This window comes from Poromitra crassiceps (genome assembly GCF_964638095.1).
Source record: "Poromitra crassiceps genome assembly, chromosome: 7".
Lineage (NCBI taxonomy): Eukaryota > Metazoa > Chordata > Actinopteri > Beryciformes > Melamphaidae > Poromitra > Poromitra crassiceps.
This window is the reverse complement of record NC_139628.1, coordinates 26093706-26165794: the sequence shown is the minus strand read 5'-3', so window position 1 is coordinate 26165794 and position 72089 is coordinate 26093706. Positions and strand designations below refer to the sequence as shown.

At 44.7% G+C, this 72089-nt stretch overlaps 2 protein-coding genes across 3 annotated transcripts in view; one reads left to right on the top strand and one right to left on the bottom strand.

Moving 5' to 3' along the window:
* Positions 1 to 35760: 35760 nt before the first annotated feature.
* LOC310780025 (palmitoyltransferase ZDHHC3) lies at positions 35761 to 66663 on the bottom strand (the record flags this gene model as incomplete). Its single annotated transcript, XM_083640561.1, has 9 exons — positions 66502 to 66663; positions 65512 to 65600; positions 65159 to 65232; positions 62720 to 62832; positions 40424 to 40485; positions 39265 to 39385; positions 38489 to 38561; positions 36887 to 37067; positions 35761 to 35852 (listed from the first exon to the last, which is right to left on the bottom strand). Exons 1-9 carry the CDS (start codon positions 66624 to 66626, stop codon positions 35761 to 35763), a joined length of 930 nt encoding a protein of 309 aa, XP_083496687.1. The 5' UTR covers positions 66627 to 66663.
* Positions 66664 to 68413: 1750 nt separating this feature from the next.
* stk26 (serine/threonine protein kinase 26) overlaps positions 68414 to 72089 on the top strand; it is a 55642-nt gene continuing 51966 nt past the window's right edge. Inside the window, exon 1 of one of the 2 annotated variants that reach the window (XM_083640559.1) lies at positions 68414 to 68623. In XM_083640559.1, coding sequence (XP_083496685.1) covers positions 68603 to 68623 — 21 coding nt within the window. In that variant the 5' untranslated portion in view covers positions 68414 to 68602. Of the gene's footprint in view, positions 68636 to 72089 lie in introns of both variants that reach the window. The other variant, XM_083640558.1, reaches the window with a different exon arrangement.

Sequence of the window (72089 nt, the reverse complement as noted above, 5' to 3'; positions counted from 1 at the left end):
GCAACTACCGTACAAGATTCAACCTCCACTCTCTTTACAACTACACCACTAACTACAACCATGATGACTACACCAACTGCAGCAACTACCATACAGGATTCAACCTCCACTCTCTTTACAACTACATCACTAACTACAACCATGACTACACCAACTGCAACAACTACCACACAAGATTCAACTTCCACTCTCTTTACAACACCACTAACTACAACCATGCCTACACCAACTGCAGCAACTACCATACAAGATTCAACTTCCACTCTCTTTACAACTACACCACTAACTACAACAATGACTACACCAACTGCAGCAACTACCATACAAGATTCAACCTCCACTCAATTTACAACTACACCACCAATTACGACCATGACTACACCAACTGCAAATACTTTACAAGATTCAACCTCCACTCTCTTTACAACACCACAAATTACAACCATGACTACACCAACTGCAGCCACCACACCAACAACAGCATCTACCACACACAGTACATCTACCATTCTCCCTTCACCTACTACACCACCAATCTCAACCTCAACACCTGCAGCCACACCTTCACCAACTACAGCGTCCACACCACCTGTAACCGAAATCCCAAACATACCAAGTACTGAAAGTCCTGAGCTGAGTGAGTATAACACAATAACTAATATCAGGCAGAAATGCATCACACGTGCTTTTTCCAAATATGTCAACAGATTTCAGTAAATCTCTTGTGTGAAATGCCTCCACAGAAGCATCAAATATGATGCCTGTCATCTAGCACTTCTGGGGCATTTGTAGCCTCAACGTGAGACTCATCAGTCATTCTTCCTTCTTCGTCTCAGATGCACGGGCCAAGGTACTCCAAAATATTCCGTAGTTTGCAATACCAAGACATTATTCAACAGCCAGTGCCAAAGTTTTTAGCTCAGACACAGCCTTCTTCAGCTGTGTCATTTTGGGTTTCAACTGCTCCACAGCGCCGGATGTATTGGTTGAGTGCTCAGTGGTTGTGAGGGTGTACTGCAGTTTACAATTTTGAGCATCGGCTCCGACATGTGAATAATGTCTCGGTATTGGAAACTTCAGAACATTTTGGAGTACCTTGGCCCGTTGGGTTGGATAACAACATTGTGTCGGAGGTAGGTACAGTTTTATTGTTATTGATAACATGTATATCGCGTGAAGCCATTTGAGCTGACCTCCCAGTGGATATAGGGGCCGCGCATCCGAGACGAAAAAGGAAGAATGACTGATGCGTCTCGCGTCGAGGCTAGGGCATTTGGGCACCAAGATTGTTTGACTAAAATATGCAGAGCTTCACTACAAACTGAGATATTTGTGATATTTATATATATACATATATATACACCGTATATCTATATATTTCTTTTTTATAAATATCACAAACACACAAACACAACACACAAACACACAAACACAGAAATGCATCAAAGTAAACTTTTCTTTTCCCTCTGGTTCGGAGCTGGCTGGCTGGCTGGTTTCTGGTGATAATTTCCCACCCTGAACTCTGTCTGTATTCTGTTACTCAATTTCAGCACTTTCTATTGTGTAATAATAATAATAATAACAGCAACAATAATAACAACAAAATCTACTATAATCTTTCTTTCTGCATTGTAATCATGAGTTGATCTGTTTCTCCAGGTTATGTTGTAGGTGTGAATATGAGACTTTCCTCTGAGACTCCACTGTCTGAAGACACCATCAGGAATGCAGTCCTACAACAGGTTCTGTCCTCTCAACAAATCCCAAAAAATAACTGAGTAATGACCCATGCAAGATCATGCTGAGTCAGATAACTGCACCCTTCAACTTGGATACACTTTGAATAAGCATAGTTTAAGTTAAGGATACTTCCTGATGTGTGGTTTCCATGTGTAACTGGAATGCGGAATTGGGTTCTATGGCAATCCAAACAATGCGAGCACAATGCTGTCCAAAATAACCTCAGGTCAGGGAAAGGAAACTGTTGGGGGGGGAAAAGCCAGGACTCTCAATGTCTTTGTTTAATGATGCATCTGGCTCAGACAAACAACAACGGACACATTTCAGTGAAAAGCCTTCTTCAGCATTGTGTTGCATAATGTGGAAGTCACATTTAAACACACATGTGACTGAAATACAATCAATCATTCAATAAATCTAGAAAGAAATACAGGATAATAAAAAAATACAATGTGCACAGTGTACAGTATGGTGTGTCAACCTACTGGTACACTACTGTGAACCACATTCAAAATTACACAGGTTATATGGCAATCCAAACGTCTGTATATTTTGTTAGGGACATGTATTCTGTTAGTGACAGCTTGTGAACATGTAAGGTTTAGTTCTGGGGACCATCACAACTCTATTGCCACACTTAATTTAAATACAATAATGCCATAGTGCGTTTTCCCTAGGTTTGTGGAAGACAGGTGCACGTATTTGGGTCCTTCCCCATGACATGACAACATGCAATTTCATATAATTTTAGAGCATTATTTTTACCACATCTGTGTAGAAAAAGTTGGAAAAGCTAAAGCAGATAAATAAACACCCAAAACAGCGTAAAGCCAAATCTCGCTAAAGAAGACCACTTGGAATGGCAACCAACTACAACCATCAGATCTGGGAAAATACATTAGTTTGTTTTGATGCTCTCCACATTGATTCGGCATTCAGTACAGGCTCGCTACTGTAGGCCAATATCCATCTCTCTCACACATAATGCATAATGTGAGTGTGAGCGTACGTATGCACGCACACGCAATGAGGCATATCTTTCCCTCTGATGTTCTTTGTTCTTTTTTCCTCTCTGAGCCTTGGGCCCCTTCACGTCGTGGGCCCCCTGGGGCATAGCCCCTGTAAGCCCGTGCATTAAACCAGGGCTGCTGGGGAGAACGATTATTTTAACTCTCTTGATTCTTTTGGATTATCTGATGGGAGTGAATCGATTATGGAGCAGTCCTCTTGATTCACCTTTGTTCAAATTACAGTTCCGTAAGGTAAAAGCACTTCGAATCGCCAAACAAACTGAATGAATGAATCAATCAATCAGGAATCACATACCAGTGTTGGGGGTCGTTACTCAAAAAAGTAACATATTACAAATTACACATTACTTTGGAAAAAAAAAGTAGGCTAATGGCTTACTTTACTTAATTACTCCCTGGAGAAAGTAATTAATTACGCGACTCGTTACATTACTTTTGCGTTACTCTGCAACATCGCCTGAGATGCATTGTCACCAAATTGCCAGTTAACAATATAACACGAAACCTTACATACTGTATCAGCACACATCCTATCCCAATAAGGAGGACATATACAATATTTCACTCCCCGTCCCTCCAGCCCATCCAATCTAGTTGTTGTGTTGTTTAATTGAGTGCATAAAAAAGCACCACACGTTTGGTGTTTTTTTCCATAATCCTGCAGATTCATCCTGATCCTGGAGCTAATTGAAGAACGTATGTAATGCCATAAGTGTTTGAATAGTAACTGTAATAAGATTACTGGATTTAGGGACTGGAATGTGATTACACTAATGCGTTACTTTGTAATGCGTTACCCCCCAACACTGTCACCTACCCACCTTAACAGTTTGTTTGGCCCGAAACAGAAACTGAGCTACTAACCCTACAGTAGCAACTGAACAGCTGAATCAGCTGATGAATAACACATTTAGTAACATGAAGTAATAATATGCTGTTTGGGTGTCACATAATCATTAACTTCATCATCAACTTAATTAGGACTTCCACTGCTTCCTGGTTAAACAGAGGTTAGATAAAGAAAAAAGAAAAAAAACACCGAAGTTGTTAATATAATGCCATTGCCAGTATCTTCGCTCTGAGGGTGCTACAGCCTCAGCCACAGACACCAGCACCCTCAGGATTTTGAGTTTTGAGGGTGGCACCTGGAGTGGCTAATCAGATTTTAGAGGGGGGGGGGGGGGGTTGTGCCACCCCTGGCCACTACCTAGAAACAGTCCTGCAAACCCCCCCCCCCCCCCAATGATTACTTTAGCGTATGGCTTCCTCATTGTTACTTCCTTGAGCCTGGTTGTAACACCCGTCTGTCTCACTTCAGCCTGATCAGATCCCTCAGATAACAGCTATCATATATCTCAATGCCACACGTTCTCTTCTTTTACAGATTAAAGAGGAACTGGTCAGACGAGGGCTGCCAGCAGACATCACTCTAGAGCTCGTAAGCGTTAAGTAGGAAGTGGAAAACGACGCCTACACCGCCACCTGCTGGCCACATCCCACTTTGCTGATCTGTTTAGGGACATTTTCTTTTCATTTGCCTCCCTGACTTCCAGAGTTCAGCTGCGTTCACATTCCTGTTTAATATAGTTTTTATGTATTTATCTTAATGATTTTTTTCTTTTATTGGATTACTTTAATGAAGACAAGGACAGAGGGAAGAAGCATTTGTGTGTGTGTGTGTGTGTGTGTGTGTGTGTGTGTGTGTGTGTGTATCTGATACAAACATAAAGCTGCTCTTGGGAGGGACAGGTAGATTAACATTTCGTTCAATTAAACCTTTAAATTAACTTTATTCGTCATTAAGGAGACATGGCATCATTGTAGCAGGAAAGGATAGGACAGATAATATAATAAATAAATAAAATATAAAGATAGGCATTGGTTTTCATCATGTTAATCCTACTGATTAAAAATAATTATTGATCTGTTGACAGCTTCATACTGTAGATATTTATAGTTTGCATATTTACAAGGCACATTTGCAAATGTGCACCTTTCAGCATTTTGCTGGATAGGACTTTTCAAAACCAATTCAGATTTTAAATGGATTGAAATTTGAATGTATATTTTGATGTCAATGCCATGTTTTACTTCATAACTTGTTGATTTTGTTGGTCAAGTAATGCACAAGTAAGTGAAAGCCATGAGATTACAACACTGACTAGGCCTGTGCCAATATGGAATTATCATAACACAATTATGCTGACGAAAATCATCTCATTACAATACTATCTTTTGACTTTGTGGAGAAAGTTCTTCCCAAGTTGCTCTCATTAAAGTGAACAAAGAAGCTTCCTTCGAGTTTGAGATTGGACTGTGCACACATCGCACATAATTAAGACACACAGCTGTTATTTTTCCATCTGCTTCATGTTGTTCTTGCAATTAATCTTTGTTCTTTTTGGTAAAGTCACCATCCAATGCATCCTCAGCTGGCAAGTACACTTCTGGGATGTTATATCTGTCCTCAAATTCTTTCGTTTTGGAATACAGTTTTTCACAATTGTTAACACACAAAAAGCGAAAATTCGGCACAATTTGCACAACCTTCACTTCATGTACCAATCGCTTGACCCAATTTGGCACTACTTCACACTCCCTTATCTGCATTAGACTCTGACTTTCCTTCTTTACACTCTGATGTCAATTACACATCACCTTGTTGTCAAAACACTACACACAATGTTCAGTTGTTGCACACACTTCTCAAGTAAAATCTCAAAGCATCAACCTACATCACACAAATATTCAAATCTCTAAACATTCAGGTCTATTGAGCAATTTGCAATCAGGACTGCAGCATAAAAGTGCCTTGAGCCTCTGTTTTGTTTGGTGAACAATGGAGAACTTTGAAGAGAGAGATTGAGACAACCTGTGTGTACCGAAATAAAACTTTTTTTGCTGCATATTTGTGTGCTGTTTTATGTTTGACTATGAAAAAAGTAGGCCTACACTGAGACATTTTACAAAAGGAGAAATGACTCATTCTCCAGTCCAGAGTCATATGGTGTGTTCCATTTCTATGATTGTGTTTTCAATTTTGCACTTCAGTGTGCTGTAAATGCTTAGTTGTGTGTACTCAATGAATGGTATGTGTGTGTCATTTGAAAATATGGCTGTGTGTACCAAATGAAACCACAAGTTCCATTTTGTGAGCAGTTAAGAGATTTGATGGCAAAGTCATCTGCAAAGGGAGTGTCAGGTTTAGCATTGTGTGTGTGAGGTTTTCAGTTTTGTGTGTGCAGTTTTGAGAAAGCCGTTATTGTTTTGAGAAACGTGTGTTAACAATTGTGAAAAACTGTAATACTTGTAATGTGTCATGCAGGAGACAAGAACCTACAAGAACGCCTATTGATAAAGAGCTCAGGTGTAGCTCATTAGCTGCCAGGGAGGAACAAAAACCTTGAGGACCATCGAGTACCTGGGCAGTTAACTCCAAAGACCTACATGCTAGGACAGAAGGACTCAATCCAAATGAGGTTTCAATCTGACCCAGAGGTTTTCTATAATATGGCTGATAACAGGGTGCCTTTCTGTTGTTTATATTCCTGGTTTTATGTAACCTTGCAAGGCAGCTGGATTCTCGCCAGATCTTGAGATCAAATCACACATCCATTCGGCAGTGTCAGGTTAGGTTTTATGTAGCTTATTTGAATTATTATGGATAGACCAGATGTGTATATAATCTGTTGAGGGAAGGCTGTGTGAAGTGATATATTTGTTTTATGAACAGATGTTGGGCCTGATTGTCCAATGAAGCACTGAGGTTGTGATTGATGTTATAAATACAGTGAATAATTTGCTGAGTGTATTGTATTATTGTGATGTTTTTCTGTCATCCTTGTCATGTCAATTCTTCCATTTGACCCCTCCCCTTCACACACCCTATCCCCAAAGGAACCACAATGGAAACAATCCCCTGGGCATTATTGTGTTATCCTGACTTTTCATTTTATTTTATGTATGCATGTATGCATGTATGTATGTATGTATGTATGTATGTATGTATGTATGTATAGTATGTACTCAATGCCTTGGCAGAGCTGCTGTTCTTTTAAATGAAATTTTCAAATAAAACACATCAATGTCCAGACTTCACCACACTTGCAGACTCCCGGGAAGTCAGCGAGTGCTGAGGGCCCCAAATTCACAATTCATTCAGTCCACAAGGTGAACTTTCTGCAGGCTTCCAGAGAGTCCACTTGGGGTGCAGACTTCACTGCGTGTATTGTATTATTGAAACTTATCATGGTCTATAAAATATTACATGACCTTTGTCCTAATTATTTCACCAATTTCAGTTTGTACAGGACATTCATAGCCTGAACACGAGGGCTAGTGTAGCAGATTAAATTGGGTGAAGTAATGTGTGAGTCTTTCGGTGAAATGGTTGACTTCTGTTGGTTTATATCTCTTGTTCTTCTTATCCGTCACTGTTCTGTACTGTTTATATGATCTTATGTGTTACTGTATGTCATGTTTTTATAAGACCAGGGACCATGATGGAAAAAAGTGTTTACACTTTTGCATGTCATCCCTTGGATTTTGTTATTCTTTATCCAAAATAAAATCAATCAATCCATCAATCAAATTACCCACAATTCATTGCAATACAGACGTGACATTTTTTAAATTGCAAAAAACAAACAACATATCGTGAACGAGTAAACAATGGCTTTATTAAAATGATGCTTGAGTCATGTAGGCCAGAAATAATATTCAACCACATCATGACACAGAAATGTGTAGAAATGCAGCCTATAGAGGTAGTCAAAATACATTTTATTATTGTAGTCTTTAAGTGATGGTAGCCTTACTAGCCTATAAAAGCTGTGCAGTATAATGCCAAATATCTAGGCTATGAAAAATGGCAGAAAAACCACAAAGGTCTTCCAATGGAAGAAATACCCAATTTTGCTGTTGCTGAGCATTTCCACAGCAACGAGTGAAACAGACTTGAGGCCTGTCTATCAACTGCTTTTCTAGCCTTACAGTCTCGCCTTAAGTGTGCGTGGCCTCAGTCTAGTCCGGAGGTGGACATTTGGATTCAGATAAAGACTGCACTGCAGTACTCTGGGCCCCTGAGGACCAGGATTCAGAACTACTGGAAAGGTTAGAGAAGCAGGTATGTGAAGGTTGCTAGTTTGAGTTCCCAAATCTTCTTGGAGAAAGTGAATGAACATCACTCTTTCCTCCTCTAAGTCAGTGGTTTTCAAAGTGGGGTCCAGGATCCCCTTGAGGGCCACTAGGGGGGCCTCAGGAAACATCCTCATGGGGGAGGAAATGATTCAGTTATATTTACAGTATAATACAGAAGATATATTTTTTATTATATTTTATAATTATATTTAGTGTAGTATTAACAAATATAATTGAATCCTTTCCTTCCACATAAAAATCACATTTGCCATGCCCTGCCTAATTGCCTGTCAGTCAAAACGTCATCACATTCATTGTCATTTCCCCCTGGTGTGGGTACAATGGAACAATATTTATAACAGAAAACGGAAATATTGAATATGAAGGAAAGATAAAAGATTTGAGATATAAATGTAATTATTGGGTTATTACATAATACAAGTAAGGACATCATCTTTTTATATTATTTTCTATAGTATTGTCAATGGTTTCTTTCTTCTTGCAATAGGGGGGCTGCAGCCAAAGCCTAATGCTATTTGGGGGGCCTTGGCATGGAAAGGTTTGGGAACCCCTGGCCTAAAGAATAACTACTGGGGAACTCTTGAGCAAGGAATTTAACCCGCCAAACTCCCAGGTTTGTGCCTATATAAATGTGAAGCAGGACAATGCTGAAAAAGAGCAGGCGTGTATTACATACAGTAATTTAGTTTTTATGTGATTGTTGGATCAGCAATTTGGCTGGATTTTTATTGCGGTGGACTTGTGCATTAATTTGTCTCTGTTTCTATTCACGTTAACTGCAAAAAGCAGATCATAAATGGGGAGAATAAAGTTGAATTGAACTGAAGTGATGTGAAGTGATGCCCGGCAAACCTTAAAAGAAGAAGAGAGTAAAAGCAGCAAAAACGAGAAGAGCCAGTGAAGTTGATAAGATAAGACGTCTGTTTTACTTCCGGTTCAAGAGCAGCATCTCAATAGGAATCATACACAGGTCACGGTTTCAAGATAGCAACAATAAATAAACATCAGTGGGTTGTAAACTTGTTCATCGTGAACTTACATGATAATAAACTCTTTGTTTGTTCGCAGGGCGTGAAACTAACTTCTTAAGTCAACCAGCCAAAGAATCAAGAGTTTCACCAGCCAAATGAACTTCTTAGCATCCTAAGTACAAACCATCAAGACCTCCTCCTGTGTCCATGATCCCTCATTAACCTCACCTGCTACACCCACTTTTACCATGTAAGGGCGATGAGGAGATGGGCTACACCCACTTTTACCATGTAAGGGCGATGAGGAGATGGGCTACACCCACTTTTACCATGTAAGGGCGATGAGGAGATGGGCTACACCCACTTTTACCATGTAAGGGCGATGAGGAGATGGGCTACACCCACTTTTACCATGTAAGGGCAATGAGGAGATGGGCTACACCCACTTTTACCATGTAAGGGCGATGAGGAGATGGGCTCCACCAGGGGTTTTCAAAGTGGGAGGCGGGCCCTTCCCCGGGGGTGGTTGGCTCCAAACAGTTTCAGGGGAGGCTCAGTGAATGGCAGTGAAAAAATATGAGTAAATATGACCAATATTAATTATCAAAAGGAGGACACACAGAGTAAAATAGCAATGTGTGTGATTTGGTTAAAGAGATGCAGTAGATTTGAGGGATTTGACTGGTTTTCCCATTTTTACAGTCAGAAACAAATTCCTTCAGACAGACCTTTTCATGTATTTGATGTAGTCTGAAGTATGTCAAACAGCAATATCAGGCTATTTTGACGCAATTGTTGAGTGTCAATGGGATCAAATAACATAATCATGATGGGGGGAGGGGGGCTTTGTCCAAGTGTCAGCGTCTGGGGGGAGGCCCACAGTCTCAGACTTTGAAAACCCCTGGGCTACACGGTTTTTAAGCCTTAAGATAAAAGGGATAGAACGTGTAACAGGGTTCAATATTAGGAAGGTCCTCTTAAACATGGAATAGGTACGGTATGGTTGTTTTTTGTTCTTATTTTAGGGCATTTTTTTGCCCAAAACCTGCCTGAGACTTGTGTAGGAGGAGAGAAGGTCTGTCAATGTTGGCTGATAAATACCCCTCTATGTGTTTGACCACTGACTTTGTACTCAGAATACAGGTTGTGAATCCGTCAAACGGAGAGATTAACCAGCTAAGTGACAGTTTCTAGCATCTGGCTGCTGGCTAGTGTTAATTTCAAGCCCTCCTTATACACACATTCCTTCCCGCTGTCAAGTAAAACAGCAATGGCGGTTGCACTTGTTTCGTTTCACCGAGCGGCGTGTGGAGGTCTATTTGGAGGCTCTGAACAGGGAATCGGCGGTATAGAGGCAACTCTGCAAATATGGGTGAATCAAAACAAGTGCATCCTGTTAATTAACATTGATACAAAAACAAACAAACAAACAAAACAACTGCATTTTCCAACAGAATCAAACAGGCAAGCCAGTACCCTGATAGTTAACACACACCTGGACCAAAAAAAACTATTACAATTTGAAATGTTTTCAGATATTTGACAAAGCTAATTTTAATTATATGACATGGAGTGATTTGAGAGGGGATGAAAGAGGATTATGAGTTACTCAGTGGTTCGCCAGGTTAATAAGATTTTACAGCAAAAGGCATGGGAAAATAATTTACCCGCTATCACCAAACTGTTCGTATCCTTATACAAATTAAGACTAAACCTCAGGTTCCTCGCAACACTTTTTGCAAATATTCACCAAAAAAATTAAACATTTCAAACCTTGTTTTGTTTAATCCAGATACCGATAGAAAAGAAAACGCTGAGTTTCAGTAACTCTCCCTTCATACTGTAAGAATTGCACACGTCATTGATATAAAATACAAACCTCCCATATGTACAGCTGACACAAACGAACCTGGGCAAGTATGCAGTCGATATTCTAAAGTATAACAGCCTGTCAGAGAGAGTTTGGAAAGTGGTTAGCAGTCATTACCAATAAGGCATTGTCTTTGATATGGGAAGAACTGTGCATTCCCTCTATGAGCAACAAGTCAGCAGAAGTTAAGTCACTTGAGCGACCAATTTTATAATTTTTTCTTCTTCTGTTTCTTTCAACTCATATTTTAACTCAAAGACCTAACGTTACATTACCAAAGCAGTAAAAAAAAAGAAGGCACAAATTCACTATATGCCAGGCAGAATGTGCGTTACTGATGACATCACTGATTATGTCGTCCGTTATCTGGCTGCCGGCCACTGATGATGTCATTATGTAAAGCACTTTGAATCGCCTGTGTATGAAACGTGCTATACAAATAAACTTGCCTCGCTTAGAAAAACAAACCCGATCAGGTGTCTGATTGAGCAGTTGGGATACTTCCTCAGGGTTGTGTCAGTCTAACCTGTTTTGTGTAAATACACAAGTTATTTTTCTTGGCGAGAACTGATAACGTAAGGCTGTATATGGCCCTCATTGCTAACCACTATGTGGAATATTCTGTTGCAGGTCTGCATTGGGAGAGTGAAGATAAAGTTAGCACGTTGTTTTAGCATGCTTTTAAAATAGAGGGTAATAATGTGGAAACAAGATTATCCTCTTTCTTAATTGGCAGTTTTTCCACTTGTTTTCAAGAATGTGACTTTAAGATCATTTATAATAAATACTTGGTTAAAATGTACGTTTTTCTCATTTAAACCACCGAAACACTGCTCATGCTTTTCTCTTATATATTTCAAACTGCCTCAACTTACATTTAGCCCAGGTCGGACACAGATAAACTATATACTATAACTATATACATGTACATAACAACACGCTGCGGGGTGAAGTTGCCTTTGTATCTGGAGAGGAGGGACCAGTTTAACTACAATCTCTACTCAATGTAAAGATGCCACCCACAAAAGACATCTCACTGTGAGGGTTTCACGGTTACAGTGGAGGCATTCAGCTGACGCGCTCATCCTGAGCAACGTCGGCACGTTACGTTATCACGCACAGCAATGAAAACATAGTCACAAAGCAGGGGCATTTTCTTGCGTAGAAAAATGTGTTGCCCAAAATAGTTGCAAACTTGTAATTAGCACCACCAAGTAGCCTATCTTGGTGGCGCCACGAGGTTCCACTGGGTCTTCTTATCATAGCTAATCAGAGGCAACACGATGAATTAGTAGGGGTGGGAATCACCAGATGCCCCACGATACGATATTATCACAATACTTAAGCCACGATATTATGATAGTACTGTATTGCGATACTGTGATATGCTAGTATTGCGATATCGAGTATTGGGATATACAGTATTGCGATTCATTACCTTTTTTCAACCGCAAATTATGTCCTCAAAGGAAAGGAAACTTGGTCAACATCTGTTTTATCGAATGAGATAAAGTTTCCAGTCTGTTCATCTCACTTCAATCATTTCTACTGCAGCAAAATGGGATCGTCAGGCAGATAGACTGACCAACACTGTCATAAATGTTGCATGCACTTGACAATTTATGTTGGACTCGACCTAGTTTCAAGATGAGGACCAGTCATGTTACTTCATATCACAATAGGCATCAGCTTAAGTCAAGTGTAATCCAAGTGTGACGTCGTTATGGCGTGTGTCTCCTGACTCACCACCCCATCCTCAATAGCCAATCAGCACGTCACTATGACGTCATGTCACTGGTGAGGTCTCCAGACCAAATTTCAAGCAGAAGGCCACACATGCATAAGCTGATCACCCCGCGGCGTCAGTCAAGTTCTAGTATGACGTCAGCTATGTTGTGGTCAGTCAAGTCCAAGTATGATGTCCGCAATGACGTCAGATATGACGTCAGTTCATTCTAGTATACAGTATATAGCAAGGGTTCTACGTCACTCTCTCTCTGGCCGATCATAGCAGCAGCTGGCTTCACGGCAGTCCATCTCCCCTGAAGCTGTCCTCTGAAGCGTTGTTTTGCCCCCGCCTGCCCAAAGACATTATTTTAGGCGACTTCCTGAACACGTTTGGCGTCTATCGTGACGTGATTTGCTCCGTGTACCCAGAGCGCCGCACCGAGCTAGACAGGTATCTGGCGCTAATAGGGGACCTCCACACCAACCACGGCAAAATGTTTTATCAATACCACAAAGCATTCTCCGCACAAAGCCGCCCTGATGATCACCCAGGCTAATTCGTGGCTAGAATGGTCCATCATGGACATGCAAATTTTCATGTCGCTGTTAAGCGGGAAGGCGGCGAACACTTGCTACTCGTGCAGCGAACCGGGGCACTCAGCAACTTTCTGCCTAAAGGCAGCCTTTCAGTCCAGCGCCGCCCCCGTCCCCGCCCCCTCCCGTGCGCCCGGCCCTAGTGGGTCCTCCCGGGCAGGCAACCAGGTGCGTAGTTATAGCCCCAACACGATCTGCAGAAATTTGAATAAGAACGTGTGCACGTACCCTAACTGTATTTTCCTGCTCGCATGTAGCACCTGCGGGGATGCCCACCCCCGCTCCGTCTGTCCGCGAAGGACCCGCCCCACAAAGCTGCCCACCAAGAAGGAGAGAACGGGCTTCCGGGGATACTAAAACTCCACCCTTCCACCCCCATCGATGTCCCAGCTCTAACACAGGAGCTGTCCCATCACCCCAACCGCCCATTCGTCGACTACTTATTGTCCGGCCTCTCCCAGGGGTTCAGGGTAGTGTCCTCTAGTAAGAGAGTGGCGTCAGGGGAGGACCAATATGCGAGCCTCATTAGCCAATGAACAGCCAGGAATGGGTCTCGCGCTACTTTTGGATGCTAAAATAAAGCTGATAATGTACAATTTGATTCAAGGGATGAAAAACCCTTTCAAAGTACAACACAAACTGTCTATTTTGCTGCAACTCGACAGTGCTGCTTTTTTTACTCAAGAGTTCCACTTTCTACTCCAAACTGGTCCATTGGAGTGAATGGAGATGTCGGAACTCTTCTATTATATGGCTCTGGTTCAGGGTAGGTGTAATCTCCTCCCCCCTGACCCCCCACATATCAAACAATTTGCAATCCGCCCTCAAGGAACCTGAAATAGTCTCCCAACTTCTTGCAAGAGAATTATCTAAGGGATTGTGGACATTTCCAATGATAGATCGTTATAGAATATAGTACACTTGATTATGAAGGTATGGAAAATGTTGATTGTGAAACCTGACTGTCACAATGACCTAGATGCTTGATACTGTGGGCCACGAGAAAGGCTGAGAATAGCTTTGTGTCATGTAAAGCATCTGGGTCAGAGAAGGTTAACGTGTTGATGCCAATATTCACGAGGTTCACGTGGATGACAATGGTTAGAAGATATTATTAGAAGGGGCCAATCAGATATTGGGACACCATGTATGGTCACTTTAAGAGGGCTGTTTGGATATATAAGAACCCTGTTTCATGATAGAAGCAAGCATTCTAACCCTGTCTGCATAGGATGTAGGGGACTAGTATATGGGGCTTAGCTTAGCTCATTAGCATAAGCCATGATGGGTGATCATGCACCCTTGTATAACTTGTAATCTGTTATGATCTAATAAAACGTCTTAGGCTATATTTGCAACACTGTCACTTGTCTTATTGGGTATAGACTTAGCCCATAGGAATCTGACGACAGGATTCCTAATCGGCCCCTTTAAGCCCCCCCCCTTCCCGGTGTTCCGGACAAGCCCAGTAGGCGTCGCCACGCGCAAATATTCAGGCAAGAAAAGACTGATAATCGACCTCTCGGCACCCCGGCACGGTCCCATCCCCAGCATAAATAGTCTAATTCCCCCCGAACCCTTCTCCCTCCACTACGCCTCCGCAGACCACGCCATCCTCCTTATTAAGTTTGCGGGGAGAGGCGGGGAGCTTTCTAAGGCCGACATCTCGGAGGCTTTTAAGGTCATGCCCATCCATCCCTCCCATTGGCTGCTGGTCAGAATCAAATGGGAGTCGAAGTTCTACTTTGCGGTCAGGCTCACGTTCGGCTGCAGGAGCAACCCCGCAATTTTGTATTCCCTATCAGAAGCGCTATGCTGGATCCTGCTTAATAATGAGCGTCTCCCTGCCGTGCTCCACATGCTGGACGATTTTTTGTTGGTGGACCCCCCGTCGGTCCCCTCGGTCTGCCTAGACAAACTGAAGGGCTAGGGGTGCCTCTAGCAGAGGAGAAAACCGCCGGCCCCGAGTCGACAATTGAATTCCTGGGCATCAATCTGCATCCAGCTCTTGAACAAGGCAGTCGCTTTTTTCTCTCTCCCTTATCTCCTCTCCCTCTCCTTTCCCTCTGCCTGCAACAACACCCTAACCAGAGCAAACGTGCATTCATCTACTCGAAATGACAAATATGGATTTATTGGATTTACTAAGCTGGTCTCTCAACCCAAATCAACTAAACTTTGAGGAATGCGGGGTCCGGGGAACACCCACCCTCTGCCCAGACGGATCTTTCGCCGCGGGGTACGGGAAGACAACAGCGATTGACCCTAGACTGTGACGTCATGAAAATTGAGATGGGCGGTCAGTGAATTTGAACTGTGAAAAATGGATTATATCGTGGATTATATCATGGAAATTCCACTGATCTGAAGAGAAATGAACTAAGTTGAGAATCCAGAGACTTGACACCTGTTGTTGACTTTCTGGTCTGTGTGACCCTGGTCTGTGTGACCTGAAAGGAATTGCAGGCAACCAAAACATTTCTATTCTAATCTGGACTCCTCGACCTGCCAAGGACGCAGCAATTCCTCCCCTGATATTTCGTCTGCAACTGAGCTCATCCCCACACCCAAACCCCCCGCCTTGTTCCCTGACAGCTCTTGCATCATTCCCCCCCCCCCTCTTCCTCCGATACATCCATCTGGCGCTGATTGGCAGCGAGCCACTTGCGTTTGTTTGAGGAGCTAGTGCAACGGTGACCCGGCTGAGGGCAGCAGATGGTCTTTTGGAATCTGTACATATTGCCTTTATTACTTTTCAAACTAGTAATAATGTATTACAATTCTGAAGTGTGCCTTTATTACTACTCTCAAATTAGTAATGATGTTGTAATTTCCACTACTGCTTGATGTGAACCAAAGTGCCCTTCTGGGACATGTATTAAACTGATTGATTGATTGATTGATTGATTGATCTCGACTCTGAGCTCATGCAAGCCTCTCTCCCCCTCGAGAAGCTCACTCAAATCCGCAAAATCGCCCAAGCATACACGTCCTTTATCCAGGTCACCAAACAGGAGATCCTGTCTCTTCTCGGCCATTTACAGTTCGCCATACGCATTATTCCCCAGGGCCGCTCATTCATTTCTAGGCTGCGTCCTCAGTGCCCGGGCTCCTCGACTCAGTCGCCCTCGATGGGGGCTGCCGGTCCGACCTCAGGTTCTGGTCTCACTTGCTAACGGCGTGGAACGGGGTTTCCTTCTTTTACGAGGACGTCGTCTCATCGGCTGACGATCTGAAATTCTTTACAGACGCAGCCCCATCCGTGGGCTTCGGGGGGCTTTTCGGAGCCCGGTGGTTTGCCAGCCCATGGCCCATGGTTCACCGGGCTGGACCAGTCCTCCGCGCTGTACGAAATCTACTCAATAGTGGTCGCATGTCACCTGTAGGGGCGCCTCTGGGCAAGGACACGGATAGCCGTGAAAAGCGACAATGCAGCGGTGGTTGCCATAGTCAATAAGGGGCGTTCAGCATCCCCGGATATCATGCCTTTCTTGCAGCGCCTGACTTGGCTCTCGGTCACCCATAATTTCATCATAGTAGCCCAGCACCTCCCCGGCCACTCTAATATACTTGCTGATCATCTCTCCCCTTTCAATTTTCAGGCGTTCCGCAGACTCTACCCCGAGGCCGACCCATCTCCAATGTCGCTCCCTCCATTCTCCGCCCTCACCCTCTCGTAAGCCAGCACTCCCTCGTTCTGCCCCCCTTTCACCACAATCCCTGTCTCACTAATCTACTCCACACTGCCCAACTCTTTATTAGGAAAGGTCTGGCCAGTTCCACGGTTAAAGCCTACGATCCGGCCTGGCGGTGTGTATTTTCTGTCTTTTTACGGGTTCCTCAGAGTCAGCGAGTTCACTTCCCCCACAACGTTTGACCCCGCGCGGGACGTGACTCTGGCTGACCTAAAGTTTTACCCCGACCACTATAGCATCGCCCTCAAGCACGCCAAAGCAGGCGGGGCTTGCTCCATAGTCATCGCCCGTACTAACTCCCCCTTCTGCCCCTTCACGTCCATGGCACGCTACATCAAGCTCAGGCCTCAGACTGGCCCCTCGGCTTCCCTGTTCCTCATCGCACCTCGTCACCACATGACAAGATCCTGGTTCATCCTGCGCCTCAAGCGGACGCTCCAGAAATGCAACCTCCCGTCTGCCCAGGGACCTCTCCATGAATTAATTTGTGGCCGCGTTCGGAATTTTCCACGACGTGATATGTTCAGTGTACCCCGAGCGCCGTGTTGAGCTGGACAAATACCTGGCGCTAGTGGTGGACCTTAGTCTGAAATATGGTAAGGGCGTCTTCTATCAATATCATAAAGCTTTCTACGCCAAGGCCGCCCTGCATATTACCCAGGATAACTCCCGGCTAGATTGGTCCATCCTAGAGAGCGATTTGCTGGTGATGATGGGGGGGCAGGTGATCGCGTGCTTTACCTGCGGCGAGTCAGGGCACATGGCTCCTCTCTGCCCAAAGGTGGCCTTCCAGCCTTCCGGTAGCTCCAACCCCCCACCGCGCTCATCCCACCCGGCGCAGGATCCCAGCGGGTCTGACTTGGGTCGTCAGGTCTGTGCCCAAAACCACACGCCCATATGCAGGAATTTCAACGAGAATGTATGCACCTTCCCTAATTGTATTTACTTGCATGTGTGCACCGACTGCAGGGATGCCCACCTCTGCTCCGTCTGCCCACGAAGGATCCGCCCCCAGAGGCAGAGGCAGGGCCCGAGGCAGGGCCCCGCTGTCAAGAGGGAGAAATGGGCTTTCAATGAGCCTAAAATGCCACCCATCGATGTCCTGGCCCTATCTCAGGAACTCCTCTGTTACCCCAATCATGTATTCGTTGATTATTTACTGTCCAGCCTCTCTCAGGGGTTCAGGGTCGGCGTAATCACGTTCCCCACAGCCTCCCACGTATCAAAAAATTTGCAATCAACCCTTAAGGAGCCCGAAATAGTCTCCCAACTTCTCAAGTTAGAGTTATCTAAAGGATTTTTAATCGGCCCCTTTAAGTCCGCCCCCTTCCCGATGTTCCGGACAGGTTCTTCCAAAGGCAGTGGTTCGCGGGGGCATGGCCAAAGCGGTTCGCCGGCTTGGCTCAGTCCTCCGCGTTGTACGAGATTTATCCAATAGTGGTCGCATGCCACCGTGGGGGCGCTCCTGGGCGAGGAAACGTATAGCCGTCAAATGTAATAACGTGGCGGCCGTCGGCCATAGTCAATAAAGTGCGCTCATCCTTCCCTGACATCATGCCTTTCGTCCAGCGGCTGACTTGGCTCGCGGTCACCCATAATTTTATTATCGTTGCTCATCACCTCCCCGGACACACTACCCTTCTTGCTGATCACCTTTCTCGTTTCAACTTTCAGGCGTTCCGCAGCCTCCATCCAGCAGCCAACCCATCTCCAACGCCACTCCCCCCATTCTCAGCTCTCAGCCTCTCGTAAGTCAGGACCCACATCCTGTGCCCCCACTTCCACACGATCCCCGCCTCACCCAGCTAATCCACGCTGCTCAGTCCTACATTAGGGGGGGGGGTTGGCCAGCTCCACAGCCAAAGCATACGACGGCCCCTGGGGTCGTTTGCCTTATTCTGCGACTCGGTCAATCTCCCCGTTCTCCCAGTCCTGATCCCCCACATATGTTACGTATACGTTACATACGTATGTGCCTTCATAACGTTTTGTGTATCCGTCCGTCATCTCCATCCCCCCTACATCCGCAGCCTGGTGGCGGGGGTCCAATTTCATGCCAGGGGCTACGACCCTGAGTTTAAAATCTCTGCTGAAGGGCATTGCCAAAGCCTTTCCGACTGCGCTGGACTCTAGGCGTCCCATAACTCTCCCCATGTTGCGGCAGCTTCTGGAGCGCACGAGAAATGGTATTTTCTCTCCCCTGCAAGATTCCCTTTTAGAATGCGTGTTCACGTTAGCCTTTTATGGGTTCCTCCGTGTTAGCGAGTTCACATGCCCGGCATCATTCGACCCCTCCCGAGACGTGACCCTGTCCAACCTAAAGTTTCACCCCGACCATTATAGTCTCTCCATTAAACACACCAAAGTGGGCAGAGCCTGCTCGATCGTCATTGCCCGCAACTATTCCCCTTTTTGCCCCTTTGCTTCCATGGCCCGCTACGTAGGAATTCCACCCCAGACTGGCCCATCTGCCCCTCTGTTCCTCATCTCGCCCCACCATCACATGACAAAACCCTGGTTCACTCATCACCTCAAGCGGATCCTCCACATGTGTGACCTCCCGGCGGAGAACTAGTCCAGTCACTCCTTCAGGATCGGCGCGGCCACATGTTAATACAGCGCACCGAAGTAAGCCGGATTGGCGGTCAAGTGTTCCACCCAGCACCCGCTGTAGCACTGAGGCCAAGCCCGGTCGGTGGTTTTCGTAAGTCGCTGTGCGCCAAGTAAACCGGTTGGCTGAACAAGTGTTGCATTCCTTCCTGTATCCCGTCGCTGTATCGCTGAGGCAAGCAGCCCGGTTGGCAGTTTTTAGGTGAGGTAATTAGGTCACATGTGAATTCAGCGTGCCGAAGTAAGCCGGTTGCCCAGAGGCCGCCGTGCCCGAGGCTTAGCCCGGTCGGTGGGTTCATAAGTCGCTGATGAGACTGAGCGCTAGGGATGGGTACCGAACTTAGTACTTTTACAGGCACCGACCAAAAGGGGGCGGTACTACCGAGTACCAGTTCACATGAAATCAAACGGTACCTCATTTCAGTACTTGAACGCATCTGAGTAATAGAAAGATTAGAAATTCCGACGGAACCTTAAGGCAACACGCGAGAGCACGTTACGTCAGTACGTCACACACACCTGAAACATCAACAAACTGTCATGGATGCTGGCCAGTCCTCTTCCTCTCACTAACCCTGCTTTGTTCCCTGTTGTCTGTGGGCGTGTGTTAGGCTGGGTGGTTGAGTGGAGGCGGCGTTTCCCCCAGGTGTGGCCCATTACCAGGCAGGTCCGCCCATCAATTAGGCGGACTATATATACTCTCTGGTACTGCAAGATGGCGTCCAGTTATTGTCTAGAAGTCCTGCCTCACGCCAGTAGCTGTTTGGTTGGTACTTTACCTTTTTTACCTCCTGCTTGTTTTTGGTGATCATTGTTGGATCCTGACCTCTCGCTCTCCTCGCTCGTTGCCTGTCTGCCTGAGTCCTGCCGACCTGCCTCTCTCTCTGCCTGCCTCTCTCTGCCTGCCTGGCCGCCCTTGCCCTACGTGTTAGGATGATGTCATCATTCCTACTGTGATGTCGTCATTCCTACTATGATGTCGTCATTCCTACTATGATGTCATGGATCACTGATGATGTTGCAGACGGTGATGATGTCATGATTCATAAGTGTCTCAATCATGCCTATTGAATGGCCTCACTGGTGATGTCATAACACAGGTGATGTCATATTCGGGATCTATAAAGGTTAGTTTCTGCAGGCCCTCGGTAGTTGTTCATAAACGAATCTCGCGACAACACTCTGCAACCGTTCCCAACTTCGAACCTTGCAGACCCAGCTATCAAGTTCAACAGCGTTCCTACTCATCGAGACTTCAGTTACCAAGTTTGCCTTGGCCATCAACTATCCGCGAATAGATCCACATGTCTTCCCACACCAAGCTTGACACTACGGAACACCCAGCTGGGCGCCCCGCCAACGCGCCCTGGACACCCCGTGCGCTCTGGAGACGCACCCTCGTCAGGATCACTGACCTTCACGTTTTGGCTTCGAGCCCTAATTTATGTTTAAGAACTTTATTAAATTCTCTCAGTTTTGCATCGAAGTCTGTGTCCGTGTCTGGTTCTGGGTTTTCTGTTTGATCGTGACAGAATAACCGGACCAACATGAACCCGACAGACGCGGATGCTTTGCGCCAAGCTGTCACTAACCAGGGCGTCCTTATTGGACAACATGACCAGGCGTTACGGGAGGTTCTATATGAGAGACGTATGAGAGATTTGAATGCGAATCTCACTAGTCTCCGCAGTGAGATACGTTCCGTTAATAACATTCCTCCTGACCAAACCAAAGACAACTTAGAAACAGCGGATAAGCAAGCTGGAAGCTGCTTACCTTGTGGTCATGATTCCCGTGTTCTCATGCCGGAGCGCTATGGTGGGGACCTCGGCTCCTGTGGCTCTTTCCTTCTCCAGTGTTCGCTGGTGTTCGACCTCCAGCCGCGGGCTTATCCCACAGACCGGTCCCGCATTGCATTCCTCATTGGCAGTCTCAAGGGCCGAGCGCTGGAATGGGCTCGGCCAGTGTGGGAGAATCAGTTCCGTGAGTGCAGGTCCTACGACGCTTTTACCGAAAACATGCGGAAAGTATTCGATCATCCAGTTAGGGGAAGAGAGGCCTCCAAGCGGCTGCTGTCGCTCCGTCAGGGCCTCCGGAGCGTAGCAGAGTACGCCATTGATTTCCGCTCCCTCGCCGCTGAGAGCGACTGGAATAATAGCCGCTCCAACAAGTTTTCCTGCGTGGGTTGAACGAGGCTCTGAAGGACGAGCTGGCTTCCCGAGAGGAGGCCGACGATTTGGATTCTCTCATAACACTCGCGATTAGACTCGACAATCGTCTCCGTGAACGCCGCAGAGAGAGAGCTGGCCGCTCGGCTTTTCCTTCTCGCCGGTCCCCTACACGTGAGGTTCCTGTGTTTTTGCCTCGGGTCTCAAATCCTTCCGGAAATGTCCGTGACTTTCCGAAAATGTCCGAAGCAGAGCCGATGCAGCTTGAGGGAGCCCGAGTCGCTCCCGAGGAACGAGACCGTTGCAGGCGGGACAATTGCTGTTTCTATTGTGGCAAGACGGGCCATCATATCAACAACTGTGTGCTGCGCCCGGGAAAAGACCAGGCCCCTCTGTAGCATGGAGGATACAGATGGGCCAGACCTCCAGCTCTTCCTCCTCCCGCCCAAGAACACAGCTACAGGCTTCTATCGTTTGGCAAGGTAAAGCTCACTCATTCCCTGCTTTCATTGATTCTGGGGCCGATGAAAGTTTTATGGATGTGTTTCTCTTGTGGACTTAGAGGTGCCATTGAAAGTGAATGCCCTGAATGGAGATTATTTATTCTCCATCACCAAGAAGACTGTGCCTGTAAAACTTCACCTGTCTGGCAATCATCAGGAAACCATCAGTTTTTATGTGGGCTGTTCCCCTGGTACCCCTCTGTTACTTGGTCTCCCCTGGCTCATGACACATAGCCCGCACATTGATTGGGGAACGGGCATAATTCACAGCTGGAGCAATTTTTGCCATGCACATTGTCTGAAATCTGCCTTGGTGTTTAATGCCATTTGTCCGCCTTCTCCACTTCCAGCACCAGATCTGACGTTGGTGCCAGTGGAATATCATAACCTGGGTGAGGTGTTTAGCAAACATCGAGCTCTCTCTCTTCCACCTCATCGGCCTTATGATTGCGCCGTTGAGTTGAAACCTGGAGCAAACCTGCCTGGTAGCCGGCTTTATAACATCTCCCGTCCAGAGCGTGAGGTAATGGAGGAGTATATTCAAACTTCTATAGCTGCTGGACTGATTCGCCCCTCTTCATCACCAGTTGGAGCAGGGTTCTTCTTTGTGAAGAAGAAGGATGGCACCCTGCGGCCCTGCATTGATTACCGGGGGTTGAACGCAATAAGCATTAGAAACCGATACCCTCTCCCTCTCATCAGTTCAGCGGGGGATCCATTGCATGGAGCGACCATTTTCACTAAACTTGACTTGCGTAATGCTTACCATCTGGTGCGCATCCGTGAGGGCGACGAATGGAAGACGGCATTCAATACCCCCAGTGGCCATTTTGAATATCTAGTCATGCCTTTTGGGCTCACCAACGCCCCTGCCGTTTTCCAAGCCATGGTGAATGATGTGCTACATGACATGTTAAACCATTTTGTTTTTGTCTATCTAGATGATATTTTGATTTTCTCCAAGTCGCTTCCTGACCACGTGCAGCATGTTCGCCAGGTGTTGCAGCGGCTCCTGGAGAATAAGCTGTTCATCAAGGCGGAAAAATGTGAGTTCCATGTGCCTTCCACCTCCTACCTGGGGTTCATTGTCGCGGAGGGACAGATGAGTATGGACCCGGCCAAGGTGAGTGCTGTGGCAGAGTGGCCTGAACCCATGAACCGCAAGCAGCTACAAAGGTTCCTGGGCTTCGCAAACTTCTATCGGCGCTTCGTCCGGAACTATAGCCAAGTGGCAGCGCCTCTGACAGCACTAACCTCTACTTCATTTCAGTTCCGGTGGACCCCTGAAGCGGCTGTTGCCTTCAGGGACCTGAGGGCACGGTTCACATCAGCTCCTGTCCTGGTGCAACCCGACTCCTCTCGTCAGTTTGTGGTGGAGGTGGACGCGTCTAACGTGGGAGTGGGCGCAGTCCTGTCACAGCGGTCTGCTGTGGATGAGAAGCTTCACCCCTGTGCTTATCTTTCTCACAAGTTGGAGCCCCATGAGAGAAATTATGATGTGGGAAACCGGGAGCTACTGGCAGTGGTTCTGGCATTGGAAGAGTGGCGCCACTGGCTTGAAGGCGCCGAACACCCGTTCGTGGTATGGACTGATCATAAGAACCTGACCTACCTCAAGAACGCCAAACGCCTAAATTCACGGCAGGCCAGATGGGCGTTGTTTTTCAACCGGTTTCAGTTCACCTTGACTTTTGGACCAGGGTCAAAGAATACGAAGGCCGATGCACTGTCTCGCCAGTATGCTGCAGAAGGGGAGGAGAAGCCAGTGGTGGAGACCATTTTACCCTCTGCATGTGTGGTCAGGGTTCTGACCTGGGAGGTCGAGTCAGCTGTCTTGGAGGCCCAGCGTGCGCAGCCGGATCCTGGTACAGGTCCTCCTGGTTGCCTGTTTGTCCCGGACTCTGTGTGCTCCACGGTGCTCCAGTGGTGCCATGCATCTCGACTCAGCTGCCACCCGGGGCGGAATCGAACCATTGAGCTGCTCCGACATCATTTTTGGTGGCCCACATTGGAGGTAGATGCCCGCAGCTATGTGGCTGCCTGTCCGGTGTGTGCGCAGCATAAGACCTCTAACCAGCCTAGCGCTGGTCTTCTGCGGCCCCTGCCTGTACCACGTCGTCCCTGGTCACACATTGCTGTGGATTTCGTCACTGGTCTGCCACCATCCAAAGGTAACACAGTAATCTTTACCATCATTGACCGTTTCTCAAAGGCTGCTCACTGTATTGCTCTCCCCAAGCTTCCCTCTGCCACAGAAACCGGGGACATTCTGGTGCATCATGTTTTCCGGCTCCATGGCATTCCAGTGGACATTGTCTCTGACCGTGGTCCACAGTTCACCTCAAAGGTATGGCAGGCATTTTGCACCGCTCTGGGCGCTACAAGTAGCCTGTCTTCTGGGTTTCATCCTCAGACAAATGGTCAAGTGGAGCGGTGGAACCAGGAGTTGGAGACGACTCTGCAATGCTTGACCTCCTCTCAACCTTCTTCCTGGGCAGCACAGCTTGTTTGGGCGGAGTACGTGCACAATTCTGCTGTCAGCACCGCCACGGGTATGTCCCCTTTCCAATGTTCATTGGGGTATCAGCCCCCATTGTTCCCCGAACAGGAAGAGGACATTGCAGTTCCGTCGGTGCAGGCACACCTCAGACGCTGTCGCAGAGCTTGGAAGACTGCCTGCTCAGCCCTGCTGCGAGCATCCAGTCGCAACCGCGCTCCAGCCCCAGTATACCGTCCAGGACAGAAGGTATGGCTTTCGACGGCTCATCTGCCTTTACGTACGGAGTCACGTAAACTCTCACCGAAGTTCATTGGGCCCTTTGTGATTGAGAGGATTATTAACCCTGCTGTTGTCAGGTTGAAGTTGCCCCGGACCCTCCGTGTGCATCCATCTTTTCATGTGTCACATATTAAGCCTGTTGCCACTAGTGCATTGTCCACGCCCGTCCCCCCCCCGCCCCCCCCTCCTCCTAGGATGCTGGATGGTGGACCTCTATACACTGTCCACTGGCTCCTTGATGTTCGCCGCCGGGGCCGGGGGCTGCAATACCTGGTGGACTGGGAGGGCTATGGCCCGGAGGAACGTTGCTGGGTCCCGCGGCGTCACATCTGCGACTCCGCCCTCATCCGAGCGTTTCATCGCCAGTACCCGGATCGGCCTGCTGGTAGAGGGGTACTGTCATGGATGCTGGCCAGTCCTCTTCCTCTCACTAACCCTGCTTTGTTCCCTGTTGTCTGTGGGCGTGTGTTAGGCTGGGTGGTTGAGTGGAGGCGGCGTTTCCCCCAGGTGTGGCCCATTACCAGGCAGGTCCGCCCATGAATTAGGCGGACTATATATACTCTCTGGTACTGCAAGATGGCGTCCGGTTATTGTCTAGAAGTCCTGCCTCACGCCAGTAGCTGTTTGGTTGGTACTTAACCTTTTTTACCTCCTGCTTGTTTTTGGTGATCATTGTTGGATCCTGACCTCTCACTCTCCTCTCTCGTTGCCAGTCTGCCTGAGTCCTGCCGACCTGCCTCTCTCTCTGCCTGCCTGGACGCCCTTGCCCTACGGAACACCCAGCTGGGTGCCCCGCCAACGCGCCCTGGACACCCCGTGCGCTCTGGAGATGCACCCTCGTCAGGATCACTGACTTTCACGTTTTGGCTTCGAGTCCTAATTTATGTTTAAGAACTTTATTAAATTCTCTCAGTTTTGCATCGAAGCCTGTGTCCGTGTCTGGTTCTGGGTTTTCTGTTTGATCGTGAGACAAACAGGACCAGCTGAAAATGTGGCTACACTTTACCAAGATAGACTCAGACAACACTGGTTGCAACATTTGTGAGGTGAATTGCAAAGCTGGCCAGGTAAACACCTCAAACTTGAGGAAGCATGGTCAAACACAAGATACATTTAGCTAAATGCTGAAGACTGTAACGTCTTAGATAGGCTGAGGGTGAATGAAGCAGATACCGCACCGCAGCTAACGTTAGCAGCACCTCCTTAGCTGAAGTCTTGGAGGACGATGATGACGGAACTTGAGAGAGGCATCGACTTCTACAACATCAGGTAACGTTATTTAATTAGCTAGCGTTGCAAAACAGAGATTGCTAACGTTACTCTTGCTGCAGTAATTGTCAAGGGTTCAACAGAATGTATTTCCTCAGCCTCTATAGTAGCTATCAACATGAAATAAAAAGCATTTGAGGGCTTAAACCCGTGGCTTTTTATTTGGAAGGGTTATTTGCCATAATCTTTATTAACATTTCTTAAAATGCATTAGAATCTTTCTATTTTTTGGGGTTAAAGATAAAAAATTATTTTAATGAACATTAGGGCAAATATAGTCTCGCTAGCCAGCCTCTCTTCCTTTCCGTCAGAGAGTCTGGCGTCGCAGGTTTCCATTGTGGGATTGCGAAAAAAATGCTCTGTTTGGGTTAACCAATCAGCCTCGTCTTGGGCGGTGCTTAGCGTTAGTGCCCTTGGAAAATAGTTTTGTGGTGGAACTTGTGCCGAGCAGGCCTTCTTTATTGCACAATCCAAATTTTCTTCAAAACTTGCCATTTTCAGCGTGTAGCAACGAGTTAGCCTGTAGGTTTCTGCCGTTAGCTTTCTACGCTAGCTAGTTAGCGTTCGGCGGGAGCATTACAGCGACACACATGGGAGCGGAAGCCGCTCTGATTGACATGGTCGGAGCCAATGAACAGAGCGTGACAGAGCTTGCAAGCGGGGGAGCGGATATCCTGTTGCCACCGAAACAGCCGCTCGAATGGGAGAGCAGCTTTAGAGCAGGTGCGGGCTGTTGCCTGTTTCCACAGGGCCAGACTCTCTGGCGGAAAGGAAGAGAGGCTGGCTAGCGAGACTAGGGCAAATATAATACGAAAAGCCAAAGGGTTAAGCTCTCAAATGCTTTTTATTTTATGTTTCTATGTGCTACAGAGCCTGAGACATGAAGGCTTTAGTGAATACCGACCGCTCTCTCTGAGAAGTTTGGACTTTTTTTTTTTTTTTACAACTGTAATTTTTTTTGTTATTAGAGCGTGTAAATTACCAAAAATAGTACAGTTTTGGGTACCGTACCGAATTCCAGGTACCGGTATCGGTTCAAATGTGAACGGTACCCAAACCCATCCCTACTGAGTGCGCTGAAGTAAGTCGGTTGGCGAACAAGTGTTGTATCCAGTGCCCGCCGTGTCGCTGAGGCCAAGCCGGTCGGTCAGTGGTTTTCGTAAGTCGCTAAAAGCCCGGATGTTTTGGGGGTTTCTTTCTTTTGGGGGATTCTCTATCCTAGTCTGAGCAGATGCCCTCCTCTCTCACCACATGAAGAGAGGCATCTTACCACGGAGTCATTACGCCAAAGAATGAGTTGCCATGCCAAAGAGTTAAGTTAGTTGTGGATAAAGCTTGGTTGTTAAATTTTACCCACTGGTCTCTCATGATTGAAATGTTGGTCTCGACCTAGTTTCAAGATGAGGACCAGTCATGTTACTTCACAATAGGCATCAGCTCTCAGCATAAGTCAAGTGTGACGTCGTTACGACGTGTGTCTCCTGGCAGCGTGACGTCCATTATGACGCGTGTCTCCTGACTCATCACCCCATCCTCAATAGCCAATCAGCCCCTGTCAATATGACGTTGGTAATGACGTCACTGCCGAGGCTATGACGTGGCAGTACATAATATAGCCATGGTCAGCGTGTCATCATTCTCTTTCCCTGATCCTTCACCTCAATGGTCGCATACCTTGGCTGATCATATCCCATCCTCTGAAGCTGTGTTTCGCCCAACCCACCTTCCCAGTCCACCACCAACGTCTTGACTCCTGAAGAATTCTCTACGGGGGGGGGGGTACAAGTACAACGGCTCCACCAACCACCACAACAGCTGCACCAACCACCACAACAGCTGTTCCAACAACCACAACAGCTGCTCCAACAACCACAACAGCTGGTCCAACCACCACAACAGCTGCTCCAACAACCACAACAGCTGCTCCAACAACCACAACAGCTGCTCCAACCACCACAACAGCTGTTCCAACAACCACAACAGCTGCTCCAACAACCACAACAGCTGCTCCAACAACCACAACAGCTGCTCTAACCACCACAACAGCTGCCCCAACAACTACAACAGCTGCCCCAACAACTACAACAGCTGCCCCAACAACCACGGGGGGGGGGGGGGGGGGGAGATTCTCTATCCTAGTCTGATGCCCTCCTCTCCCACCACAAGAAGAGAGGCATCTTACCACCGAGTCATTACGCCAAAGAGTTAGTTGCCATGCCAAAGAGTTAGTTGCCATGCCATTTGTGAATAAAGCTTGTGTAGAAAAGGGCCCATAATGGCCCACCGTCAGGCCTGTTCTTGGGGCAGTCGATGCCCACCAACCGGCGCGCCAATGACGTAATGATGATGACATCATCAACGATGACAATGATGTCATAGCATAGAGTTCACCTGTGAGGTCATCGGCGATGTCAGACATAACACTGATGATGTCATAGCTCCCTCGAACGTTGTGACATCACCAGTGACGTGATGTCATACACCAAAACGCGCTCATATAAACAAGGTGTTCTGTGACGCTATGCTTGATCCTTCGAGATTCCTTCGACTTCCATACTTCTTCAGGTATTCTTACCCCTTCATAATGTCAACCATTAGCACAACCAATTCCGGACCCGAACTGAACCCCTGCTGTCTTACAACCAGCCAGGCCCTGGTGACCGACTGCCTTACACCCAGACAGGTCAACAGTGGTAATTCAACCGCGTCCCAGGACCAACATCTCGGTCCCTATCTCCATCTCCGTGATTCTGATCGATCACAGCCCGTGAGCCCTCATCTAAGATCCAGCACACTTCACGAGGCAAGCCCCAAAGCTTCGCCCCCAGCAAGCGCACAAGCTTCGCTACAATTTGGTCCTCCGAGCCGGATCCACAAGTCCTCTGACCCACAAGCTTCACTACAATTTGGTCCTTCGAGCCGGATCCACAAGTCCTCTGACCCACAAGCTTCGCTACAATTTGCTCCTTCGAGCGGATCAGAGGACTTGCGACGCTCAGAGATGGAGCAGGAGTCAGGTGAGCTCGCTCTGGTCACGGCACCTCACCGACCAGAGGAGCAATCCCTTCCCCACCAGATCGAATCTGGATACAGCAGAGTATCCAGCGGGAGTAGTACTCAGGGGTCCCCCCTACACTCCCACCAGACGATCCAACCGGGGCAGGAACTCATCCGCAGCCACCACCGACTCACTGCCCAGGCATCCCAGGCAAGGGCCGATCTCCTAGCTCGAGAAAAGGCTAACTTCGACGTTACGATCGTGCGCCAAAGGGAGACCAACCAGGACATCACTGAATACAGCCACCAGGAAAACCGATTCCGTGCTCAGGTAGCACAACATGAGGCAGATTATGCTCAGATAAGGGCTGAGTTTAAGGCAGATGAAAGCTCCTTATGGAGCTCCTATTGATCAAGTTCAGAGCCCTACCGGCCTCTGGCCACGCTATCGCTAGGAGGAAGGCACACCAAGCAACATTGCATGAAGAGATCCTAAGGATGGAAGCCGTAATGGCGCAGGTCTATGCTAGGTTCCAGGCCGAGGTCCTCCAAGCTAGAGAGCAGATAACTGCTCCAGAGCCAACGACCCAAACTACGGAACCCACTGTTCCAGTGCCAATACCACCAACACTCCCACCTAGGACATGTCCACCGACAAAGGTCGCCGACCCTGAGCATACCATAGAGCAGTGATTCCCAACCAGGGGTACGTGTACCCCTAGGGGTACTTCAGCAGCTTGCAGGGGGTACTTGGAAAGATTGGGGATTACAATGTATTTCCAAAATGATCAAAACTGATTACTTTTTCCAATTGAAAACTGTCAGAATTGTATTAAAGATGAGTCATTAAAATGATTTTAATAATGAGATGTGTTAGAGAGGTCATCTAAAAGTTGAATATAAGTTTAATATAACAAATTTAGGAGAATTATCGACATGCATGAGTGAGGGGTACTATTGGCATGGTAAAACAGCTCAAGGGGTACATAACACAAAAAAGGTTGGGAACCACTGCCATAGAGTGCAACGGGGCGGCCAAGCCCGCCACCGGGATACACCAGACTCAGGGAGGCATGGCGAACACTGAGACCAACAGCACAGGGCACAGCCAGCCGGACGGCGTCAATCATTCCCACAAGATAGCCGGACACGACAGCTGGGACCCCCCCCAGAGGACGGGACCAGCCATCTCAACTACCTATTCCCAGAATTCACCTCCTGGCCCTGCCCGGGCTCATGGAGACAACTCCAGCCAAAGGCCTCTAGGGAGGCCAAGAAGTCCGAGCAAGTGGACATGCCTTTGAGGACGGCGAGGCAGGAGCCCCAGATGCTTCACGGGGCGGCCGTCTCCCTCATCGTCTCGCCGGCAATTCGCCCAGAGCAGACCTATGCCACACCGGCGCTCCACGGGGCGGCCAACGAGGCACTAGGGGCAGAGGCCCCCCTCCAACGAGGGCAGACAAACGGCTTCCTCGCCGACCTTACGCCGCTGAGTTTCCTCAACTGGAAACTCAAGCCACCAGAGGCGCCTCACTCCCTCGCTGACCTCACGCCGCTGAGTTTCCTCAACTGGAAACTCAAGCCCCCAGAGGCCACTACAGCTCACTACAGCAGTTGCTGGGTAGACCCCCAGCTCCCACACACATCCTGGCCAACGAGGACAGTCACCAAGTCTTGGCTCTTGTGATGTACGGGACTAGACAACGGCGTGCGGACCCGTGCCTACACCCGGCCGGTGGCCAGGCGGACCACAGCCCCCCTCACTCCCAGAATAATCAACCAAGCCCTGCCTATACCAGGTGGGACTAGAGGGCCATTCCGGCCATTTCTGGAAGAATACAGATTCCCCACAGGAATCTGGGAGCGGCTGTAGAAAAGGGCCCATAATGGCCCACCGTCAGGCCTGTTCTTGGGGCAGTCGATGCCCACCAACCGGCGCGCCAATGACGTAATGATGATGACATCATCAACGATGACAATGATGTCATAGCATAGAGTTCACCTGTGAGGTCATCGGCGATGTCAGACATAACACCGATGATGTCATAGCTCCCTCGAACGTTGTGACATCACCAGTGACGTGATGTCATACACCAAAACGCGACCATATAAACAAGGTGTTCTGTGACGCTATGCTTGATCCTTCGAGATTCCTTCGACTTCCATACTTCTTCAGGTATTCTTACCCCTTCATAATGTCAACCATTAGCACAACCAATTCCGGACCCGAACTGAACCCCTGCTGTCTTACAACCAGCCAGGCCCTGGTGACCGACTGCCTTACACCCAGACAGGTCAACAGTGGTAATTCAACCGCGTCCCAGGACCAACATCTCGGTCCCTATCTCCATCTCCGTGATTCTGATCGATCACAGCCCGTGAGCCCTCATCTAAGATCCAGCACACTTCACGAGGCAAGCCCCAAAGCTTCGCCCCCAGCAAGCACACAAGCTTCGCTACAGCTTGCTTGTTAAATTTTACCCACTGGTCTCTCATGATTGAAATATGATAAAGTATAGCGATACTTGGCATTCATGCGATACATATATTGCCACACAAAATATCACGATACTGCTGTATCGATTCCCCCCTCCCCACCCCTATGAATTAGGTTGTGAAATTTTGATTCTGACATCTGAAAATATTGCTAGTGCCTGTTCACCTAAATTTAGCATCCTGGGCCAAAGAACAGAATAATATTCCTGTAGCAATATGTTGTGTGAACCTGCATCGGCGTGTGCGTGCACTGCCTTAATATATGTACCAGTTAAGTGCAACAGGAAGAGGTTCAATGCCTTGCTCAAGGACACTTTGACAGGGCACATGGCTGTTGATGGATACATGGACTGTAGCAGGGATTGCACCTATGATCTATTAGTTATTTGATCATTTCACTAGCCAGTAGCCTACATATACAAAGGGATTGATTTAGAAGTGGTATTTATGTTTCTATCCTCCAACACAGATCTATTCTGTTAAGCCAGTGGTTCCACAATGGGGGTACGCATACCCCTAGGGGTACGCGGAGGTACTACAGCCAGGCGGTACTTGAGAGAAAGGGGGAAATGGAAAAATGTCAGAATAAATCATGAAAATAAATGAAACGTTAAAATAAATCTGCTCAGGAGGCCCTAATTGCAACTCTTTCATTCCATTTCGTATTTTGTAATGTTATATTCTTTCGAAAGGTGGGTTATCATTGCATATTATGCTATAGTTTTCTCTTGCAGTTTTCTAAGCAAAATGTTGTAGTCGGGTAAAGGGGGGTAATTGCATTCAGAAATCAGGCACTGAAGCCAAAAACGTTTGAGAAGCACAGCTTTAAGCCAAGGACTTTGGCCATTCATAAGTCTTAATAATAAAAAAACGTGTGCATGAATGTATTGCCAGCAATCATTTCATGAGAGTAGGTGTAAACGTGTTCAAAGGCTGGATATGTCACATACATATATCACAAATACATACATTTGTGCGTGTCCAACTGAAGTAAAGCGAAAAGTGAGGTAGTGACATCACTATGGGTAGTCAGTCAGGACAGCCAATATTGTTGTGGGTTGACCCACGCTGGGAATGTGTGTTCCCAAAGCTACTGTACGTACTTACACTTGAGTTCATCGTGTTTTAAACAGTGGAGGTCTGGAGACATAATAGTTGTCATAAAAACGTGGGAGAATGAGACCTTGCTGGGACAGAGGCAGCTCTGATTGGCTCGGAGTTTGAAATGGGATTCTAAAACAAACCGACAAACACGGCAATGCCACTTTGTTTCTCAGCCCGAGTCGAACAAGTTTGCACTGTTGGCTTAGCAACAACGCTAGCTACTCCGCCGAGTGACTTCGTGTTAATATACGCGCTCTTTGGATAAATGAAATGAGCGAGCTAAAACAGACGATTTGATGGGCTGTTGGCGCTGCACATCGTTTAAGTTAAGGTGCGTTCACACCGACCTATTAAAGTTTGTCGCTGGCGTCGAGTTTACATACAAAGTCAATGCAAACGAGCGATTGAGCGTATATTCGCCTGGGAGAAAAATCGCTGGGCGTCCGAGCGGCAGAGACAGAGCGATAGGGAGAAAATACGCTCGTCGCTCAAGATGAAATATTCCAACTCGAGCGAAAATACGCTGGCATCAGTCGCTCGCTGTTCAACGCTGATTGGCTGCCGTGTGAGAGCGAGTCAAGGATCACTCTGGCTTGGAACAAACCGCTGGTTTATTGTGTGGCAACAAACCGCATTGACAGGCTGACAGCTGACATGAAGTGAAGTCTGTACTACCGGTATGCAGCTCGCATTAGGAGCACGCTGATAGGCTTAGCTTGTAAACAATGATGGTGGCTCGTAGTGGACAAACAGCATGACATTGCGTAACGTTATATCCCCCACATGTCCGTCATTTCGTGTGCCTGTTGATGAGCGATTTAAACAGAGCGACAGAGCGTTTCCAAAGGGTTGACTTGAGCGACAGAGCGAAAAATAAATATCTCGTGTGAACGCACCTTTAGCCACTTCCTTGTTGTTCCTACTGTACGTAAACGAGTGAGCAGCAGTGCCAGGCGCCGCGCAGAGCGGAATTTGACTGGTTTGAATGATGACGACACTGCGTCATCGCCGGTTTTCTAACAAATGATGTTTAAATTTCTCCAGACTTCAGTCGCTTCTAGGCGGAGTCAAATATGACGAACCGTTAGTGACGAAGCAGCAAATCCGTGTCGAAAGGCAACTTCACCCCTTCACATAAAAAATACAGTTATTGGTAGAGTCAACTCCACGGAATAGTTAGAAACAAATAAGTTAAGAATTGTCCCTTCACTGAGATATTGTAGAAAACTGACATGTTTGTGTGTGTGTGTGTGTGTGGTTAGGGTGATTTTTGGAGGAATCAAGGAGGTTAACATGTTCCCTTTTTAGCACAAAATGTTACTTTCATCTCCCGTTAAAAATATAATTTAAGGAAAATGTCTCAGTAAACAATAGTTATGTGCCTGCCCAACATCCCCCTCGTTTTAACAAAATCATCCCTGTTTGCATGTGTGTCTGTGTGTGTGTGTGTGTGCGCGCGTGCGCGCATGTGTGTGTGTGTGTGTGTGTGTGTGTGCGTGTGCGCGTGCGCGCATGTGTGTGTAGTGGTGTAAATCTGTGTGTGTAACACAGTTTAGATACTAGCACAACAAACTGCACTTCTTTGCATTTCAAAATAAATACAGGAATGAGAGGAAAACAGCACAACAACACAACACAAAACAAAACACAACAAAACAAAACAAAACACAACAAAAAAAACAAAAAAAACAAAAAAAAAAGAATCTCTTTATAGACCATTTCTATCTCCTGAAACAAATTGCCCAAGCCATATATAAAAATTTGTTCAGGAACAATACGAATGTAAAAAACAAAAAAATAAAAAATAAACAAAACTGTATAATGTTTAAAACTCAATTTTGAAATACTGCCAGTAATTGGTTCGATTAGCTCAATTGATCGATGTGAGAGTAAAAAAATATATATTTGAACTATTTTGTTCGACTCTTTTGTTCATGTTCCAAATAAGGGGCATGACTTCAAGCTAACTCAGTAACTGAAGCAGTGACTATTTAAAGCTCGGCTTAAAATGAACTAGGCTCTCAACAACACCGAAACTGGGTATGTTAAGAATAAATAAAAAATAACTTCTCAGTCATCTTGTGCAACACAACTCGATAACATCATAGAAATCTTAGGGAAGCATCTATTTTTAAAATACAACAACCTACAGTAGAGGCCAATTTTGGTGATTTTTGATTCAGGGGGGCAACAGTACAGGAAATAGATCCTAGGCCACGCCCCTCAACTTCCTTTAGATTTGAGTAGCTTGAAGACGACGCTTGTTATGTCTGTGTACCTGCCGGTCTGACGAAACATTTGTATTTGGAAACACGTCAAACTATGTTGGCAGAGATATTGAGGAGAACTCCCCTTCAGGCAAACCATGATCATAAACTAGGGTTAGACTGATATATAGGGCCAATATTTGCCTTTTAATAAAAATGCTCTATGACATCATGCAGTTTGGTTGAGTATTTGTATAATATTATATAACTGACAAATATTACACTGGCTGTCTATGGGAAGCCCTTAACTTGAATTGGACCCCACACAAGTATGAACAGATATGTGGTATTATTATTATTATTATTGTTGTTGTTGTTATTGTTATTATTATATCTCTGAATACTTGCTATCCTTCGCATGAAAATGCTACGATTTATTATGCTGAATACCAGAAAATATCGGCTATCAGCAGCTACAATGCAGAAAACCCCAAAACATATCGGTCGAACCCCAGTATCGTCACAGAGTCAGCTCTTCCCGACATCCCATAATAATCAAAGAATGCTGTGTGTTGAACTACGGTTCGGGACCAAACACGGACGTGAAAAATGTTTTGTTTTCATGAGCCTGGGTCCTGGGGATCAAAGGCATAATTATTTGTTTTGGGGTCGTCACGCTCACACAAACACTCAGGTCAAAGGTTAGACATGGTAGTCAGGCATTAGACATGGTAGTCAGGCAGAAAGGTCATTCTCTCTCTCTGACACAAAGAAAATATTTCTTGCCGTCCCTCTGGTCATCTCTCGCTGTTGTTCTCTCTCTCTGGGAGGTCAAAGGTCACACGTCGTAGTCGGGCAGCGCAGAGTAGCTGATTCCACCGACCGTCGGAGGGCTGGAGTGGAGGGGAAGAAGCCAGCAAAACACAGAACCTGGAGAGAGAGAGAAAGAGAGAGAGAGAGAAAGAGAGAGAGCAATTAACAATCAATCTGCTGCATGTTCACATGTGGAATTACTTAAAGGAATAGTTCACCCCAAAATTAAACTTCTGTCATCATCTCCTCCCCCTCATGCCAGTGGAAATGGAAACACAGGTGAAGTTAGCGCCTCCCCCTCATGCCAGTGGAAATGGAAACACAGGTGAAGTTAGCCTCCCCCTCATGCCAGTGGAAACACAGGTGAAGTTAGCTCCTCCCCCTCATGCCAGTGTAAACACAGGTGAAGTTAGCTCCTCCCCCTCATGCCAGTGTAAACACAGGTGAAGTTAGCTCCTCCCCCTCATGCCAGTTGAAACACAGGTGAAGTTAGCTCCTCCCCCTCATGCCAGTTGAAACACAGGTGAAGTTCCTCCCTGTGTGTTACAGTATATGGACTAACTTCACCTGTGTTTTAACTGGCATGAGGGGGTGGAGCTAACTTCACCTGTGTTTCCACTGGCATGAGGGGGAGGAGCTAACCTCACCTGTGTTTCAACTGGCATGAGGGGGAGGAGCTAACCTCACCTGTGTTTCAACTGGCATGAGGGGGAGGAGCTAACTTCACCCTGGTTTCCACTGACATGAGGGGGAGGAGCTAACTTCACCTGTGTTTACGCTGGCATGAGGGGGAGGAGCTAACTTCACCCTTGTTTACACTGGCATGAGGGGGAGGAGCTAACTTCACCTGTGTTTACACTGGCATGAGGGGGAGGAGCTAACTTCACCCTTGTTTACACTGGCATGAGGGGGAGGCGCTAACGTCACCTGTGTCTCATTTGGCATGAGGGGGAGGAGCTAACTTCACCTGTGTTTACACCTGCATGAGGGGGAGGAGCTAACTTCACCTGTGTTTACACTGGCATGAGGGGGAGGAGCTAACTTCACCTGTGTTTACTCTGTCATGAGGGGGAGGAGATGAGAGAAATTCCATTTTTGGGTGAACTGTTCCTTTGACTAAATTTGTGCACAACACGCACGCGTGCGCTCACCTCTTCCGAAGACCTCGCGCAGCAGGGCCAGCTTTGGCTTGCGGGTGTGTGTGGGGTGATGGGCCAGCTGGGAGGAGGACGAGGAAGAGGAGGAGGAGGAGGAAGAGGAACTTCTGTCCTTCAACAACAGCCTGTTCTTCATCTGCTCAATGGGAGTCTCGTCTGTTATTATAGAGACCAACTGGACAGACAGACAGATAGACAGACAGGCAGACAAACGGACAGACAGACAGACAGACAGACAGACAAATGGACAGACAGACAGACAGACAGACAGACAAATGGACAGAGAGACTTTAATCAAAAACTAATTCCCAGCATTTTCCTTTAACATGGCATCTGTAATATAAATGGACTTCAAAGTCCCTGGAAACCAAAAATAATTAATCAAAATTAAGCATTTTGAGTTTATCACACCACAGGAACCTATGTTAATAAACCACCAGCCAAATTTGAATGATGATGAACGTCGCAAAGTATATAAATTTAGGTTTGACAGTCAAGAGAAAAGTCACGAGAATCCATTAGAATTTCTCACCCTACATCTGCCGCGGATGGTGTGGGCGTGTCCACAATACTCAAGCGGCAAGAGGAGGAGGGGAGGGGGCGAGGGGGTGGTGGGGGGCGGCCAGAGAGTAACTACGACTTGCAAGTAATGGATGCGGCAAGCTCAATCGGTGTTGTCCAACCTTACATGTAATCCAGATGAAGAGGACACAGCCTCCCCTCGAGAATCCTCGTTCCTCTCAACCTGCGACTGGGCTGTCACACTTGTGCAGTAGTCACAGGCCCCAATTGTGTGTCGCTTAATTTTACACAGCAGAGTGAGACAAAGAGGAGGAGGAGCGGAGCGCACAGACGCTCACACACACACACACACACACACACACTCACACCGTGATGTCTTAGTCTGCCACTCCACATTCTCTCTCTCTCTCTCTCTCTCTCTCTCTCTCGACATGTCTGGACTTTGATAGGCGACGGTAGCGTACGCGCGTGTGAGAGAGGGGGAGAGAGACAGAGAGCTGCCATGGCTGTCTTTAGAGTTTAGGCAACAGTCTCACACAGACAATTTGTAAAATAGCAACCTTTTGGACCAACGAGTTTAGAGCCTCTCCGCAGCCAGCCTTTGTGTTGACGCAATGCGTAGTTAGCTAGCTGCAAAAAGGTGTGGGACCACTAGAACTCTCTAAGAGAGATGGAGGCAGAATGAGCGGGTTGCGCACGTGTACAAAGGTTTTATAGAACGGACCGAGCTTATGACGTGATAAGATTTTTCATTTGAGCACGTCGGGCACTGCTCTCTTCAATGCGGAAGTGGAAATCCACCCCTTTATTATTTAAAGCAATTTTGGGGGGTTTGGGTTGAAACTAATGTCTCCTACTTTCTGAGGCACCCAATTACTCACATAAGACCCTAAATAAGATAGTTAGAAGGTTTTTGTGGATTTTGGTTTCCAGGGACTTTAAAAACAATTTGAGGAGAATGTGACTGTAAACAATACTTATGTGCTTGTTAAATATGAACAAATCCTTCCCTGTGTGTGTGTGTGTGTGTGTGTGTGTGTGTGTGTGTGTGTGTGTGTCTGTGTGTATGTTTACCTGGTCGTAGAAGATGACCATGACAAACACGCCAAACAACACCGACTCCACCAAGAGAATGATGTAGTGAGCACTGAGAGAGAGAGAGAGAGAGAGACAGAGAGAGAGAGAGTAAACAGCAGACTAAGCAGTAGGTTGAACCTGTAGCTGAGGTTCTAAGGTTGATGGAGCCCGCTATGATGTAGAATAGGTAGGCTGTGAATTGCTCAAACTTGCTATCATATGTCGTGCTTGTGCTGCTTCCTTGTGTTTGTCTTACATCATTCTCTTCTGTGATTGATCGCTGATCAGTTATCTAATTAGGCTCTTTGTCGCTAAAGTCATTTGAGTCATGCTTGTGATAAAGGGCTATAGAAATACATTAATTTGAATGATCTAAATAACTAACTGAGTGACTAAATAGATGACGGACCAATTAACTAACATAACCGACCAATTATAAACACCAATATTTCTCCACATCTTCAATTTTAAAATCATTTTTTTTCTTTCTTTTATCTGTCACTAATACCCCTTTCACAGCCAGGGTCCAAGCAGGGTTACTACCAGGTTGATTTGAGGTATGAAGGGTTGACCCGGGTTGCCCGACCCGGGTTTGGCGACCCACCTCGAGAGGTGCGGTGGACCAGGAGTCAACGCAGTGTGACTGGCACCATCTGGGTTGAACATGGCTCAAGCAAGCCATGGTCCAACCCCAGTGGTTGGTATGAAAGTGTTTGGGTACTCGCTCTCCTCTGTCACTCTCTCCTCACTCCTGTACTCGCTCTACCACTCACACTATCAGGTGCTTGCTGGCCGTGTCCTCTCCTTCCTTCTCGGCGTCGCCCTCTCTCTCGCTGCGTATTCGCCACACCCAGGCCGACACCACCAGCACCATGGAGTACAGGCTGGCCATGCCTACAGATGGAGGGACAGGGATAGAGTACATGCCTATTGCCTACAGGTGGAGGAACAGGGATAGGGACGTGGTTGTGGCTCCCGTTACGGCGGGGACGCACCACAAACGTCTCCGATGCGGAAGCGTCGCGGAGGCAGTTTCATGTCGGCGTCTTTGTTAACCGTTTAGACCAGTGGTTTTCAACCTTAGGGTCGCGACCCTAAGTGGGGTCGTCCGGAATTCAAATAGGGTCGCCTGATTTTTTTTTTTTTTTTTTTTTTTTACACACCACACACAATTGAATATTACCGAAGATGATTAGGGTCACATGCGATTTTTTTTTTTTTTTTTGTTCTGAGTTTAAAGTGATAATCTTAAAGATTTCAGTTTTGTTCTCTTGGGTGACACCTATGGCGATGAGTGGTAATTGCAGGTGACATCCAAACTGTTGCATTATGTGACATTACTAATGTCACATAATGTCACTATATACTGCAAAGGCTTCCATCAAAGGGCCATAGCCACAATCAACATTGTGGGTGACTCTTTCTTTTATTTGTTTTTTTATTTAGATGGAAATCTTTGAGATTATAACTTTAAATCAGAATTATGAGATTAAAGTCAGAATTCCGAGTTACTGTCAGAATTTTGAGAAAAAAGTCTGAATTTTGAGATTAAAATCAGAATTCTCAGATTCAAGTCAGAAAAAAGAAGCATACTATGTGACATCACTGTCACTGACGATATTATCGATGGTGTACCGGAATTTGAATGTCTCGGGTCCCTAGATTTTTGTGACGTCAAAGTAGGGTCACAAGCCAAAAAAGTCTGGGAACCCCTGGTTTAGACCGATCACACCGGCTGCTTATTACTTACCACGCCTTATTATAGTAGTGAGATTTTGCAACAACTGGCAAACTTAAAATCATCATTTAAAATGATTTTTTCCCCAAAGTTGACTGGAAAATAAATCTATAAGCTTTCCAGGATTCCTATGACTGGTTGTAGTGCAGCAATAGTAAAAGTAGTGTTGGCAGTAATGTTAGTTGTGTGCTCACCAGTGTAGAAGAGAAACTGGATGAAATATTTCTGGTTCAGTTCCCCGACACAGTTGTTGATCCTAAAACAAACAAACAAACAAACAAACAAACAAAAAACACACACACACACACACACACACACACACACATTACAAATTGAGCATAGCTGCTTAGTGGTTTGATGTTGAGGGAAAGAGTGAATAGGAAAGTGGATGACAAGAGGAAGAGAAAAGAAAGACAAGAAAAAGGAGAAGAAATGGGAGACAGGGTGATGGTAAGGAGGAGGAGAGGACTGAGAGACATGTGGTCAACAATCTGGGTGACAAAATCAAAGGAGAGTAGGGCTGGGCAATATATCAATATTATATCGATATTGTGATATGAGACTAGATATCGTCTTAGATTTTGGAAATCGTAATATCGTGATGTGGCATACATAGGTTTTGTGTTTGGTCCCGGTTTCAAAGGCTGCATTACAGTAAAGTGATGTTATTTTCTGAACTCACCAGACTGTTCTAGCTGTTCTATCATTTGCCCACTCGGTCATTATATCCACATTACAGATGATTATCGATCAAACATCTCATTGTGTCAATATTTTGTGAAAGCACCAATAGTCGGGGAAGGGAAACCCTGTCTCTGCATTGTATTTTGATCACAGTCCTGTCTGGAGTCTGGATTCGAGAGGTGGGCAGGGGGCATGGACAGGTGTATCGGGGGGGAGTGTATGTGGGAGGTGGGAGGGGGTGTAGTCAGGAAAGGGGTGGGCCTAGGGAAAAGCTCTACCAAACATACTGTAACATAACAAAACAAAACATAAAAAATGTAAGTGTGGCTAATATGTTCTAATAGTTAGTGGAAAAGGGTGAGTTTTCATGCACATCTTGTTCCCTCAGACAGCCATCGCAAACCATAACTTCATAGTCATGTCATTTCACGAGTCTCGCATTGGAGGCAATTTGATTTCGGCAAGGCACAGCACAAGTTGTCGCTCAAACATGCAGACGAGTGTAAGGCTGGGCGATATGACGATATATTTCGTCTGGACGATAGAAAATGTATTTCGTATGATATGATGCTCTATCGTTTATATCGTTGTGTTGCAAATCACACTCTTTACGGCAATATTGTCCGTCATTTGGATGACGCTGTGCTTTCTTCATTCATTTTACTCACGTCCACAGTCCACACATGCACCAGACTGTGTCAACAAGCCCATTGTGTCCCTTTATAAGTGGCACAAATCAGCCGTGTGTAGGCTAAAGAGCAGGGAGATGTTACCTCCACTCCGTCCGCCTAGCCTACCCAGGCATTTGCGCTGTGTTAAGTCCGCGTTTGATCCATATTTGCGTGTGTCCTCCTAACGTTAAACCTGGCAAAACATCTCCTCTCATCATCCCAAGGAAATCCCTTGAGGGCTGACAACAAAACGTCTGTCGTTAGCTTTAGCTTTTAGCTTTCCCTGTGTGAGTTGTGTTAGTTAACGTTGTTCTTCTTCTTCTACCGTTTTATTCTTCTTCTACTGAATATGTAGGTATTTTGACGTTGACTAAAGAAATACTGCCGCCTAGTGTCCGCTTTTAGATATGATTAGTGCTAGTGTCCTCTTTGAAAATCGAACTGGTGGCGTGGTTCAGTTTGTGTTTCATTCTACTGCCCTGCAACTAATTATTATTATTTGTGTTGTAAAGAATAGCCATGCTTATCTGTATATATCTTATATTATATGTATATGTATCCTTTGTGAGGTTTGACAACATTTTAACTGGTTCAACTGCTACATAAATAAATGGCCATGTGGTCATTTTATATAAACTATAAATAGAATTTACAGAAAATATGCTATATCGTGATATATATCGGTATCGGGATATGAAATGACTTATATCGGGATATGAGATTTTGGTCATATCGCCCAGCCCTAGACGAGTGGACAGGTAGGCTAAGTCTCCATAATAAATAAATAATAATAATGATTCGATTTATATAGCGCCTTTCCAAGTGCTCAAAGCGCTTCACAGAATCATTATTCGTTCACACCATTCGTACCGGTGGTTCGAAAGCGTGGCAGCCACACATCGGCGCTCAACGGCCCCTCCGACCACCATCATTCATGTCTACATTCATACCAATCATACGAGGCAAGGAGGGTTAAGTGTCTTGCCCAAGGACACAACGACAGCAGCTGGGAGGGAGCGGGGATCGAACCGCCATATCCATATCTGAAGGTTATGGATAAGTTGACCGCCATTTATTGTCTGTTACCAATGACAGTCATTGTCTGTTACCATTCAAAGTAGGCTAGCTTAATAAGCACTTACTAGTTAGCTATAATAGGTATAGCTTAATAATAGCTTATTAAAGGTCCCATTCCGTGCAAAAGCTGTTTTTACTTGTAAATGTAGGGGTGTCACGATACACTCAGTTCACGATACGATACGTATCACAATACTGGGTTCACGATAACGATACGATACGATACGATTTTAACAATATTTTTTTAAACTTGAATAATGACAATATATGACTGGAAAAGTAGTATTTTATTTGAAATGCACAAATACAAAACATGCTGTTGTGGGAAATTGTTATTACAATAACAACTAGAAAAAACATGAGATTGGAGATAAGGCTTATCTTGAAATAGAATGAGTTACACCGTCACTTAGATTTACTTTGAACTAAAAGGTTTCTCAGCAGTATAAATTCTCATTATGCATCTTCAGTTTTTCTTCAAACTCAAACAACAAGACTTTTCTTATTCTATTTTTTATGCATCTTCAGTTTTTCCTGTCAAGTAAACAGTTTTGCCAGAAACTCAATTGAATGGTTTCTCTCCTGTATAACTTCTCATGTGTCTCTTCAGAGACTTGTTCAACTGAACTACTTTCCACACATTGAACTTCAACAAACAAAGACGTTTCTTAGTCTATTTTAGAAAAAAAAAAAAAAAAAAAAAAAAAAAAAAATCGCGATATGAGATTTCATCTCAACGATACATATCGTGACGTTTTACTATCGCAAAATTTCGTGGGACGATATATTGTGACACCCCTAAAATGCATATCGTCGCTGTCGGGCCAGGACCTCGAATGTCACTTTTTTATTTTTTGTCATGAATCAATGCCATTGGTCACCCTTCACGTCTCTGTGTGGTTTTTAACAAATGCAACCAATGGAAAAGCATTAAAACGAGCTTGTGAGTAAATCTCGTAACGCCATTCGCCCTCAATCTGTCAGTCAAACCTCGAAATTCCCCCCCTACCTCCGTGTGTACCCCCCCACGCAGGACAATAAACCCGGAAAAGACACACGGCAGACGCGCTGTGTATTTCTCATATCGTTTTGACTAATCCTGGCTTCCTCTGACGTTAATATATCAATCAAATGTTTTCCAGTTATTCCTAGGCTGCAAACTTGTTTTAACATGCAAATCGGAGTGCTTTCTGACGAGAATAAAGTAACGTTAAATTATGTCAGAATATTTCTCAGCCCATGCCAAAGCCCCCATTCGGCCATGAGAGGCGAGGGGCAATGCTGTTGCTCCTGCGCGCGCCCCCGCGGCCTGGAGCTTGGGGGCTCGTGCATGAGGATGCGGCTGCCTCCCGCTTGACTGGCCATGAGAAAGCGCTTCCAAGTCGGACTGATAATATAAACAACATCATTTGAGCTTATCCAGGTAAGATATTAATAAAGTAATGACACATTCAGCGGGAAACTAACTATAATTAAGACATGTGCCAACTTTGACGACATTTGGTTCAGTAGTTTAAGAGCAAACAGGTTTTTTTTACTTCCTGAAAAGTTTCTGTTTTGGAAATTCGAGGTCCTGGAACGACAGCGGCGATATACAGTATACTGCTGTCATCCCTCCCTGTAATGAGTGGTCACAAGCTCAGAACTGCCACAGTTGGATTTGTCCCTATCCAGCTTCCCCCTGCAGTCTCCTTCAAGCCACACCCCCAAACGCTCTGTTCCCCCAGACGGGGTATCGGGACGTCACGATGGTCCTCAAGCATACTGCGCGGGTCTCTCTCACACAAGCTATCTGCACCATTTTGTCTATAGCCACAAAATTAACACTTCTAGCTGGAGCGACACCAACTGTACGTGATCCAACAACTGCGGAGGTGCATTCGGTAAGTCTAGGCATTTTGAGATGTCCTCTTTAGCATAGCAACGTTAAGTTAGCGATAGCATTAGTTGTGGACACAACCCAGCGTGCTGGTCCACAGACGCTAATCTGATTGGCCGCTGGGAGCCTGGGGCGGGCTCTCCCTCAGCGGCCAATGGGAACTGTTAGTTCTGAATATATTATAGAAACAGACCATTCTTGGGACGCAACGAGATGAGGAAGGGACAACTCCGTCACAACAAATGGGGTTGCTATATTTTCGACAAATTAATCCAGAATCATGTTTTATGGACCAGAGACACACGTTTTTAAGAGGTTACAGCTGCACGAATTGGGACCTTTAAGATACTTGTACTATCTGTTATTCATTTTCTTTGTGCAAATAAACAATAAACAAACATAAATAAACAAATATAGCCGCAAGCGGCGATGCGGGGTCCAAGCTTCCGGTGACTTGGGGGGTATATGTCAGATAGTGCACATTTATTCAGACTTGGTATGTGCACAAGTAAACAAAGTTTGGTTGAGATCCGGTGACCTGACGGTTTCCAAGCAGTACTAGTAGTAGTAGTAGTAGCAGTAGTAGTAATAGTGTTGGTAGTAGAGGGAGTGGTAGCAGTAGTAGCAGCAGAAGTACTAAGAATAGTAAATGGTAAATGGACTGCATTTATATAGCGCTTTTATCCAAAGCGCTTTACAATGTGCCTACATTCACCCATTCACACACCGAAGGCGGCCAGCTGCCACGCAGGGTGCTGGCACAGCCATCGGGAGCAATTTGGGGTTCAGTGTCTTGCCCAAGGACACTTCGACGTGCGGACTGGAGGAGCCGGGGAACGAACCACCAACCTTCTAATTAGTGGACAACCCGCTCTACCTCCTGAGCCACAGCCGCCACTATTAGCCAATAGTAGTAGTAGTAGTAGCAGCAGCAGCAGTAGTAGTGGTGGTTGGCTGTTATAGCGCCACCATCTGGTGGATTGGTGTAATTTTTTCCTTTGAGTAGTGGGTGATGTCTTGAAACTTGAAGTAGTACTTGGATAGAAAGCAGTTTTTGTGTACAATATCCCTTTAAGTATCTGGACAGAAAGTGGTATTTGGGTAGAACATACTGTCAATACGACAAGTACTTCTCTGGCTCTGCAGATACATATAATATGGTCTACAAAGTTAAATACAACAGTCTGGATAGCTCACTTGGTAAAGCTCATGACTTATGCTAAGTAAAGACTATTGTGGTTCAAAGTTCAAACCCCATGTGGGATGAACAATTTTCAACTTCAGACAGTTAAGTCAGTTATAGTAATTAAAACCCCACATGAACTTTTTCAATATCTTGGAAATGTTAGCTGGAGATTGCGTGGCTGTGTTCAAGAACGTGTTTTGCAACAGGAGAGGTTAGTTCTTGTCTCATGATGGAGCTTTTGTGTTCTGAAATCAGAATTTTCAGTTGTCATTGAGTCTTTCCCACACACACATCAAACCATAGGGCATAGTGGCGTCCACTACAGAACGTTGATGGTTTTATCCCTGAAATTGCTTTTGATGACTATAGCCAGCACCCTGCATTGCAGCTTGTCATGCAGTCCATTTACCATTAAGGACATGTCTGTATTACACACATAATCCACCACTTTACATTAAAAGTCTGCCCTGAATGGAGGTGTTTGAACTAATTGGTGTGGGTTGTGCTGTTACAATGGAACTAAAGTAAAGGTAAAGTCCCACTGATTGTCACACAATGTGTGAAATTTGTTCTCCGCATTTGACCCATCCCCTGGGGGAGCGGTGAGCGGCAGCGTGCGCCGCGCTCGGGAATCATATGGTGATCTAACCCCCGAATTCCAACCCTTTGATGCTGAGTGCCAAGCAGGGAGGCAAATGGGTCTCATTTTTATAGTCTTTGCTATGACTCGGCCGGGGATCGAACTCACGACCTCCCAGTCTCAGGGCGGACATTCAGACCACAAGGCCACTGAGCTGGACACATGAGTGACAAGGATAATTCAGATTTAATTCTCTTTTTGGACCTTTCACATCTGAAGACACAATAATGTATTGGAATGTTTTTCCTTTCATATATCTGAAAGAAGGCTCCCAGCAAACACAATTACATCATGATGATGTTCTGATATCATCTTTCAGTGACGTCCAGGACTAGGCCAAATCACAGCCGATTTGGGGATCATTTAGACATCTACACAGGAATGTCAAGAGGACGTCGAAATATGACATTACCATAAATAGGCATATTCAGTTATTCTGCTATGTACACAGTGTGTATTCAGCAGCGTTATACATAATTATATCCAGATTAACCTTTATTCTACATTTTCAAAAAATAAAACAGTTACCTGGCCGTGGTTTGAACCCAGGACCTCCAGCTTTGGTGTCTGCTACTTTACCCCTAAACCATCCTTCCACAGCAATGACAAGGCACGGATATAACCTTATTATGGCATAAACTTGTTTTTATTCAAACGTGGGTGTCAAGCCTTTGTGGATCGGGCATTACTGTGTGACATCTAAACCAACTATGTATTATGCTACAGCAGATGCAGAACCCCAAAACACATTAACCCCACCCAAAATGCTACATTCCAACTTCCAGTAGTAGTAGTAGTAGTAGTAGTAGTAGTAGTAGTAGTAGTAGTAATAGTAGCAGAAGTAGTAATAGTAGTAGTAGTAGTGTTGGTAGTAGTGGGAGTGGTAGCAGTAGTAGCATCAGTAGTTGTAATTGACCGGTTAATGAGTTGTGGGCAATTTAGTGTTGGCGTGTGTTTCATTAAAAGTTTCGAGATTTAGCATTTCAAAACGGTTTCACGTATCCAAAATCCTTTACTAACCTTAGGTCGGTGTAGTCCATAGATGGCCCAGAAAAAGTTTTGTGTGATTTGGCCAAACGGTCTAGGAGGAGCTCGCAAAAGTAGGTTTTTGATCAAATTCAAAATGGCGGAAAATCTACCACGCAGAAATGGGCGTGGCCTAGTGGGTTAGATACATGATGCTCCAGGGAAACCAGTAGATGTGGAATTTTGATTCTACAGCTCGCAGTTCAGAAGTTATGGACCGACAAACGTGAAATTGGCTGTTATAGCGCCACCATCTGGTGGATTGGTGTAATTTTTTTACTCTGAGTAGTGGGTGATGTCGTGAACCTGTGTGGAAAGTTTGGGTGATGGGGGGTGTATGGTTTCTGAGATCCACACACTTTTAGGGCAGGAAAAGAACAAAAGTAAATACACAAAAGTTTAAACATTTATCATTTCAAGACGGTTTCACGTATCCAAAATCCTTTAATAACTTTGAGTCAGGTAAGTCCAGAGATGCCACAGAAAAAGTTTAGGCTCATTCAGGCAAATGGCCTGGGAGGAGATAGCAAAAGTAGGTTTTTGATAAAATTCAAAATGGCGGAAAATCTAGGCACACGCAAATGGGCGTGGCCTATATGGATAGATGCGTATTGATCCAGGGAATACAGCCGAAGTGGAATTTTGATTCTACGCCTCACAGTTCAGAAGATATGGACCATAACGCGAAATGGTCTGTTATAGCGCCACCATCTGGCCGATATGGGTAATTTTTTGTTTCTGAGTAGTGAGGCACATTTACAATCTATGTGCCCAGTCTGGCTACGCTGAGCATTACAGTTTCTGCTGTACATACAGTTTTACCGGAGAAGAAGAAAAAAAATAATAAATATAGCCGCAAGCGGCGATGCGGGGTCCAAGCTTCCGGTGACTTGGGGGGTATATGTCAGATAGTGCACATTTATTCAGACTTGGTATATGCACAAGTAAACAAAGTTTGGTTGAGATCCGGTGACCTGACGGTTTCCAAGCAGTACTAGTAGTAGTAGTAGTAGCAGTAGTAGTAATAGTGTTGGTAGTAGTGGGAGTGGTAGCAGTAGTAGCAGCAGAAGTACTAAGAATAGTAAATGGTAAATGGACTGCATTTATATAGCGCTTTTATCCAAAGCGCTTTACAATGTGCCTACATTCACCCATTCACACACCGAAGGCGGCCAGCTGCCACGCAGGGTGCTGGCACAGCCATCGGGAGCAATTTGGGGTTCAGTGTCTTGCCCAAGGACACTTCGACGTGCGGACTGGAGGAGCCGGGGAACGAACCACCAACCTTCTAATTAGTGGACAACCCACTCTACCTCCTGAGCCACAGCCGCCACTAGTAGCCAATAGTAGTAGTAGTAGTAGCAGCAGCAGCAGTAGTAGTGGTGGTTGGCTGTTATAGCGCCACCATCTGGTAGATTGGTGTAATTTTTTCCTCTGAGTAGTGGGTGATGTCTTGAAACTTGAAGTAGTACTTGGATAGAAAGCAGTTTTTGTGTACAATATCCCTTTAAGTATCTGGACAGAAAGTGGTATTTGGGTAGAACATACTGTCAATACGACAAGTACTTCTCTGGCTCTGCAGATACATATAATATGGTCTACAAAGTTAAATACAACAGTCTGGATAGCTCACTTGGTAAAGCACATGACTTATGCTAACTAAAGACCATTGCCGCTCAAAGTTCAAACCCCACGTGGGATGAAAAACTTTCAACTTCAGACAGGTAAGTCAGTAACAGTAATTAAAACCCAACATGCTGCCTCCTTATTTTGCGGTGTTTCATGAACTTTTTCAATATCTTGGAAATGTTAGCTGGAGATTGCGTGGCTGTGTTCAAGAACGTGTTTTGCAACAGGAGAGGTTAGTTCTTGTCTCATGATGGAGCTTTTGTGTTCTGAAATCAGAATTTTCAGTTGTCATTGTGTCTTTCCCACACACACATCAAACCATAGGGCGTAGTGGCGTCCACTACAGAAGGTTGATGGGGTTTATCCCTGAAATTGCTTTTGGTGACTATAGCCAGCACCCTGCATGGCAGCTTGTCATGCAGTCCATTTACCATTAAGGACATTTTTGTATTACACACATAATGCACCACTTTACATTAAAAGTATGCCCTGAATGGAGGTGTTTGAACTAATTGGTGTGGGTTGTGCTGTTACAATGGAACTAAAGTAAAGGTAAAGTCCCACTGATTGTCACACAATGTGTGAAATTTGTTCTCTGCATTTGACCCATCACCTGGGGGAGCGGTGAGCGGCAGCGTGCGCCGCGCTCCGGAATCATATGGTGATCTAACCCCCCAATTCCAACCCTTTGATGCTGAGTGCCAAGCAGGGAGGCAAATGGGTCTCATTTTTATAGTCTTTGCTATGACTCGGCCGAGGATCGAACTCACGACCTCCCAGTCTCAGGGCGGACATTCAGACCACAAGGCCACTGAGCTGGACACATGAGTGACAAGGATAATTCAGATTTAATTCTCTTTTTGGACCTTTCACATCTGAAGACACAATAATGTATTGGAATGTTTTTCCTTTCATATATCTGAAAGAAGGCTCCCAGCAAACACAATTACATCATGATGATGTTCTGATATCATCTTTCAGTGACGTCCAGGACTAGGCCAAATCACAGCCGATTTGGGGATCATTTAGACATCTACACAGGAATGTCAAGAGGACGTCGAAATATGACGTTACCATAAATAGGCATATTCAGTTATTCTGCTATGTACACAGTGTGTATTCAGCAGCGTTATACATAATTATATCCAGATTAACCTTTATTCTACATTTTCAAAAAATAAAACAGTTACCTGGCCGTGGTTTGAACCCAGGACCTCCAGCTTTGGTGTCTGCTACTTTACCCCTACACCATCCTTCCACAGCAATGACAAGGCACGGATATAACCTTATTATGGCATAAACTTGTTTTTATTCAAACGTGGGTGTCAAGTCTTTGTGGATCGGGCATTACTGTGTGACATCTAAACCAACTATGTATTATGCTACAGCAGATGCAGAACCCCAAAACACATTAACCCCACCCAAAATGCTACATTCCAACTTCCAGTAGTAGTAGTAGTAGTAGTAGTAGTAGTAGTAGTAGTAGTAATAGTAGCAGAAGTAGTAATAGTAGTAGTAGTAGTGTTGGTAGTAGTGGGAGTGGTAGCAGTAGTAGCAGCAGTAGTTGTAATTGACCGGTTAATGAGTTGTGGGCAATTTAGTGTTGGCGTGTGTTTCATTAAAAGTTTCGAGATTTAGCATTTCAAAACGGTTTCACGTATCCAAAATCCTTTACTAACCTTAGGTCGGGGTAGTCCATAGATGGCCCAGAAAAAGTTTTGTGTGATTTGGCCAAACGGTCTAGGAGGAGCTCGCAAAAGTAGGTTTTTGATCAAATTCAAAATGGCGGAAAATCTACCACGCAGTAATGGGCGTGGCCTAGTGGGTTAGATACATGATGCTCCAGGGAAACCAGTAGATGTGGAATTTTGATTCTACAGCTCGCAGTTCAGAAGTTATGGACCGACAAACGTGAAATTGGCTGTTATAGCGCCACCATCTGGTGGATTGGTGTAATTTTTTTACTCTGAGTAGTGGGTGATGTCGTGAACCTGTGTGGAAAGTTTGGGTGATGGGGGGTGTATGGTTTCTGAGATCCACACACTTTTAGGGCAGGAAAAGAACAAAAGTAAATACACAAAAGTTTAAACATTTATCATTTCAAGACGGTTTCACGTATCCAAAATCCTTTAATAACTTTGAGTCAGGTAAGTCCAGAGATGCCACAGAAAAAGTTTAGGCTCATTCAGGCAAATGGCCTGGGAGGAGATAGCAAAAGTAGGTTTTTGATAAAATTCAAAATGGCGGAAAATCTAGGCACACGCAAATGGGCGTGGCCTATATGGATAGATGCGTATTGATCCAGGGAATACAGCCGAAGTGGAATTTTGATTCTACGCCTCACGGTTCAGAAGATATGGACCATAACGCGAAATGGTCTGTTATAGCGCCACCATCTGGCCGATATGGGTAATTTTTTGTTTCTGAGTAGTGAGGCACATTTACAATCTATGTGCCCAGTCTGGCTATGCTGAGCCTTACAGTTTCTGCTGTACATACAGTTTTACCGGAGAAGAAGAAAAAAAAAAATAATCGGAACAGATACAATAGGGATCCACGCACTTCGTGCTTGGACCCCTAAATATAGCCGCAAGCGGCGATGCGGGGTCCAAGCTTCCGGTGACTTGGGGGGTATATGTCAGATAGTGCACATTTATTCAGACTTGGTATATGCACAAGTAAACAAAGTTTGGTTGAGATCCGGTGACCTGACGGTTTCCAAGCAGTACTAGTAGTAGTAGTAGTAGCAGTAGTAGTAATAGTGTTGGTAGTAGTGGGAGTGGTAGCAGTAGTAGCAGCAGAAGTACTAAGAATAGTAAATGGTAAATGGTAAATGGACTGCATTTATATAGCGCTTTTATCCAAAGCGCTTTACAATGTGCCTACATTCACCCATTCACACACCGAAGGCGGCCAGCTGCCACGCAGGGTGCTGGCACAGCCATCGGGAGCAATTTGGGGTTCAGTGTCTTGCCCAAGGACACTTCGACGTGCGGACTGGAGGAGCCGGGGAACGAACCACCAACCTTCTAATTAGTGGACAACCCACTCTACCTCCTGAGCCACAGCCGCCACTAGTAGCCAATAGTAGTAGTAGTAGTAGCAGCAGCAGCAGTAGTAGTGGTGGTTGGCTGTTATAGCGCCACCATCTGGTAGATTGGTGTAATTTTTTCCTCTGAGTAGTGGGTGATGTCTTGAAACTTGAAGTAATACTTGGATAAAAAGCAGTTTTTGTGTACAATATCCCTTTAAGTATCTGGACAGAAAGTGATATTTGGGTAGAACATACTGTCAATACGACAAGTACTTCTCTGGCTCTGCAGATACATATAATATGGTCTACAAAGTTAAATACAACAGTCTGGATAGCTCACTTGGTAAAGCACGTGACTTATGCTAACTAAAGACCATTGCCGCTCAAAGTTCAAACCCCACGTGGGATGAAAAACTTTCAACTTCAGACAGGTAAGTCAGTAACAGTAATTAAAACCCCACATGCTGCCTCCTTATTTTGCGGTGTTTCATGAACTTTTTCAATATCTTGGAAATGTTAGCTGGAGATTGCGTGGCTGTGTTCAAGAACGTGTTTTGCAACAGGAGAGGTTAGTTCTTGTCTCATGATGGAGCTTTTGTGTTCTAAAATCAGAATTTTCAGTTGTCATTGTGTCTTTCCCACACACACATCAAACCATAGGGCGTAGTGGCGTCCACTACAGAAGGTTGATGGGGTTTATCCCTGAAATTGCTTTTGATGACTATAGCCAGCACCCTGCATTGCAGCTTGTCATGCAGTCCATTTACCATTAAGGACATGTCTGTATTACACACATAATCCACCACTTTACATTAAAAGTCTGCCCTGAATGGAGGTGTTTGAACTAATTGGTGTGGGTTGTGCTGTTACAATGGAAGTAAAGTAAAGGTAAAGTCCCACTGATTGTCACACAATGTGTGAAATTTGTTCTCCGCATTTGACCCATCCCCTGGGGGAGCGGTAGCGTGCGCCACGCTCGGGAATCATATGGTGATCTAACACCCCAAATTCCAACCGTTTGATGCTGAGTGCTAAGCAGGGAGGCAAATGGGTCTCATTTTTATAGTCTTTGCTATGACTCGGCCGGGGATCGAACTCACAACCTCCCAGTCTCAGGGCGGACATTCAGACCACAAGGCCACTGAGCTGGACACGTGAGTGACAAGGATAATTCAGATTTAATTCTCTTTTTGGACCTTTCACATCTGAAGACACAATAATGTATTGGAATGTTTTTCCTTTCATATATCTGAAAGAAGGCTCCCAGCAAACACAATTACATCATGATGATGTTCTGATATCATCTTTCAGTGACGTCCAGGACTAGGCCAAATCACAGCCGATTTGGGGATCATTTAGACATCTACACAGGAATGTCAAGAGGACGTCGAAATATGACGTTACCATAAATAGGCATATTCAGTTATTCTGCTATGTACACAGTGTGTATTCAGCAGCGTTATACATAATTATATCCAGATTAACCTTTATTCTACATTTTCAAAAAATAAAACAGTTACCTGGCCGTGGTTTGAACCCAGGACCTCCAGCTTTGGTGTCTGCTACTTTACCCCTACACCATCCTTCCACAGCAATGACAAGGCACGGATATAACCTTATTATGGCATAAACTTGTTTTTATTCAAACGTGGGTGTCAAGTCTTTGTGGATCGGGCATTACTGTGTGACATCTAAACCAACTATGTATTATGCTACAGCAGATGCAGAACCCCAAAACACATTAACCCCACCCAAAATGCTACATTCCAACTTCCAGTAGTAGTAGTAGTAGTAGTAGTAGTAATAGTAGCAGAAGTAGTAATAGTAGTAGTAGTAGTGTTGGTAGTAGTGGGAGTGGTAGCAGTAGTAGCAGCAGTAGTTGTAATTGACCGGTTAATGAGTTGTGGGCAATTTAGTGTTGGCGTGTGTTTCATTAAAAGTTTCGAGATTTATCATTTCAAAACGGTTTCACGTATCCAAAATCCTTTACTAACCTTAGGTCAGGGTAGTCCATAGATGACCCAGAAAAAGTTTTGTGTGATTTGGCCAAACATTCTAGGAGGAGCTCGCAAAAGTAGGTTTTTGATCAAATTCAAAATGGCGGAAAATCTACCACACAGAAATGGGCGTGGCCTAGTGGGTTAGATACATGATGCTCCAGGGAAACCAGTAGATGTGGAATTTTGATTCTACAGCTCGCAGTTCAGAAGTTATGGACCGACAAATGTGAAATTGGCTGTTATAGCGCCACCATCTGGTGGATTGGTCTAATTTTTTTACTCTGAGTAGTGGGTGATGTCGTGAACCTGTGTGGAAAGTTTGGGTGATGGGGGGTGTATGGTTTCTGAGATCCACACACTTTTAGGGCAGGAAAAGAACAAAAGTAAATACACAAAAGTTTAAACATTTATAATTTCAAAACGGTTTCACGTATCCAAAATCCTTTAATAACTTTGGGTCGGGGTAGTCCATAGATGACCCAGAATAATTCCTATGTGATTTGGCCAAACGGTCTAGGAGGAGTTCGCAAAAGTAGGTTTTTGATAAAATTCAAAATGGCGGAAAATCTAGGCACACGCAAATGGGCGTGGCCTATATGGATAGATGCGTATTGATCCAGGGAATCCAGCAGATGTGGAATTTTGATTCTACGCCTCACGGTTCAGCAGTTATGGGTCAATACGCAAAAGGGTCTGTTATAGCGCCACCATCTGGCCAATATGGCTAATTTTTTGTCTCTGAGTAGTGGGGCACATTTCCAACCTATGTGCAAAGTCTGGCTACTGTACCCCTTACGGTTTTTGCCGTGCATACTGTTTTAGCGGAGAATAAAAAGAATAATAATAAACGGAACAGATACAATAGGGATCCACGCACTTCGTGCTTGGACCCCTAATAATCGGAACAGATACAATAGGGATCCACGCACTTCGTGCTTGGACCCCTAATAAACACTTACTCTGGAGATGATGTAGCCTACCACTTGTGCTCTTCTCCCTACTTATACTCCAACCACTTATAAAGCCTCAGCCAGGCAGTAATGCAACATAAAGGATGCCAACTGCCATAAAACACCACAGAAGGATTTATTACATCACTGATGACTAGGGCTGTGGCGATTCACTTATCTCCCGATTCGATACTATCACGATTCTTGGGTGCCGATTCGATTTATATTGCGATTCTTAAGTATTGCGATTCTACGATTATTGCGATTCGATATTACGATTTATTGCGATTTTTGTTTATTTTTTTCTTTTCTTTTTTCAGTTTGTTTGCTTTTTTACACTAGATTAGAACATGGGAAAAGTTGAATCATACACTAGAGACTGTATATTATATATCATGAGTAGGGCTGGGCGATATAGTTAAAAACAGGGGCGGACTGGGATCATAATTCAGGTCGGGCATTAGATACCAAGCAGGCCAGGCCGATATGGGCCAACGCGCGTGAAATTTGGGCCGTTTGAAGCCAGATTTGGGCCGTTTGAAGTCCAATTTTACAATGAGATGCACCCACTTTAACCCTGAAGTGTAATTATTACTTCAGACTAACTAATAAAGTAATAAAACCACTAGTAAACCAGTAGGCGGCGCCTGGCCTGCTGTTCAGTGAGTGGCCTGACTACAAGCACCAAAAAAAACAAAAAAAAAAAACATTTTTTTTTTTTTTTTAATTTGCGATTATCGATTCTGGAATAAAAGATCGATCCAAAAAATCGTGACATTAAAAATCGCGATACTTAGGTGAATCGATTTTTTCCCCCACCCCTACTGATGACATCACAATTGCTCGAGTGACATCACTGATGACATCACAATTGCTCAAGTGACATCACTGATGACATCACAATTGCTCAAGTGACATCACTGATGACATCACAATTGCTCAAATGACATCACTGATGACATCACAATTGCTCGAGTGACATCACTGATGACATCACAATTGCTCAAGTGACATCACTGATGACATCACTGATACATGACAATCGTGACATCACAATCGTGGCACACACGCCGCCCGCCCACTTATGTTTCCTTTTAGGACCACCGCAAGGCATCAATCAGTCTGCCAGAAAGCCATTAGAAGAAGAAGAAGATGACTTTCAGAAAAGACCAACAGAAGAGGAGAGGGGATCGGGTTTTACAGAATGTAGGGAAACAGTGGATTGATAAATTCAGAAGGAGGCAGTAATGCAACATAAAGGATGCGAACTGCCATAAAACACCACAGAGGAAGAAGACCTTCAGGATTCATTTGCCAAAGATCTGCAGATGCCATCTATCTATGCCCTACCAAACATACTGTAACATAACAAAACAAAACATAAAAAATGTAAGTGTGGCTAATATGTTCTAATAGTTAGTGGAAAAGGGTGAGTTTTCATGCACATCTTGTTCCCTCAGACAGCCATCGCAAACCATAACTTCATAGTCATGTCATTCACGAGTCTCGCATTGGAGGCAATTTGATTTTGGCAAGGCACAGCACAAGTTGTCGCTCAAACATGCAGACGAGTGGACAGGTAGGCTAAGTCTCCATATCCGAAGGTTATGGATAAGTTGACTGCCATTTATCGTCTGTTACCAATGACAGTCTTTGTGTGTTACCATTCAAAGTAGGCTAGCTTAATAAGCACTTACTAGTTAGCTAATAGCTTACTAATAGGTATAGCTTAATCATAGCTTATTAAGATACTTTCTAAGGTACTATCTGTTGTTATTCATTTTCTTTGTGCAAATAAACAATAAACAAACATGAATAAACAATTATAGCTGCTGCGCAGCAATGGGTCGTGGCCGGGCAAGTCTCAAGGCTTTGAGCTAGAGTCCCCAAGTCAAGGCTGAAGTCTTTTAGCTATACTCCAAGTCAAGTCTCACATCTTTGGTCACAAGTCCAAGTCAAGTCTCAAGTCTCTTATGGATGAGCGTTCTATCATCTGCTTCTGCTGCATGCCATCCAGTCTGCTTAGAACATTGCATAGCTAAAACTAAGCGATTCAAAGCAGGTTCAGGTTTCTTTGCAGCATGTAGCTTTTTCATCATCTGATTCCGTTTTTTGTTGCGAGGCATCTCACAACAATACAAGTAGGAATCAGTATATTCACAAACAAAAGTAGTAGTTACTTGCCTGTTGCCTCACTGTTGTAGAGTGGATGAGGTACTGGCGGAGTTGATGTTAGATGGAGAGGGAGGCTGAGCGATTAATAGCCACCTGGGGAGTTTGTATCTCTTCGGTCCTACGCTGCAGGTCTGTGGGGTCACACAACTGATATACCAGCAGGAGCTGCTTTTTCGTCTTATGGACAGACTGGATGCTTGCTGGTGGTGTTTTATGGGACTGGATGCTTGCGTGTAAAAACACACACTGCTTCCACTTATATAGGGTGAGCCAGGAAGGATTTATGACATCACTGATGACATCACAATTGCTCGAGTGACATCACTGATGGCATCACAATTGCTCGAGTGACTGATGACATCACAAATACAACCTATTAACACATTCACTGCCAGCCGTTTTTTTTTTACTGTAGGTAGGTTCTGCCAGAGGTTTTTTTTGAGGATTCTGGCTCATCTTTCAAGACCCGAGGATTCTTTTCTGCTAAGATTTTGTGAACACACAATATCTCAAAAGAACTAATAGAATGTGTGCTTTCTCTGTCTAAAAGAGTTAGTTTGTAGAGTTAGTAGTTATGTAAGCATTAGCAGTTGAATACAGCATGGTTTCAGCGTCAGAAAAATTATTCTGAGATAAACGGCTTTTTGTGAAATTCGATAGAACAGTCACTTTAACCATTCATTTTTGGCATCAGTAAGACGTCAGACATCTAAACAATAGTTTTGAACAGTAATTTCCTCCACAACAGCAGGAAACCCCCCTCTGCTTCCAACTCCTCCCTCCGTGTGTGTCTTCTTGGCTGCAGCGGCCGTGTCACAAGCTCGTTGCTGCTGCTGTAACCTCGCGTCACCAGTCTCATTGCTTTGCTGCTGCTGTGCCTGTCTGCGCGGCCGCTCTTTGAGGAAGTCTGGATGGACTCGCTCGCTTCTTGGAGTTTTGGTTGAGAGCTTTGATGAAGCTTTTGCGATTCTGGTCATATTTATGCTGCGTGTTTCAAAGTGTGTTCCACCCGTAATCTATTATGCAAATTTGCAATCCCGCACCGCCAGCAATCAGCGCGAATCCATTTTCATGAGAATGGCTTCGTCACACTGCTTTTTGCTTGCCTTCCTCTAGTCAGGAAAGCACTGTTGCCACTTAGTGGGTCGGTGGAATGGGTTGTACACGTTGTACACGTCCAATACTTATATAAGAGATGTAAAAGGGTTAGATGCACATCCCACCGTCAAAAAAACAAAATAGATTTTTTTTGACGTAAAAACACGTCATTGGCAGTGAACGGTTGGATTTTGTTTGACGTAAAAACACGTCATTGGCAGTGAACGTGTTAAGATGCTCTTTAGGCTATACATGGGGGCAGAATTCAACATTTTGATGCACTGTGGGCTAAATTTTTGATCAATCGAAAATCTGTTTGAAACTTTTGTGTAGGACAGTCTAACGATGCAGATGCTGAAGTTTGGTGTCGTTTGAAGAAAAAATGTGGGAGTAGGGTTTAATTAGTTTGACAGTTTTTGCAGTTTTGCAGTCTTTAGACTTCATAATTGGCCATAGGTTGCAGTGTACAAAAGTGTCTCCTCACTTGGGCCCACATTTCGGTGAAAGTTGCAAAGTCGTAGCACATAGGCCTGATTTGTTATGAATTTTCAAAGTTTTAAACTTTAGAGGGTCACTGTAGCGCCACCATCAGGACTATTGGCACCAAATTCGCGTCAACGAAGTTTGGCATGGGACTGGACTTTTGTGCAAATTTGGTTTATTTTCATACATGGGAAGTCCAACTTCCTGGGAGAAGAAGAATAATAATAATAGGGGCAAACACAATAAGTGGCCCTGCCGCTTCGCTGGCCCAGCCACTAATAAACACTTACTCTGGAGATGATGTAGCCTATCACTTGTGCTCTTCTCCCTACTTATACTCCAACCACTTATAAAGCCTCAGCCAGGTGGTAATGCAACATAAAGGATGCCAACTGCCATAAAACACCACAGAAGAAGGATTTATTACATCACTGATGACATCACAATTGCTCGAGTGACATCACTGATGACATCACAATTGCTCAAGTGACATCACTGATGACATCACAATTGCTCAAGTGACATCACTGATGACATCACTGATACATGACAATCGTGACATCACAATCGTGGCACACACGCCGCCCGCCCACTTATGTTTCCTTTTAGGACCACCGCAAGGCATCAATCAGTCTGCCAGAAAGCCATTAGAAGAAGAAGAAGACTTTCAGAAAAGACCAACAGAAGAGGAGAGCGGATCGGGTTTTACAGAATGTAGGGAAACAGTGGATGGATAAATTCAGAAGGAGACAGTAATGCAACATAAAGGATGCCAACTGCCATAAAACACCACAGAGGAAGAAGACCTTCAGGATTCATTTGCCCAAGATCTTCATGCTGCAGATGCCATCTATCTGTACCAAAAAACAAAGACCTCAGACCTTTGCTGAAGAACATGGTTGTCCAAAGAAAAAGAGCAGACATCTATTTAGAACAGAATGATGATGAGCAAATTGCACTTGGAGACCTAACTGTGAAAACTTAACAATAGCTTGAAGTGATGATCAAATAATCATTACAGAAATCAATGGCAAACCAGAAGTGGTTACATTGAAGCCGAAGGCCTCAAATATTTTGAGTGCATGTTTGCATGCATCTAAGAAGGACAATAATGATGTTGATGAAGAAAAAGTGTGTCTTGTGAAAACCGCTGCCAGACTGGTAAAGACTGACATAAAAGATATCAAGATTCCCAGAGATGCATATCCCTCAAAATATATCATCTGCCAAAGGAAACAAGGAAACTCTTCAGCTTCTCCTCAAATAACTGTTTGCTGGCAAGAACTGTGAGTTAAACATATCTGGAATAGGACAGGCCATGCGGGCAGCAAGGGCAAGGGTTCTCATCATGCCATTACAGATAGGACTGACAAATGCATCACCAATTTTGATGTAGATTTTTGGTGAAAACACTTGGTAACCTTTGATTCTGTTCCTCATTTCGGGAGGTGAAAAAGGCGGCCCTGCAGCTCGCATAAGCAGCTTGGCTGCTCCGCGGCCTCGCCCTGGCTGCTCCTTGATAGCATACTTCAGGGGTGCTGGATCACCTGTCCTGGAGCTGGCAACATACAGCTGTCCATGGCTGAAGACTGAAGCCAGACTCGCACTTCTTTCAGTGTCTGCCCCTGGGACTTGATTTTGCTGTTATGACATCACTGATTATGTCACAACTGCTTTTATGACATCACTGATGACATCACAACCTCTTATGACATGCGTGATGATATCACAATGCCTCTGACATCACTGATTATGTCACAACTTATCACATCACTGATGACATCATTACTGAGACTTTGTGTGTGTGTGTGTGTGTGTGTGTGTGTGTGCGGTGGTGTGTGTGAGAGTGAGTGGATTTATGACATCACTGACGTAATCAGTGGGACAGACAAACAGGCAAACAAACAGAGCCCTAGCTCCCTTAGATAGATAGATGTGCTCATTTTTTATGTATTTCCAGATACTTTTAGAGACACTGTGAGGGAATAAATTCATTACCGTAACACATTTTTAATTGGAAATATGAAACAACAAACATTTTTTTTCAATGGCAAGCACTTCAATATGCTCATGGGTAATGGGTATCACCCAAAATGTGTATGATTAACAAATACGAAGTTGTAGCTAACATTGTGAGAAATTACATGTTGTATTACGACTACATACTTACATGAGAAAATAAAAATCTGTTCTACTTAGAGACTCAACAACCATTTCTGTGGATTCCTTGCCCCCAAAAATGTGGAAATAGACACCAAATGTGTAATTCTAGGTCTAGTTGAAGTCAAGATATGGCCAACATTTTAATAATGAGAGCCAGTTTGAAAAAAATTCATTTTAACATACTTCCACTAATGGGATTTTCTGGGATTTTTAATATAGTGTTTCGGGCATCAATATAAACATAGAAATGTGAAAATAAATTCTGTTGCAATTAGTTTAAAGCAGCTACGAGCAACTTTTTCGATTGTTATTAAACAGTATATATTTAATATCAATGCATCACATCTTACCTCTAATAGTCGACGAGACCAACGCAGAGTAGTCTCGCTTGAACCCCGAGTGAATCGGCCAGTGTTAGTCTGTCTGTAGCCAGGGCAGATCAGGAAGTGAAATGAAACGGTTTGCAGCAGCCACTTCGGCCATAACCACAAAATAACTTCCAAAAAACCTGTTAGAATATAACGAGAGATGTTCCCGAGAGTATGCGTGGCGTTCACAATGTTTATGCTGCGTTGCTAGGCAGCGCAAACGGCGTAGGCAGGCAGCTGCGTTTCACTTCTGGGTTTCACTTCCGCGTTTCACTTCCGGGTTACCCGGTCCGGTCTCTCTAGAGAGCCCCCTGTTGATGCGAGTTTAGACAGACATAGACTTAATAATCACCTAAGGGAGCAATCTCAGATACACACGGCTTTGGTCTCAGCTACTATTATAGGTAAGATGTGATGCATCAATATTGTAATTATACTGTTTAATAACAATCGAAAAAGTTGCTCGTAGCTGCTTTAAGGTCAAACCTTATTTTCCCTAGACTAATACTCAACTTGCTTTGCCCAGGAGCCACTTTCGTGAAATGATAGAAGGCCAGGGTCCAGTTAGTCTCTCCCCAGACTCAAATATTACGTTGAATCACTGCGCTCCGCATACTACATAAATGAGTCTGTGCCACTTCACAGCCACTGCTGGTTTTGAAGGCGGGTTGAAATTAAATGAGTGACAGGTCGTAGCACCGATGAGAGAGCGGTTTGAAAAATGGGCTGCGCCTCCCGTGTTGTCTGATCGCAAAGTCGTTACTGATTGGAGAGGACTGAAGCCATCACTGGCATATAACTGGCCAAGTGAACGGTTCCCTCCCATAACCAGCCCTCTGAGGGAAAGTGTCCCAGACCCAGAGAGAGATCTGCAGCATGCAGTAACGTAGTGTATCAGCGTAAGAACTCTCATGGGTCTGGCGTTGAGACTAGGGTCCAGTTAATAAACAAACAATATACATTTTTCTGTAGCGGATTGTAGGTTTTTGGGGTGTCAGCCGGAGTTTAGTCTGACAATGTTGTGCACACTGGATAGTTAGTTAGGTTTAAGTTAGTTAGGTTAAGTACATACATAAGTGCCTGCATAGCGAGTAGACGGCAGTATTTGACAATTTAGCAGCTAAATCATAGATTATTGAAAAAGATATTCCATATTCCAGACTGAAATGCTATAACAGAAGTGGACTATTGGCCAGAATGACATGAACATTTGGACACTTATTCAGCGGGTATCTTGCATGTTGCGTTCAGATGCACTGTAAAAAAGAAAAAAAAAGAAAAATGTGCAATTCCATCGCGGGCCACACAGGGGGCGCCCGTGGGCCGCAAGTTGAGTATCACTGGTGTAAGTAGTGAGAAGACTTAATGGGGAGAAACAGACAAGCAGAACAGGGAAGAAGGGACAACAGAGACGAGAGGGGACTGACCAGGGACAGTGATGGTCCATGCGGCGTATACACCTCTGACACACCCTGCAGTGATGCGCTCTGGGAGGCCTGTAGGTTTCACAGCGACTGCACACCGTCCAGCCTTCACACCCCTGGAGGCAGAACAGAGAACGTAAAAAAAAAATCCTGGATCCACACTCATCTCTACTGTCTTCACAGCAGTAAAAGTTCCCCTAAGTCCCGTCGCCCTTAGTTACTGTTGCTATGGAAGGCAAGCAACGGTTGCTAACGTTGGATTGGACAGCGGCCGTTCTAGGGCGGGACTTTGCGAAAGGGTCAATTCCTTGGTATAATTTTAACACAGGATCTGTTCATTTAAAGTTACCCAAATTATTATAACTACACTACAGTATATCAGCACACTATACATTTTACGAACACCCTTTGAAACTCAACAGAATCAACCAGATTTAGAATCCCAGCCTATATTCTCCCAGAGTAAATGTCACCTAGACAGAGGTTTTAATGAATGCCGTGATTGGTCGACAGTATGCAGAATTAACGAGGTGTCACATGATCTGTCAGACAGCCAGAACAGTTACGTTGACTAAACTAGCCAAAATGTCCATGCCTCCAATCCACATCTGTTGGGGGTTGAAGTTCCATCTTTGGATATATTTCAGATTGAAATAGGGGCTTTGTACCACGTAGCTGACACAGAAATGAAGCTGTTTGTGTTAGGAATAAACATCAAACTCCTCTTGACAGAGTTTAAATCTTTAAGCTCCCAGGAGGGAACCAGCGGCTCCACTTGCCGTTGGATACGAGTCCGGTCAGCAAACTTGACAGCGCTATTCCCGACTGCACCTGAAGGCAGCGTAATGCCACAGACGCAATACGCTTCACGACACTACCCAACAAGTGTTTGACGGAGGCCGAGTCCAAACCCCGTGGGTTTACGTGACGCGCTGGTGCAACGTCAACCCAAACAAGCAGAAAACTCTCACGATATACTGTATTATGGCAGAGAAAGACATCCTATTAAAACAGCTGTGCAGAAAGATATTTAGCTCCTGATTCACAAAACGACGCAGGTAGCAGCTATGATCGTGAAATGTCCTATTCCCCATGTGAAAACAACATTTTCAACAGTTATGTTGCCTCTTTGTGCGTGAAATTAAGTTTTCACAAGTGAAACAAATATTGTCATATCTCATGGCAGGTTGAAAGCATGTCGCAAAAGCAAAGTTAACATCTGAACTAAAAGCGGTCAAAACACAATGTGTGAAAGACACTGTTCACACATAAAAACAAGCATGTATCCAATAAGCACGGGATACATGTGCTTTTCAGTGGGCTTCCAACTCACGTGTGGCTTTTTCACATGTGACTTTTTGGGGTTAATTGCCTGGATGAATAAAAAGAAAAGAAAACCTGACGCACACACACACACACACACACACACACAGCCTGTTTTATGACTTCACGGGAACGCATCACTCAGGAATGTCACTGATCTGACTACGCTGAGTGACTCATACGCAAAACAGCGTCATGGACACAATTCTCCACAACACTCATAAATACAAAATAACAAGCCCTGAAACAGCCATAAACACAGTGACACAGTCATAAATACAGTCTCACTCACAGCCATAAATGTAGAGTTCACAATAAGGGCAGCTTCTCTCTGATGCTCTGCTGCACGCTATTATTAGGCTTTATTTGTTTTGCCATGGGAGCAGGTGGAGAGGTCAGCGTGCTCAAAGACACACTTGTTGGTATCAAACCTGTGACATTTCTGTTACGGGCCACGGAGTGTGATCCTACAGAGACGTCGGCTCCCTGAAATTCCACTTCTGAAAGAAGAATCTGTTTACATTCATGTGTTTTTCACATCTGGTTTGGGTTGATCACAACACATAATAATTAGATTTCTAGATTGTTTCGCTGAATATTGCGCCGGTGCATTCTGCCTATATTCCATTGTTGAAAATAGCGCTGCACGATTAATTGAATCGCAATCGCGATGTCAGCACGTGCGATTACATAACCGCAAAAGTGTGCGATTATTTTATTTTTTTCACGTCTTTTTGAGTGTGTGTGTGTGTGTGTGTGTGTGTGTGTGTGTGTGTGAGCCTCCTCTAAAGTAACGTTACACGCGACGCAGCAAACACACGTTTCTCTGCCATCACACTGGGCATCAACACTAGTGGGAGACTTCTCCCATGCACTCCCACAAATAAGTAATGTTATAGGCAGCAAGGTTACATAGGGCGAGAGAGAACATCCATGATCGCTAACAGCAAGCTATGCTAATAACTAGCTAGCCGTTCAGAAACGCATGTAAACAGCCGTGTGATTAGTGAGAACGTAAAATAAGGAGAGAGGTGTTAGTTTTGATTCAAATGGAGACTTGAGATGAAACTAGAAAGAGGAGTGAGGAGTTCACACGTTCACACTGTGACTGAAACTCACTCTCTCACTCATCCGGGTCGACTGGGACCGCAGGTCTGAGAAGTCTATGGCCGTCTCAGGAAGAGGCACCATACCTGGACAAGAACACACGGACACACGGACACACACACACACACACACACACACACACACACACACACACACGCACAGAGTTAAAACAGTATGGGTGCTTTTTCCAAAGCATTTCCCCCCCTTGACTCATTTAACTGAGTAGTAAATGGACACACGCACGCACGCACACACACACACACACACACACACACACACACACACACACACACACACACACACACACACACACACACACACACACACACACACACACACACACACACACACACACACACACACACCAGGGTCTGAGAAGACAGCTTTGGAGTGGCAGGCCAGCAGCAGCAGAAGAATCAGGTTGAACACTGACCCATGTAGAGTACACCACACACTGTCAGAGAGAAGAGAACAGGGGATAAACAGCATATTCGTTACCTGAACAAATATGATTTCACCTTCCTGATTTTATTTATTTTTCTGCTATTTCCTTGATGAAGAATTGCTCTACAAACCAGTAATCCCTTAAAATACCATTGCATTTACATTCATTGATGAAAAAAGAAATCACCTTAAAATGAGTCAAGAGAGGGAGACCCCACCAAAACATCGTTAAACACTTCTTAATGTTTGACTGCTTACTTTCTAATTAAATGTAAAATTCATGGAGAGGAACCTCACATTAATAATTCATTAATAGCCATAAACCACACGTAAACTTTTTAGTTATGGCTGATCATCTAGTAAACAAACAACAAATATTGATATTTGCTGCAATAGTTTGTATCTTATTTTGACGAAGCCCGAAAGTTTAATGTTAAGACTACAACTACAATGTATTATGTATGATCACAAGAAAAAGTTGACAGAGCCAGAAAACTAAAATATGTCAGTGTTATAGCTATCATGATAAATGTCTGCGTCGCTTACAGCTAAAGGTCAACACTATTTTTTATCGTAAGAATTACAGATGAATAACGTTAGCAGCATCCAATCAGCTTCATTGTTTTTGGCATGGATACAAAAAAGCAGCTATAGTAAACAAACGAAAACTATACGTGTATCTCGTGTTGTCCATGTACAAAAGCGTTATTAACATCAGCCCAAATATATGAAAAAAGGCGTAATTATCGAAGAAAACACGATCATACAGGGCTAGCAAAGAAAGATGCGTTATTAGCTAGCTCAACCGGCTAGCTGTCATCCCCTCAGTAACATTATTATATGAGATGAATGGAGCTGACGCCATGTCGTCTCTGTGAGGGTTAAACAGGACGGACACACACAGCACTGACCTGTCTGAGTAGGCGGGGATGAGCACATATTGTATGACCACGTAGTCCGCATAAAACACGCTGAAATAAGTTAGAAATAAACATATAAAGCCGCAGGGGTCTCGCCTACAGCGCAGAGACGCCATCTTCTGCCGGGCTCCGCCCCCCTGTCAGCCGCTTCCGCGTCACGTGACGTCAGACAGGGGCTGGTGCTGCCTTCAGGTGTTGTTGAAAATTACACTAACTGAATTTTGCTCATAAAGGGGAAAAGTGCTGTTGAAAATAAGAATGTTTTTATATTTATTTATTTATCCATATGTATTTGTTTGTTTGTTTGTTTGTTTGTTTGCTTGTTTAGTTATTTATTTACACCTTATTATTCAAAAACAATGTGATTACCTACGATAGATACGGAGATATGACATTGCGAAGAACATACCGTAGTTGCAGTGTCAACAATTACTGACAAAACGTGTATTTAATGATGAAGAAACTATGGATTATTCTCCTTCCATAGGGTTATTTGTTTGTTTGTTTGTTTGTTTGTTACGTCATTATTAGACACAATAATTCAGACACTGCTTATCAAATTTGGTAACAAATGATGTTGCAGCATCTCCTCACCACTGTGTTTCTGACATATTTGTTACTGATTGACCCCGAGGCAACATCGTATTTACTGTTACCTTGTTTATTATATATCAGTTATGTTCAAACTTGGCATGGTGATTTTCCTCTTGTAATTTCAAATGAAGTTTAGTGATCCATTCAATCATTCAACCTTTATTTAGTTGTCAGAACAAACAACAACAACAACAACAACAACAACAACAACAACAACAACAATGTAATAAAATATTTTTGGTTTCCAGGGACTTTAATGTGCGACAAGTTCGTATGCACGACTTCAGCACGAAGTTCAGAAGCCGGAGTTTATGAGTATCACTGAAGGCAACATCAGGCTCAACTACCTTTTGTTGATTCCTTCAATGACTCCTTGCATCTTTCCTTCCTAGTTCCCAACTCCAAAAGATAATTTAGATAATTAATTGCCTGTTTATTACTGTTTTATTGTTAATCTGAAAATAGAAGTCTTCTATTTTATCCCATTCCATTTAAAAATCTCTCTTCCTCTTTGAATATCTTCAGATTTTGTGACTTATGTCATATATATGTCATATATATATATATATATATATATATATATATATAGTGTTGCTAATGTATGCTTTGGCAATGTAAGATACATGTTATCATGCCAATAAATTCCATTTGAATTTGAATTTAGATAGATAGAGCAGTGCAAGATTCAGACACGGGGTGGCGGTAGACTGCATACTATGCAAATTGACACACACACACACACACACACACACACACACACACACACACACACACGCACACACACACACACACACACACACGCACACACACACACACACACACGCACACACACACACACACACGCACGCACACAGACACGCACACACACACACACACACACACACACACACACGCACACACACACACACACACGCACACACACACACACACACGCACACACACACACACGCACGCACACAGACACGCACACACACACACACACACACACACACACACACACACACACACACACACACACACGCACACACACACACACACACGCACACACACACACACACGCACACACACACACACACACACACACACACACACACACACACACACACACACACACACACACGCACACACACACCTCTGACTCTCTCTCTCCCATGCTCAGTCTCCCCCACCATGCCCCCACCTCTCTCTCTCTCTCTCTCGCTCCTCCCTGAAAGTGGGCGGTAACCTTGCCCGTCATTCTGCCTGCTGAACACTTTGTTGCTGCAGAGACAGGACGTGTGCTTCTGGTTTTCACAGGGCTTTTTTTTTTTCTGTTTTTCTCTGTCTGCTGTTTAGATTGAACAAATCGGCATTTTCTCGCGGATTTTCTCGCGGATTTCTCACCTCAACTCGCACACGGGAGTGCGGAGAAGAGACACAGAGGGACACAGGGAGAAAGTTACACAAAGAAAGTGGAAAAACTGGAGGAGGAAAAGGGCGTTTAGACTTCGAAGTGGCCATGGAAGTTCCTGGTATGCAGGTGAGTGGAAAGGTGAAGAGATTTCAGCCAGACTCGACTCTGTTGTTTAGGCCTGATTTCAACCTCTTCTCTTCTCACACCATCGATCAGCTCTGGGCTCTGTACTACGAATGTTGTATTAGAAGATCCAGGATCTGTCCCTTGATCTGGTTTGTCTAAACCAGATCAGCTCGATTGTAGTTAACTTGTACTACGAAGCTCGTTTGCCACTCGTTTAGTGGAACCAGTTTTTCTAATCGAGCTCTAGGCTCGTGCACATGAAAATGCTCGTGCACATCAGCTCGTGCACATAAAAAGGGCGTTCTCTCCGACGTCTGACCAATCACAACATGGAGACGCCAAACACGTCATCGGCTGCGTCTGACTGGCAGCAGCAGCAGCAGAGCCGCATATTTCTCGCTTGAGGAGCAAACGCTCATATTCACGAAATATGAGGTTTTTAAACATCTAATAAAAACAAAGGGCAACACTGTTGCACATAATAAGTGGCGAAAGGAGGGCTGGCAAAAATTTGCAGATTGTCTAAATGCATAAGTTATTCAGCTTGCTTGATTTCGCCACCAAAGCGCCAGACATGCCTATTTCCTCATTGAATGAATCCGCAAAAAAAAATCTGCGTTGGATATTATTAGTCTGTTCCCGAATGACTGTCTAAAGACCACTTTTATCCACACCAGTAATTTCTTTGAAGAGCGGTTTCGTAGGCTATCTACAGCTCTCTATCTACAGTCTTTTGTGGAAGCAATGTCTGTCTCAGTCCAAAATCGGTATGTATAGACCATTTAGGCTCAATGAATAATAATGATCTCATGAGTGTTTAGTCGCACTGACTGAATAATTCCTATAGGCTAATCAATAAAAAAAAGAATGATAATAAAATAAAATAAATGCTTCTGAACTGAATTGACACGGTACGTGCGGGCATAGATTTCATTTATAAAAAATAGCCTATTTCGTGGTCACATAGGCCTATAGGCTATAGGCTATCGTCAGCAGAGTCGCATATCTCCATATTTCATATAATGATGCTGGAAATATGAAGTTCAATCACATCATACAGGCCAAAAGCAACACAGTTGCAACTGCAAAATGCAGGAGTAGCCTATGAATCATCTTAATATGGGATCGCCTGTGTGCAGGTGATCCCATATTAAATTGCTTAGATGTAGTAGGCTATTCTAGCATGTAGGCTATGACCATTTTAATTCCAACCCAACGTCAGTCTCAGCTCCGTTGCGCACACGGCACCGTGCGCTTTGGAGACGTTTATGTAACCTTTTTATGCCAGTTTAGTGATATTTCTCCACTCACTATTCAGCTGCAATCGATCGGCGGGGTCAAACAACGTATCTAGGCTACTTGAGAGCACAAAAATGAATATATAAAAACATATTCCAAAGTGGTAAGTAGGGCTTAATTAAAATGTAGCCTGCAACAAGTGCAAGGCTTTAGTCCTTGATTAATTCAACATTACAATTCGTGCTCCTTCCTTGATGGGAAACTAGTCCAGAAAGGGGTTGGCCATTTTTCCAAACTGCTGATTCGATTGGTTCGTGGGCGGTGTATCTAAGGTCTAATCTTATCCTTGCAACTTAACCTGCTATGGACCAGGTTAAGTGTGAAGCATAAGTTGCTATGGAAATATATGTCGGTAAGAAGTTAACTTGCTTTGTAGTACGGCCAAACCAGGTTTAAACCTGAAGTTACCTCGCTAAACCACTAAACTGGCTTTGTAGTACAGGCCTCTGGAGTGTGTATGTACCGTGCGACTGACAGCTCCTGCTATTAGTAAACATGTGTTGTTGTTTATTTCACACACAAAAAAAACATCAACAACGACTTACGACACACTATCGTTCTGTCACCCGCTGCTCAGCATTCAGCGCATGGAGGAAGAAGTATAGCTACAGTAGCAACACAGACATGTAAAGACACTCCATTACAGTGTCGGGCAAGTTACTCAGGAAGTGTAATTAGTTACTTATTATTGATTACACCTTTAAAAAGTAATACAATCACTTTACTTATTACTTTGTATCAAAAGTAATTATGTTACTAGTTACTTTTCTATATTACTTTAGCTGCTGCCCCCCCCCCCCTTTCGAATGAAATCCACTTTATTGGAACAATAATTAACTAATTAACTTAATAATTAGCTAATTAACATTACAGGAGGAGTCATCAGCCAAAGTGCATACTTTTTATTTATTTGCCTACCTAGGACAAAAAACTACTTGTGTTCTGGTAACGCAGCAAAGACCTATCTCCACACCTCGTTTTAGCCCTGTGCCAGTTCTGGAGACAGTAGGCCTAATACAGTAACATGAAGTTAACTGTAATATAATTAATAACTAATATAATATAACTTTTTGATGATTGTAATGCCATTAACATTACTAGTTACCGGCAAAAGTAGTAATACAATTACAGTAAGTTACTGCCCAACACTGCGAAGTACAGTACTGAGAGTGTTTACATACTGTAGGCTACATCTTCACTAGCGCGTTTGCAAGAACGCCACAGTTAAAGCCTTCCCAGTCTACACTAGAGCAGGCTCCGTTCATAATAGCTCGTAATAATAGTCAAAATCAAAATTGAATTTCTTCTCTCAACTCACACCAAAAGTGTCACCAGTGCGACACACTTTCTTCTTCTCTCGTTTGTAGGCGGGTCGCTGACAGCTTCAAGGTGCTTGCCGCCACCTGCTGGCTGCTGTACAAGTACGTTAGCGGCATCGTTTCAAAATTCCACGTCTACAGTAACATTTCAACCCGGATTTTGATGACGAAGACGGGCTCGGCCGCCGGAGACCGGAGTCTTCGCGTTTAACGCTCAAAACAATAGAGGTAGTGTGGACAATGGACACAAACGGAGTGCAGATCCCTAAAAAAAACGGCCTAACGTAGACATGGCTTTAGGTTAAAGTAACATTGCAACAATGTAAAGATACTCCATTACGAGTAAAAGTACTGCATTCAAAATCTTACTTCAGTAAAAATAACCTACACAAGTATTGGCAGCAAAAATTTGGGTATTCTAATTCAGTGGTTCTCAAAGGGGTCCTTGAGGGGGTTCCAGGTGGCCCCCCCACAAAAAGAGGGATAATTCATTTTCACTGTAAATAATAATAACAATGACAGAATGTATGAGTATTTTGGTCATGGGTTTTTCATTCATACACTTAAAACATCTAAAAGTAGAACTCGTATAAGATGGGGGACCCTGCTGGGACAAAATCAAATGTGGTTCCGTGGGCTAATTTGTGTCCGTTTAGGGGTCCTCCTTGACATTAACAAGTTTGACAACCACTGCCTTAGATTATCATTTGGGTCAATGGGATGAACCTTCATGTTGTAAATGTGAGCCATTATGTATCTCTGAAAAAAACCAAAAACACTTTTTTGTTATTGTGATTATTGATTTCAACATTATGGCCCACCTGCATCCTGGAAGGACGTGTGTGTGT